We start from the raw sequence: 66219 nt of genomic DNA, 5'->3' as shown, positions 1-66219 counted from the left end.
CAGCCCCCCCCAGAACTCCCACACACTCCCCCCCCGCTCCTTGTCCCCTGACTGCCCCCTCCTGGGACCCCTGCTCCTAACTGCCCTCCAGAACCCCACCCCCTATTTATGTACAGGCGTGACTACCTGCCCTTTCCTGGTTACTATACGCGGCCAGTCCGCATCCACATCCAGTAGTTAAAAAAAAAAAAAATTAATAATTTAAATTGGAATTTCATCCATTAATAAGTATTTATTATATAGTTAAAACCATTCTATTGAAGGACAGATATTAAATAACACTAAATATGTTAATGTTCAAAACAATATTAAAAATTTGAAAATTTAGAGCATGGAAACCAAAATAGCTAAAATTTAGTTTTGGCAAGATACACGGAATGGAAACTCCGGGATCTTTACCTGTCACTGAATATAGCCATCATACCAATAGTGAAATATAAAACAAGTCTACATATACTCTCCTTAAAATTTTTACTTCTGTCCATTCCCAATAATTGTAACAAATCATTATTACCTTCACTCCACTTGCCACGCGCCCCAAGCACAAAACCAAAGAAGTGAATATTTTTACCTCCCGTTAAGTTTTTAATTTCTTCCTCTAACTCAAGATAATAAGCCACCTTCTCACTGTGGGCTTGTTCCAAACTTCCGGCATTATCCTCCCATCGCACTGTAACATCAACCACCACTGCTGTATCTCCTTTTATAAATATAATATCCGGCTTTCTTAACTCACCCTTACTATTTCTCAAATGGGGCTCTATCATTGCCTTCCACCCTAATTTACCAACCTTATCTACAACTGCAGACACTACTCTATTATGCCTTTTTTATCCTAGCATTCTTAGTCTTATAACATTGTCCTGAGATATGGGGAACAGTCTCCCGCACTTTACCGCACCATCTACAAAGAGCATTCACACCTCCTCTTCCTCTTGCTAGTGTCTCCCTAGTAGGATAAATATTTGCCCTAAGCTGCAATGCTGCGATATACGCTGATGATTTAACTTTACTAGAGTTTCTAAAAATCGAATTACTAATTAAATCATTTTTAAAATATTTTATCCCTATTCCCTGACATCTCAGTTCCGACCATCTTAAAAATTCCTCTTCCCTCCATTTCTTGGGATGAGATGTTACTGCACTAAATGACAATATTTTATCCACAAGATTTTCTCCTGCATATAGATAAGATAGGTCCATCCAATCATCTCTCGAGACAATATGTCTCCTCCATTTACGAATTAACATATTTGGGATTTGCACACTAAACTTAGTGAGAGCTAAACCACCATCCCTACCTCTAGAATAAAATATCCCATCTGTGGTACACTGAGGTAAATGTAAAATCTCTTTAACTATTTTTCTAACTAACACATCAAGATCGTCTAAAAGATTAAAAGGGGGTTCTATTAAAAGAAGATTATAAAATAGCTTCGGTAAGATGTATGTCTGTAAAATTAATATTTTTTGGGCCGGTTTTAATGGGGCCTTAATTAAATTCCCACTCCAATCTTTCAATTTTTCTTTAAGTACCGGTCCCCCTACACCTATCCAGGGATCTATTCTAGCCCCTAAATATTTTTCAAAATCCCCTGGTTGAACATATTCAATCTCCTCTGACACTATCTGCCAATTATCCTTAGGATTAACTACATAAGTTTTATGTTTAGTTAAAATATGAAAGCCTTTCGTTTTCTTCACATTAACAGAGAGATTAGTATTTTTACAAAACTCCTCTAAGATACCCAAATTTTTGATCATTCCTTTATATGAGCTACTTAAAATTGCCACATCATCGGCAAAAGCCAATGACGTGACACTATTACCCTTAACATAAAAACCACTTCCTTCTACTTCTAATCTAGTTAAAAGGGGATCCATAGCAATATTAAACAAAATTGGGGACAACGGGTCACCCTGCTTGACCCCCCTCCTAATTAAAATAGACTCAGTAGCTTCATCACCCACCCATACCCTAGTTGTGCAATTATCATAAAGGTCCCTAATAATATCTATAAAATGTTCATCTATACCAAATCTTCTCAACCCAGCTATTATATGTCCGTGTCCCACAGAATCAAATGCTTTAGCCAGATCTACGAACACTATTGCAATTTCATTCCCATTTCGTTTAGCCCCTTTAATCAAATTATCTAATATAGCAATATTTTCCTCACACCCAGGGGCGGATATAAACCCTTTTTGTCTACTACATATCTTAACTGTTTCCACCAGTCTTTTTGCTAATATTTTGGTATAGATTCTAATCCAAACTGACCCAATTGTCAATGGTCTCCAAGATGTTAACTTCTTCATTTCCTCCTCATCTTGTGTCTTTGGTATTAAAATCGTTCTATTTTTCTTAAATTCATCTGGTACCTGTCTATTTAGAAACCATATATTAAAAATTTTTGTAAGTATTAAGGAGTCTAAATTAAAAATATCCCACAAATTGCTCACTTTTACTTTATCTGGGCCAGGAGCACTATCTTTTCTTATTTCTCTTAAAGCTATTCTAATCTCATCCACAGAGATCGGACTCATTAATATATCATTATCCGCATTCTCTGTGGATGATGGCCACCCTATCATATTACAATGTCCAATTGTTCCCAAAATATTTACATAGTATTCCTCAATTTCTTTCATAGGGATAGCACACTTAGCCTTATCTGGCTCTCCCATTATAATGCGAGTCAATCTTCTTCTATCCTTATCAAATAATTGTTGATAGAATTTATACTTAGCTTTCTTTGTAGCATATCTCCTAATTGCATTAAATTGCTTCCTTCTCCCCTCCTTTCTCATCTTCCCTTTTCCTTTATTCCTCAACTCTATTTGACTTTCATTTCTAGGGTCCTTTCCCTCTACTAATGAATAACATAATTTTTCCAACATTGCCCATCCGAGAGCTTTTGTTAAATCCTCCTTTAATAATCCTTCAATTTCCCCTAAACTATTTATTATTTCTCTTCCCTCCCTATTTTGTTTTCCCCGTTTACATATTTTCTCCACTAAATCCACTTCTGGATGTCCTTTTAGTGGGAAAATCCTCTCTCTTGGGGGCGGAGTTTCTAATATATTTACTCTAATGTCCTCTACCTCAGTCACTTCCTCCCTATCTCCTGTTACCACTAACTTCTTCTTTGCTAATTCTCGTCTTTTATCTGATATTTGTTTATTCGTTTTGGTCCTCATCTCGCTCTCAATACATTTATTTATATTCCTTTTCCCAATATATTTCCTTTCCAACTGTATAAGCTGCGCAACCTCATCTTTGGTCCATATACGAGATCTAGTCAATCCCTCTTTGATCTTACTTTTAGCAGCCATATCTTCTTTTCTTTGCTCATTCCTCACAGCAGGGTGTCTATGTCTACAGTGTTGGCTCAATCCAGATCTAGTATGAAAACCAAGCCCACAGACCAAGCACGTATGGCTCTTCATTGGGGTATCCGCCTTCCTGGGTATGCACTTGGGGTAGTGGCAAGCTATATTATGATATTGAGAAGATTTTCCACATTTACTACATACAACTCGTATGGCTTTACTTTTATGAACCACATTAATGTGTTTGGCCCATTTACCAAATGTTGGTAATATCTGGGGACATATTGGACAATTAAAACTATCAACGGGATACTCTAAATAAAAAACCCCATCCTTCCACGAACTACTTTCTAATATATTTATATTACTACCAGTACTGTTAAGATCCTTATTACGATCCCTATTAAAATCAGTACTTGGTCTAAAACTATTTAATAAACTAGACCCATTAACTAAATGAGCATTAAGATATCCCGATTCCCTAACATATGGATCATCAAATGTACTTAAATACTTAAAATCTGGATTAAAACTGTCCATAGTTAAATCATTAAAAGTGTCCCTTGTAAAAACAATCGGTAAGATAGATAAAATCTCCTCACCATGATCATCACAAACATTCTCCTCTACCTCCTCTCCATGCTCCACTGGGAGGACTTGATTCTCACTCTCATTCTCATGAGACTTCATTATAGTCCACACCATTTTATCCATTGGTCCAGCGACCCTGATCACACCCCTAATATATTTAACACTGTCAGCCGGGGCATCAAAGCCAACAGCGGGGGCGTTATTAACCCGGTCCAGCGCCAATCCGGTATAAAAATATAAATTACTTTTTTCCATAGCTAAAAGATTTACCCTTCTCAGGGGGAAACTAACCCTTTCCAGGGGGAAACTAACCCGTGCCTGGGGGAAACTTACCCTTTCCAGGGGGAAACTAACCCATGCCTGGGGGAGACTACCCTTACCAGGGGGAGACTACCCTTACCAGGGGGAAACTAACCCTTACCAGGGGGAGTCAACCCGTACCTGGGGGAGGCTACCTTTACCAGGGGGGCATCCATGTGGCACCATATGGGGCTGCCCAACCCCGTCCCACACCCCACTGAATGTGGGATGTGGGTTCGTCCTCCGCAATCTGCCTGACTATCCGAGCCAGTTACTGGCTCTCACCACGAGGAGGTAGCGGTTGGACTTGCAATCCAGAGGCTTTCCTCAAAGAGGGGTCCCAAACAGCATAATGTCGAGCTCTAACGGGCGTGTGAGAAAAGGCTCAGATCTTGGTAGGGGTTGCCCCTATTGACCGGGCTCACGCCCACCCCCACCTCACCGATAACCCATTCTCTCACTACCCTCAGGCAATGTTTCCGTCCAAGCCCGACAGCTGAGAGGGTCCAGAGACGCATGGAGAGCCATTAAGAGAGCCATTAAGCCTCCCTGTTCCTTGTCCCCTAACTGCCCCCTCCTAAGACACCCCCCCCAATGCTCCCCAGGACCCTACCCCCTACCTGTACCCTGACTGCCCAAAACCTTACCCACACCTCCCAGAAAGCCCCCCCCGAACTCCCGACCCACCCCCCGGTCTCTTGACTGCTCCCTCCAGAACCTCCCTGCCCCTTCTCCGACCCCCTGGCCCCCTTGTTGTTGGCCTTTCTTCGCCTAATGTCTCGGTGAGCCGTTCATCCCGGCAGGCTGGGGAGCAGCGGGGGAGGAGTTTAAACTGCCAGAGACGATCTGTGAATGCAGGGAGTGCTCTCTGCTGCAGGGAGGAGGAGGGGGAAGTGGAGGAGGGGTCTCTCTGGCTGTCGGAGCCCCATGTAAGTGGCACCATCTGGCCGGCTCGCTTTGCATGGGGGGGAAGTCCGGACATTTACAAATTCCCCCCGGACGCTATTTTTAGCGCAAAAAGCCGGACATGTCTGGGGGAATCCGGACGAATGGTAACCCTAAGCACCCTGTACCCCCTCCTGCACCCCAGTACTCTGCCCCAGCCTGGAGCCCCCTCCTGCACCCAAACTACCTCTCAGAGCTTGCACCCCTCACCCCCCTATCCCCTGCCCCAGGTTCCCCCCAGAGCCTCCCTCATGCTGCAAACCCATCAGCCCCAGCCCAGAGCCCACACCCCCCTCCTGAACCCCAGCCCCCTGGCCCAGCCTGGTGAAAGTGAGTGAGGGTGGGGGCGGAGCAAGCAAGGGAGAAAGAGGGGGAGGGAGTGAGAAGGGCAGGGCTTTGGGGAAAGGTGTGGGGTAGCTCCTGTGTTGCCTTAAATTCAAAAAGTGATCTTGGGCATAAAAAGGTTGGAGATCAGGGCTCCAGTCTGCAGCAGAAGAGGAACTACCCCTCCCCTTTTTTCTCCAGTATTTTCTCTTCAGGGCTCTGGGGACAGCTGGGGTTTAAAAGAAATACTCAGGGCCGCAGTGACCAATAGCCGGCCACCAGCATGTTCCCTCCAATAGGAGCTCACAGTGGGCCGGTGTTGCTAGGTAGAACAGAGACCGTTCCCCCTTTTTCCTAATCCTCGTCCTTTCCGAGTCCGGCGTCCAATTAGAGAGCGCTGAGAAGGAGATGGGCGGGACACAAAAAGAAAAAAAGGGGCGGAATTCCGATTACGATAGCCAATCGACAGGAGAAACATTGACTCTCGGACCACTGATTCGCTGTTCCGAATAAAGTGACACGGCCAACCTCCAATCCGGTTGTCAGGGGCTGCGGAAGGCGGCGCGAAGTTTGAATCGGCGCGAGGAAGCTTGACGAGGAAGTGGGGAGCGACGGATGCGCTCGGAGGAAGCGGGGGGCGCGGGGCGCCCCGCCATGGAGGAGCTGGAGGAGAGGCTGCGCCGCAGCAACGCGCGGTTCGTGGACTCGCTGCAGCGGATTATAGAGAAGGTGAGGCGGGGGCGGGGCCTCGTCACCCTCCCCCCCCCGCTCGTTATGCCGGGAGTCGCGCGGCCCAGGCTCGCGCGGCCCAGGGGTGTCGCAGAACGACAGGCAAAGTCCAGCCGCTGGCCAGCCCCGCCCCCCCCCCCGAAATCAGCCGCGCTCCGGGGGCGCTTGGGGGCCGGGCGCTCAACGGTGTAAAACGTTAAGCGCTACTTTCCAACGTGTCTGCGCATGAAGTTAGGCTCCTACATGCGTCGTCCGTCACTTAACTAGCCTGGGACTGGGTCACTTCGCAAAGGTGCTGAGCCCCCCCCCCAGTGCCGCGGAAGCCGGGAGCGCGCACGGGCGTGTCACCCTCGGGAAGTCGGGGGCCCTTTACTCACGGTTGGTTTGGGGAGTTAATTTTAGGAAGCTTGTAGCTCAGGGGTCTTGCATGTGGCAGCGATGTCACTGGTAACAAGCAAGTTATTGCAGCTTCCACGTTGTTGACAGGGAAGGTGGTGGCTCCCGTTTGATCCATCCAGCGCCTTAGAGAGGGAAATTCCCCAAGTATTTTTGTTTGGTCTTCACCTTTATTTATAAACTTTAAAAATATGTATGCAGTATTTTTTAAAAATTCCCTTGATTGTCTTAGTAATAGCATTTAGATCATGATGATAGTAAATGCTTTTTCTCATCTTGCCAGTCCCCTCTAGACTGTATTGCCATACGGGATCAGACCAGTAGGCCCTCTAATCAGATTCTCAGTCTATCAATGGCCAAAACCAGTTACTTCAGAGGAAGGTGGAAGAAGCCCTGTAAAGGACAGTTACGGGATATCTTGTCCATGGTGCACATTTACTTCTAAACACCTGTCAATTAGTGTTTGGCTTATGCCCTGGAACAGCAGTATTTATAGCCTTTAAAAATGTATTTCATCTAAAGTAAAGTGGGTATTGTCAGACTGCAGACTTTAAAATACTTTAATGTAAAAGTCTCTCTCTCTCTGAAACACACACACACAATCTAAACAAGCTTATGAAAATCTTTGAACTTTATGTAAAACCTCTGCTGTTAGAAATTTAACCAATAATTTCTGTTAAAATGGTCTGTTTTTTGTTGTTGTTTTTTGTAATAGTACAACTATCCCTTTGAAGATGATATACTTGTCTCTATGGAATCATTGACTTATGATACACCCATTGGTAAGAATTCCTTAAAATAGCATTTTTCAGTTTTTATTTTTTTAGACCTATTACAGTGTACAGATTTACACAAATAGGACTGGATAATGTATGGGCAAAAAGAATTCACTCTGTGGTCCAGATCCTACAAAAACTTCAGTATCTGCTGTAGTTTGCCTGTGGGCATAGTCCCATCGAAGCCATATGTCAAATGCAATGCATGGGTAATTTTTACAGGCTCTGACTCTATGTCCATATGTAGCAATGGGTGAAGAGTAAAAGGAAGTTACAATTTTAGTCATTATTTAGACCCAAAAAAAAGTCATTGGGGCTCAAGAGAACAGTGATTAATACTATAGTGAGTTGTAAGGAACAAACATTAGGGTAGAAGAGGAATTTAAAGGAAAGAAAGTAAGTGAGAAAAGAGAATGAAGGGGAGAACCCAGTAGCTGTTATGTAAAAGCTGTTGTGAGTGAATATTTTGCAGTATCTCATTGGATGGAATAGATTGCGTTATCTTAAGAAGACTTTTTCTTCACTGTGAGAGCACATGGTTAATTCACAAAAAGAACAGGAGTACTTGTGGCACCTTAGAGACTAACAAATTTATTTGAGCATTAGCTTTCGTGGGCTACAGCCCACTTCATCGGATGCATGCAGTGGAAAATACAGTAGAAAGATATATATATACACACATATACACACACACACACACACAGAGAACATGAAATAATGGGTGTTACCATACACACTATAAGGAGAGTGATCAGTTAAGGTGAGCTGTTATCAGCAGGAGAGAAAAAGAACTGTTTGTAGTGGTAATAAAAATGGCCCATTTCCATCAATTGACAAGATGTGAGGAACTGGGCGGGGTGTGGGGGGGGGGAGAGAAATAAGCATGGGGAAATAGTTTTACTTTGTGTAATGGCCCATCCACTCCCAGTCTTTATTCAAGCCTAATTTAATGGTGTTCAATTTGCAAATTAATTCCAATTCAGCAGTCTCTCGTTGGAGTCTGTTTTTGAAGATTTTGTTGTTGTAATATTGCGACTTTTAGGTCTGTAATCGAGTGGCCTGCTGATAATAGCTCACCTTAACTGATCACTCTCCTTATAGTGTGTATGTTAACACCCATTGTTTCATGTTCTCTGTGAGTATATATATCTTCTTACTGTATTTTCCACTGGATGCATCCAATGAAGTGGGCTGTAGCCCACGAAAACTTATGCTCAAATAAATTTGTTGGTCTCTAAGGTGCCACAAGTACTCCTGTTCTTTTTGTGGATACAAACTAACACGGCTGCTACTCTGAAACCCGTGGTTAATTCAGTTACTGTACTGAGATTGGGGGAGTACATGTTTTCTCAAGGTCTGATAAAAGTTGTCATCCATCAGAAGGGTTGCATGTATATGAGGAGATTCTAACCTAAAAGGCTGAGATCTCTCTAAAATGTCATATGGTTTGCAATTTAATAGGCATTGTCGTCTAATGGTTTGAATATGTTACTTGGAGCCAAGAACTGCTCTGCTAGCTTCCTACCTGTCAAATGAGGATTGATACCTAAGGCTAGGTCTACACTACCCGCCTGAATCGGCGGGTAGAAATCGACCTTTCGGGGATCGATTTATCGCGTCCCGTTGGGACGCAACAATCAATCCCCAAATCGGCGCTCTTACTCCACCAGCGGAGGTGGGAGTAAGCGCCGTCGACAGAAAGCCGCAGAAGTCGATTTTGCCGCCGTCCTCACAGCGGGGTAAGTCGGCTGCGATACATCGAATTCAGCTACGCTATTCACGTAGCTGAATTTGCGTATCTTAAATCGACTCCCCCCTGTAGTGTAGATGTACCATAAGTGCCTTAACAAGGTTAACTTAACTATTGTACACATATGTAAAATGCTACAAAAATACCAACTATTATACAGTCCCAGGTCCAGAATTAGGTTGTCTGTTTTTAAAGGCTTTTACAATCTTAATGTGATTAAATATATCTTCAGGAGTTAAGGATTAGTGTTGGATTTTTTGTGTACTTACATTTTTGCCACTTGGAATGTGTGAATTTGCAATGGCTGGTAATGTGTCTGGTTTTTGTAACATCTGTTTACACGTTATAGGAAACACTATATATAGGTCCCAGACCTTCAAAGACTTAAACATCTGAGTTGCTGTACGCTCCACAAAGGCTTGGTGCATTTAATGGGACTACTCACATATAAAGTTAGCTGCTTGCTTAGGTCTTTGTAGGATCAGGGCCATAACATGCAATGGAGATGAGTTATGTTATTAAGGAAACTAACTTTGAATTTACTGACTGTATCCAATTTAATCTCAAACATAGAACTGCATTAAAGAAGTCATTTTCATATAAATTGCTGGCCAACACACAGCGTAAATGACCTGCAGGTGTAGTTTGGTTTTGATGGTATTTTCATTGCCTCACACACACTCCTTAATTACAGAAAGATTATTCAACATAGACTTATACTGTAATGTATGCAAAATGTTTGTAGTAATTTGTTTTGTTAAATCTAGGACCACAGCTATGGGGTGATATGTCAGAAAAAAACATTAACGAATGGAAGAAAAAATTACATAAGGTATCTAATAACTCTCTTACATGGTATGATTTCCTTAATTTAACCTTGCTGTTCCAAAGAATATTTGTGGGATACAATCAAAGAGAAATAGTTTTCCATTTCATAGTGACAAATAAGCTCAGCGGCCAAAAAAATATTGCGGAGAGAATACAGTTTGAAGCTCTTTTAACAGTACTCTTGTACCTCTTCAGCATATCACTGTTGACTTTAAAGTATACTTGAGGTAAAATGACAGCAGTTGGCCAAGTTCTGCCCTGGGGTCCCACCTCTAGCATTATTAACATGCATTGTTTTGTAGAGATTGAAATAAAGGAATTATAATGTCTTTGCAATCTGAGTTGTCTCTAAGGTCATGTCTACACTACCACTTCTGTCTGCAAAATTTAGGTCGCTCAGGGATGTGAAAAAACACCCCCCTGAATGACATAAGTTTCGCTGACATAAGTGCTAGAGTGCACAGCACTATGTTGATGAGAGATCTTCTCCCACTGACAAAGCTACTGCTGCTCATTGGACATCGTTTAATTATGCCAATGAGAGAATTCTCTCCCACTGGCATAGAGCGGCTACACGAAAGATCTTACAGCGGCACAGATGCATTGGTACAGCTCTGCTGCTGTAAGGTCTCTCGTGTAGACATAGCCTAAGTGTGCACATGCCAGGCTCAATTCTCTTCCTCCCTTATTGTTGTGGAAATTATATTACATGTGTTTCCTTTTTCCGTCTCTTTCTGCTCCACTCCAAAAAAACAAATATTGGCCCCCTCAGCAAATATATATTACAAACATTGGTAAGAAACCAAACCTTCAGTCTTCTCCCAAATGGCTGTTCTAAAAAGTGGGCTGTGTGGAGTGTTTTAAAGGTCAACAAATCTGGATTTTTTTGAACTAGGTAGATTAAAGGAAAGAAGAATGAATTTTTAGTCTTGAGGGACCCAAAGGAGAATGCTCTCTCCTTAGCTCTCTGATATACCAAGGTAGCTGCAGCTTGCGTGTCTTTGATTTCAACAGTTAGCAGTATGGTGTGAGAAAGTAAGGTGGTGCTTCAGGTAAGATGATCCTAGGATAGTCAGTGCTTTGTAGGTCAATAACCTCTTAGACTGCAACCAAAAGCTGTTGAGAATTGAAGTTGAATAGTACTTTACAGAATCAGGGCCCTTATTTACTTTGCTTATTTATTTATAAGTGTCTTGCAAAATAACTTACACTGTTCTAAGGTTCTTCTGACTCTTCTCTTTTTTTGTTTTTAATTGCAGAGGGCCACACAATGTCAAAAAACCACAGGTAAAGGAAAAGTTTTGTATATTTCAACATGTACCGTATTTAATCTCTTCAAAAGCAAAATAAAAATGCCGTATCACCATGTGTGTTGTTTTAGAAATATACATTTGCTTTTAATAGGCTATGCAGTATAAGACTGAAGACATCTGCTGTCTTCACCCCAGAAAATATTTTTACAGTGGCACTACTGGACATGTTACTATGCCTTTTTTCAAAAAGCGTGAACTTTTTTTTTTTATGAGATTATCATTAGGGCTATCAAGCGATTAAAAAAATGAATCTCGATTAATCGCGCTGTTAATAATAGAATACCATTTATTTAAATATTTTGGATTTTTTTCTACATTTTCAAATATATTGATTTTAATTACAACACAGAATACAAAGTGTACAGTGCTCACTTTATAAGTATTTACACTGTTAAAAAACAAACAAAGAAATAGTATTTTTCAATTCACCTAATACAAGTGCTATAGTGCAATCTCTTAATCATGAAAGTTGAATTTACAAATGTGGAATTATGTACAAAAAAACTGCATTCAAAAATAAAACAATGTAAAATTTTAGAGTCTGCAAGTCCACTCAGTCCTACTTGTTCAGCCAATCACTCAGATAAACAAGTTTGTTTGCATTTGCAGGAGATAATGCTGCCTGCTTCTTGTTTACAATGTCGCCTGAAAGTGAGAACAGGCGTTCTCTATGGCACTGTTGTAGCCGGTGTCACAAGATAAATATTCATATGTCTTCAACCACCATTCCAGGGGACATGCGTCCATGCCGATGACTAGTTCTGCTCGATAACAATCCAAAGCAATGCGGACCGACGCATGTTCATTTTCATTATCTGAGTTAGATGCCACCAGCAGAAGGTTGATTTTCTTTTTCGGTAGTTCAGATTCTATAGTTTCCGCATTGGAGTGTTGCTCTTTTAAGACTTCTGAAAGCATGCTCCACACATCGGGTTGAGTGCTGTAGCCATCTTTAGAAATCTCACATTGGCAACTTCTTTGTGTTTTGTGAAATCTGCAGTGGAAGTGTTCTTAAAATGAACAACATGTGCTGGGTCATCATCCTAGACTGCTATAACATGAAACATATGGCAGAATACAGGTAAAACAGAGCAAGGGACATACAGTTCTCCCCCAAGGAGTTCGGTCACAAATTTAATTAACACATTATTTTTTTTAAAGAGCGTCATCAGCATAAACGCATGTCCTCTGGAATGGTGGCCGAAGCATGCAGGGGGGATACAAATGTTTAGCATATCTGGCACATAAATATCTTGCAATGCCAGCTACAAAAGCGCCATGCAAATGCCTTTTCTCACTTTCTGGGTGACATTGTAAATAAGAAGAGGGCCCCATTATCTCCTGTAAATGTAAACAAACTTCTTTGTCTTAGCGATTGGTTGAACAAGAAGTAGACTGAGTGGACTTGTAGGCTCTAAAGTTTTACATTGTTTTGAGTGCAGTTATGTAACAAAACAAAATAATCTACATTTATTAATTGCACTTTCACGACAGAGATTGCACTACAGTACTTGTATGAGGTGAATTGAAAAATGCTATTTCTTTTGTTTTGATCATTTTTACAGTACAAATATTTATAATAAAAAATAATACACACTTTGATTTCAATTACAACACAGAATACAATATATATGAAAATGTAGAGGAACATCCAAAGTATTTAATAAATTTCAATTGGTATTCTATTGTTTAACAGTGCGATTAAAATTGTGATTAATCGCGATTAATTTTTTTTTGGTTAATAGCGTGATTTAACTGCTATTGATCTACAACCCTAATTATTGTATACATTTTTACTATGGGATATTTTTAAAAAGTCCTGTTTTTAAATCTGAACTCTTCAAAGTGCAAATTGTTAGTGGATAGAGGTCAGACGAATGCTCCAAAAGGTTCAGAAATGTGGATTTAAACAAAGCTTGAAATGAGTGCTTACATGGTAGGTGTGGTTGGTATCATTGCTTATTAAGATTTCCCAACACTTCCTGTTATAAGACCCTGTTTTCAGTTACTTATAGCAACCAAATCTTTCAAGCATGAAATTTTCCATGCTGAATGTTTGCCTCAGGCTGAGTTTTGAAAAATTTCAGCTAAATTATTCAACAGTCGCCACTCTCTGGCTGCCCAGCTCTGAAGACAATGCAGAAGTAAGGATGGCAATACTGTGACACCCCTCCCCCCGCAACTCCCTTTTGGGTCAGGACCCCCCAATTTGAGAAACATTGGTCTCCCTGTGAAATCTGTACGGTATAGAGTAAAAGCACACAGAAGACCCGATTTCACGGGGGGAGACCCAATTTCATGGTCCTTGACTTGTTTTTCATGGCCATGACTTTGGTTGGACCCTAGTCATCCTCATAGAGTGACTGAGCATGTTCCAGCTCAGGGCTATGCAGGCTAAGCAGGACACTCCCTCTAATGATTGCTCTGGGCCTAGGTGCTGCTGGGCACTGAAAATCAGAGCTCGGAAACTTGTCTCTCCTGTGCTCGTAGGGACCCCTCCCCCCAGTTAGCACTCAGACAGCATGGAGGAGGAAGCAGTCTGATTTGAATGCAAAGAGAACAAAAGCTGTATGGGGGGAAGGTAAGGAGTAAATTGGGACAAATTGGTGAAACTGGGACTGGAGGGAGTGAGGGAGAGAAGCTGGGATTGAGGATAGTGGGGGTAATGGATACTAGGACTGGATGGGCACGGAGATTAAGACTGGGAGGGGGTGGGGTATGGGGTTCTGAGAACTGGTTGGTGGGGTGGATGGGGTCACTGAGACTGGGTGAGGAGTTGAAGGGGAGCGGGGACACTGGGACAGGCTGGTCTAGGAGACAGTCACTAAGAAACAGTGGGGGAAAAGAATAGGGGTGTGGTGGGAAGAGAGAGTTAGATTGTATGAGGAGGGAGACTAGCGCTAGGTCTACACTACCCGCCTGAATCGGCGGGTAGAAATTGATCTCTTGGGGATCGAATTATCGCGTCTCATCGGGACGCGACAATCGATCCCTGGATCGACGCTCTTACTCCACCAGCAGAGGTGGGAGTAAGCGCCATCGACGGGGAGCCGCGGAGGTCGATTTTGCCGCTGTCCTCACAGCGGGGTAAGTCGGCTCCGATAGGTCGAATTCAGCTACGCTATTTGCGTAGCTGAATTTGCGTATCTTAAATCGACCCCCCCCCCCATAGTGAAGACCTGCCCTAGGACTGACAGGGCAAGAAGAGTGGGACTAGGATGTGAAGCCTTAGGGGTGAAGACTTGGACTGGATAAGCAAGGAGAAAGGGCCTGGGACAAGGAGCCACAGGTGGGGAAGAGACAGGGCTGGAATAGACAGCTTGGGAAGGGGTCAAACTTGGGGGGGGGAAGGGGAAATGTGTTGTATTTTGTGTTGAAATTGAAATTAATATATTTGAAAATGTAGAAAACATCCAAAAATCTTTTAATAAATGGTATTCTGTTATTATTTAACAGTGCAATTAATCATGCAATTGATTTTTTTAATTGCATGATTAATCATGATTAATTTTTTTAATTGCTTGACAGCCCTAATACAAATACATAAACAAAGAGAAAAACTGGAAAATTTATTTTTTTGTCTCAGAACAAAAGCAGAGAAACATCCATGCTGTCCATCCATTTTTGATAACAAATGTAAAGTATTTCTTCCTTAGGAGGACTTAAGACTAGCATAACTAAATTCAAAAATACTTCTGCTATAGGGCTTACTTTAATAAAATGGAAAAAAAACAAACAGAAGGTGTGAAGTGTTTTTTCTTCTACGTGGCCTTGCATACAATAAAGAAGATGAGATTTAAAAGTAGTTCAAATCAAGCCTTTAGAATACTAAAAAACAAAACAAAACAAAACAAAAAACCCTCAAACCCAACAAATAAATGTATTTGGCATTAATTCCAATGCCATTAGCACATAGCAGGGCTAGGGTCAAATCCAGAGCTTAACGCAAAGACTTCCCAGTGCAGAGACATTAAACACTATCTTTTGAAGTCTTCATTGCAGGCTGTTCCACTGTCTGAATTTCATTCCACTACCTAAGAATATGTTTTAATTACCATTCTTTCCCCCCCCCCCCCCCCCCGTCAACATATACACGTAGTATTATAAAATTAGAAAGTTAAGAGGTGTGATCAAATGACTTCAGTGGTCTTTGGATCAAGCCTACAGTTAACCTACTAGAAACCTTTTTTCAGGGAGAATTTCTATTACACCATCTGATTTATGCATACTGCTTTTGTGCTCACACCTGAGCCATATAAACAGTGTAACTACATCAGTAGAACTTGATAGTAAAGGACAAGTGTTACATTTAAAGAAAAAGGCCCTCAACCCTAAAGGATAGTTGACCCCAACATCCTTTTGTTGTGCTGTCTACATTCATTCCCCATTCAAGAGTCCACCTTTAACCCAGTCTAACAATATATTAACAAAGAAAAACCTAACCAAACCAAAACCACCCCTATGTTCAAAGAACATTCAGGATGCAAAGACAAGCATCAGTAGTTGGAAAAAATTAATCACGATTAATCGCACTGTTAAACAATAATAGAATACCATTAATTTTAATTTTTTTTGTTTTTTACATTTTCAAATTATATTAATTTCAATTTCAACACAGAATACCAAGTGTACAGTGGGGGTAGGAGGACCAAGGAAGGAATGTGTTAAACTCCTGGCAGGATGATATTTCTGTGGGGTTTAACATATAGTCCAAATTTTTTCTTATCTAAATGAAGGGGATGTTTTGTTCCAGTTTCAAACAAACAAAAAACCCCTCTGTGATGTTTAATGGATTTTGCTCTATAGGGACAAAAGCAGAAATTTGGTTGATCTGACTACCCTTGTTGCTTCCCAATAGCACAGTTAAGTTGGGGGTAATGTAACCCTGAATCAGCATTTTAAAAATAAAATATATTGCTAAAAGATATTTGCAATGCACTGTAGATGTACGTCGTGTTCACAAAGTGAGCAAGATGTGATCCCTGACCCAAAGAACTTATAAGCTAAGGTCCTGATCCTGCAAACATCATAAACTCATGTGCTTAACTTTATGCATGCGAGTAATCCCATCCTCGTCTTGTTTGGTCCTCCTCCCCTTATCATTCCATATGCATTTCTATAAGGCCTCATCCTGCAAACTGCTAGGCATGAAATTAGTCCCACTAACTTCAGTGGGACCACTTGTATGTGTAAAATTGAACACAATGAATAAATATTTGCAGGATCCCCATATGCCTAATTTAAGAAGCCAAAAGGTTTATCCCTATCATAATAAATATAAATAATGCTTTGATCTGTGTTTCTAGATAAACTGAGGTTAGTCAGACTTGAAGCAGTTAAAGCAAAAGCAACAAATTTTTCCTTCTGCAGGAACTTTTTTTTTCCATGTCAAACATGGATGTATAGCTTTAGACTGTCTGGTTATACATATATTTTTATTATACATAATGTTTCAATTTTTTGCAGACCAATTGCATCACATGTGCTCTGTCATGAGAAGACATAAGAACTACAGTTTTAGTACCAGCAGATTAGGAAGATTTAGGTACAGAACTTTTATTAGGTATCCTTAGTTCTAGAGAGAAGAATCAAATTCTTGCTAATACTGTAATAATATCAAACTGAATTAATTACTCCTTTTCCCCTGCCTCTCGTGCACATCAAAAGCATATCCCATATATAGGTATTAGAGGCTGTACTACTATTGAGAAACTAGATCCTGTTTTCCAATAAAACAAGGAGTTATCCTTGTTTAAGATGCCTATTAGTATTATTTAATTCTGTTTCCAAAGCCAAAGGCTTTTTCTTCATATTTTCAGATTTCTTCTCAACTACTTCAAATCAGTTTTCAGTCTGAGAAATTTTATTAAGGATAGTATCTAGGTTAGTATCAAGAATCAAATTACCCTTCAAGAGTATTCACAGCTGTAAATACAAATTAAAGAAAGTTGGCATCAGATGTAATCACCGGTTTTAAGGAAATTTAATTATTCTTTTTTTAATCAGCTAGGCTGAGTGCTTCTGGTGTACTAATATGCTAAGGGAGAAGATGGCGGGGACTGAAGCACAAAGTAAAATCTTTCACTGGATTCTTAAAGGAGAAAAAAGCATGGAGCACATTTTAGACTCTTTATAATCACAGATGCTGTTAAGGTCTTTACATTTGTTTTGCTTCTTATGAAAGAAAAATAAAATTAAAATATAAGGATGGAGACAAGTGCACAATTTGTAAAGGAAGAAACTGTTCTAAGATGGGCTGCCCAAAATATATCAGAAAGCTATGAAGCACTTAAAGCAGCTCCTGAAGTAGCGGGTGGGGAAAAAAACCAAACTTCCCTGCTACCCCCTTCAAAATACACAGAAAACTGCCTCCCCTCTTCTCTCATGACTCTCAAAAGACAGTACCAGGAAATGTAGGCAGAGGATATCCACCTTCTGGTGTCACTTGAGGGAGCACGCAGGAAGAGTATAGGAGCTCACACTAATGTGTGCATGTGGAGGTGTCGTCCCTGGTTCAGTCGTGGCACATTTGATAGTTGCAAGATGGTACTGGTGAAGCAGTCCAGGAAGGGTCAGATCTGGGAACACCAGCAGAGCTATTTTGTGTAAATAGTGTTCATTTAATGCAGTGCTGTGTTTGAGGCAGGTATCTGGAGCAGGCAAAAGGCAAAATAAGTTACTTGAAACTAAACAAATGTATATTTATGATTCTCTATTTTTCCTTATATATTACTAAAAAATGTAGCTCTAGTCTAAATCATCTCCTTCCTTGCTTCCTAGCACATTTTTGGGCACTGTGTAAATAATCCACACAAAGAACACAGAAGAAGGCATGCTGCATCTCATTAGAACATTATAAATGGTTCTAACAGTATTTGCAACTCGTAATCAGTAATTACTAGTTGTAAGTAGTATAAATATTTATCTACCTAAAAGAGCAAATTAATGACTCTAGTGTAAGCCTTGTAAAACTTTTTGTTTAAAAGAGAAATTCTTATGCTTTGAATGTAATTTCCAGTATCTATGGCATGCATTTTTTTTGATGTGTACAACTTTAAAAAATTGAGTAAAAATGTTCAGGAACCAATGCTTATGGGAAAGCTTCATAGCTAGAAGGGATTATGCAGAAGTCCAGAACTATTGGATGACTTCTAGAGGTATAAAGGGCAGTTTAGCACCCAACTATACTTGTTCCCCTGAAAATCTCTCCCCCTAACATTTAAGAATGTTAATCATTCGTTTTGGGCAACTTGCAAATATTACTTGTACTGTATAGAAATAGGCTCTGATCCTGCAAACACTTAAGTGTGTGTTTGTATAACTTGATTTGTGTGTAGTCCCAATGAGGTTAATAGAACTACCCACATAAATAAAGTTAAGACAGTTGCTTAAGTATTGTAAGATTGGGTCCCTAGAGATTAGCAGTGTTTTACAAATAGTTTGCAGTTGTCTGTTAGAGAGGTTTTTGAGTATCTGTCTAAAAGCATCAGGCGAGATCTACAGCTGATCTAATGAACACAGCTTCATTGACTTCAGTTACACTATGCCAATTTATATTGGGTGAAAATCTGACGTGGTGTGTCATTCTTCCTTTCTTTCATTCCTTTGTATGTGTGCTGAATTTGTTAAACCTTTCCGGAGTTTACTTATTTAGAAAATACTTTAATTATAAATATTTACGTCTAAATGAGGAATTAGTTAAATCAGTTTTTGGATGCAAATCTAACACTCATTTGCAATATGTCACGTTCTAAAAGAGATGTCTTTTTTTCATACCTTCTAATTAAGAAACACGAAAGCAATGGATCTCTGATTTTGAAGATGAAGATTTAAAAGTACCTCAGGTATGGACACCATAAAGTTTTCTGGCAAATGTAAATGTGTTAGACATTAATGTATGATATGTAAATATAATTACTATGTTTTTCTTCCTGCAGGATTCTGTATGATTTTTATAAGAGCCTAACTTAAAATAAAAGTGTGAATTATTGAATTAAATGTTTAATACAGATCCTAATTTTTTCAAAAAGGTTGTATGTTTTCTTCCTTGGCTACTACAGTATTCCACCTTGGTTCAGACATTGTATATTTGAATTTTTGCAAAGTGTTTGCAACAGTGCATCTCCTTCAAGAATTGTCCATATAGTTCCTCAGCTGTTGAATGCACATGCTTCCTTTGTGGCCAGTTGCATCCTTTTAGAAGAGCTCTTACTATTAGTATGTGCATGTTCCTTCATGGGTTGAAACAGAATTTATTCTCATAGTTACTGTGATCATCTAATTTACTTTTTCTATCTTTAAAGCAATGGAGCAACTCCCTGTGATCTGCAGTTGTTATGGGTTTTGTGCCTTATCATACCCTTATCAGCTGTATCCCCCATCTGCCATCAAGATGAGTTTGAGGCTTCATTTTATCTGTGCTGGGGCACAATGGTTTCTAATTGCATTACTTGGTGCAATGGAGTCCAGATTACGTCAAACTCTGATCTAATGTGCCCTTGCATTTGGTGCACCCCACGTCATACAGAAGTTCAACTAAACTGTACTACTTAGGTGTCTAGCCCTGATGTAACTGGGCCTCAAGTTTTTTAGTAAATGTTCACAGTTTAACAGAAGGGCTGCAGGGGCTCCCTGCGCAGCTGCAGGGCCAATGACATTGCAGGCACAAGTTGCAGGGAAGTCTGCGGTCTTGATGGGGAATGAGCAGAGACCCCCCCAAGACCACGGGAAGGAGAGAGAGTCCCTGACTGCAAGGAGGCCACCCTGCTGCTGAATAGCTCCTCCTCAGGGATGGCCCCCACACTCCCAGCTGGTGAATGAGTGAGTGGGACTGTAACAGCAGGGCTGCAGAGAGTTTCCTGTGGGGCTGGGATACTGGACCCTATGGGCAGAAGGTGTGTGGGAGACGTCATTTGCTAACTGCAATGGATGGATATGTTTTTCAGCCATTTCTGTGTGTCAGGTGACATCAGTGTTTACTAACGACTGAATCCTGCTAAGCTTAAGTCATCTGGCAGGCTGAGGCTTTTATGGGTAGGGTGAAGCAGGAAAGCCAGTGAGCAGTATGGTCCTTAGAGCAGTTATCATCTTTTTCTCTGGTTATAGCTCTCAACAATATTGGGAAATTATATTTGGACCTTGGTATTGGTCACCGTTGTTCCAAAGTGGGGTGGGAGTTTTTTAAGCCTGTTCCTACTGTTTTTAAAAGTGTACTATAATCTTCTTTCCTCTTGTACTGCACATATTGACAGTTGTATTTTTATTTCACTTTTTATAGAGAAATGCATGTTGTTTATATGAAAGGCTGTATAGAAATAGTCTTTTGTATTCGGTCTTCTATAACTATCTTTGTCCATCATGTGATTATCTCCTCCCTACTGTGCTGTGGATCTATGAACATCCACTGAATCCCAGCCTCTGTTTTAAATTAATCTAAAATGAAAGAGCTATTTCTTGTGGGCTTTGAAACCTACAGATGGGGTGGTGGTTGTTGTTGTTTTTTCCAATTGAAGACAGGTTTTTTTTTAACCTTACTTATGTTTAAGGTGTTTTCAGTTGTAAACTCTACGGGCTTTTTAAGGGTTAGTTGCTTTGGGGACTTGCTCCTTCTCAAGATCAAATGTGAAACAGTACCTGAAATTCAGTATGGCAGGCTTCATGGGTTTGTTGCACCCTTTAAGTAATGATGTTGTTTTTCTAGTTATTTGTTTCAAGTTCCTGAAAGTTTTTTGTCTGTCTGCATTTTGCTGTTGTCTTCAGTCCAAAGTGCATTTTTGAATTAGATAGAAAAATAGTGTTTAGATTTGTTTTACCAGAGTTCTTTAAGAACCTCGTTGCAAGATGTCAATTGAAAACATGTAGAAAAAGCTATTTGTCTGTATCCGTACCTTTGCATTGAATTGTAAAAAGTTACTAAAAAATTGACTCTGAAATTTTCTCTACTGAAACCTTTTTCGTAAACCGTTAAGAGCCTCATCTGCATACATTGTGATTTATTGCCATTGACTCCGATTATTTCATTGGGTGCAGGATCAAACCCCTACATTCTGGGGAATATTAATATAGTGTTAAGAAAACCAGTTGCAGATAACCAGTCCCTTTCTTTGTGTAAGTAGAAAACTTCATTTGACTCTCTCTATAATGTAATAGTATCTGCAGTAAAGTAAGTTAATCAGTCTTGCAAATTTCTGTTTTTCTGTGGCACGCAACTGTAATTGACAGGAAAATAAGATCTCTGTTCTTTTCATTATCCTTCTCATAATAGAGGATGAGGGAATAAACTTTTTTTCTCAGATGGTAAACTTCCATGACCATTTTGCAAGGCAGCCTTCATATAAACACTTTAAAAAGCCTTTGTAGTTAAGTAACCTCAAGTGTGGTACTACTTTGAAACTAGGTGGCTCTGCTCTTGATTCTACTCCAAGAATAACATTGTGATGTTGAAGATTTGTTGTCTCTGCATGACACCAGATGAAATGTACTTAGTTTATAAGTATATGTTTTTTTTCCCTAATTGCCAGGTCTACAAACTCAACATGGAATCTGAAGCTCAAACTGGATTTTTTTTGGCTCATAGATTACCTACAGTAAAGATACAGCAATCAAAATTCTTTTAGCTATTCTATTAAACTAATCTATCTGATCCCCATCACTATATCATTGTTGAGCTGTTATATTGTTCCCCTGAAAATCTCTCCCCCTAACATTTAAGAATGTTAATCATTCATTTTGGGCAACTTGTATATTTTATTGTATATTCTAAAGGCAAATAAAAAAACCGAGTACACAGTAGCTTCCTTTCACTGTTATGTTGGTTCTCCATGAATAAAAGGAGTAAAATGTAGTAAAAAACTGAGTATTCAGCTGAGAGTCAAGAACAGGCTTTAGGAGCAGTTTTGTTGATTACGATGCCATTTTGACATAGTCATTTTCACAAGAGAATTGGGCTTTCCAGCAGTAACGGTGGAACTAATGGCAAAGGGAATTTGAGTAGTCCAGATTATTAGAGCTAAACTGCTACTAGTTCTTGTGACTTTGTTCATGTGTGTTTTTATTTTAAGGAACCTGCTAGGAAATCCTTTATAGACTCCTATGAAGAAATTCAAGTTGCTGACACAGGTAAGATTTCAATAAAGTTATTATACTTGCCATTAGTATTTATTAATTTAAAATGCATGGAAGTCCTGCTAGTTGCCATTTTTCCAAAATAATTAAAATGGTGGGTTTAATCTGGGTCTGCTTTTTACACTCTTATTATGTTATAGCTGAAGTATTGACTAGGGACCATATGAGACATTGCTAATGCTGACCAGTGCAATAGTCGTGTTCTTGATTAGACTCCAGCACAGAAGTGACTGGTATGGCAGGCAAGAAGAGCTCTGTGCAAGCTCGAAAGCTTGTGTCTCTCTCACCAACAGAAGTTGGTCCAATAAAAGATATTACCTTACCCACATTGTCTCTCTAAGTCTGAAATAGGTTCATTTGCATCCTTTTGCCATTTCTATAAATCAAAAGGGGGAGAAAGAATGAAAACTTGTACTGCAAAGTAGAGATGAGTGGTTTATTATTTTTTTGTTTGGTTTGTGTGTATCACCATTGTGCCTAAGAGGTTTGTACCAGAAAGGCATGGGGAGTAATTTTAATGGACATGCAAGTGAAGTCATTGAACTGAACCATCATGATGTGTCTGCAAGAGAGACCAGGACTCCTGCAACTGTTGTCACAGTCTCCATTTCAAACTTTTGAAAATGTTTTGTATTCCTGACTGACTTATTAATTGATCATGACACTTTTATTAATACTGTTGTCTTCAAATAGCTGTGTTCTGAATGGCATTACACAACTTGTATACTTCAGATGAGATTTTTTTCTATCTGTAAGAGTAAGATTTGTCCCTTTGAGTAAGGTAATGGTTGGTAATGTTCTACTTATAATTCATATCCCAGTGCAGCAGTCTGATTAGTTGGTACATAATCTCTTTGGTATAATTATTGAAAATGAAACTTCTCCATAAGTAGGGTCCTATCAAATTCATGGTCCATTTTGGTCAATTTCACGGTCATAGGTTTTTAAAAATCATACATTTCATGGTTTCAGCTATTCAAATTTGAAATTTCACAGTGTTGTAATTGTAGGGTCCTGACCCAAAATGTAGTTGTGTGTGGTGAGGGAGTCGCGAGTTTATTGTAGGGAGGGTTGTGGTACTGCTACCCTTACTTCTGTACTGCTGCTGGTGGCACTGCTGCCTTCAGAGCTGGGCAGCTGGAGAGTAGTAGCTGCTGGCCAGAAGCCCAGCTCTGAAGGCAGAGCTGCCACCTACAGAGCTGGGCCCTCAGTTAGCAGCCACGACTCTCTGGCCGCCCAGCTCTGAAGGCAGCAGCGCAGAAGTAAGGGTGGCATGGTATGGTATTACCATCCTTACTTCTGTGCTGCTGGTGGGGCACTGCCTTCAGAACTGGGCGCCTGGTCACCAGCTGCTGCTCTCCTGCCACCCAGCTCTGACGGGAGCGCAGAAGTAAGGGTGGCAAAATGGTGTGCCCCCACCCCTAAAATAACCTTTTGATCCCTCTGCACAACCTTTTGGGTCAGGACCCTCAATTTGAGAAACACTGGTCTCCCCTGTGAAATCTGTATAGTATAGGGTAAAATCACACAAAAGACAGAATTTACGGGGGGGAGACCAGATTTCATGGTCCATGAAGCATTTTTCATGTCCGTGAATTTGGTAGGGCCCTATCCATAAGCATGTCATCACATATCTCTTAAAATGCCCCTCTGCATTTATCTATCAACGGAAAACAACTATTTCAAGATGACATTTCTGACAATTAAACGGACAGTCACATTAGTTTTTTAAATGTCCTTATCTCTCTCCTCAGCATATTTGTACTCATGGGATCTTATGGCTACTGTAGCTCAGATGGTGGAAACTTCTTCTAGCAAGGCCTGTTAAAGCATTCATGCCGCCTCCTACTCATTTGCGTTCTCTAATGTGTTCTGAGAGCAAGGCTTTAAAAGGGGGCATGGCACCTCTGCAGACTCAGTTCCTTCCAACTGCAGCATCAGATGGATGTAAACCTTCATTAATCTAGATCCTTCACTTAGATGATTATAGTTCTTTAGCTTTGTGTAGTTTACTGCTTTATAGTTGGTGTTAGTCTTGGCTTAAGTTTGTGATTTAAGGCAAGTTTTGTTCTTATTGAACTTTATAGAGACTTTGGTTCTGACTACTGGTTCCATGGTGTATCCAAAGGCAAAGATACTTGGCTTTAAAGCGTCTAGTAGTCTTCCTGGCATCGGATGTCCATACTAAATGATTGGTATGTCGTGGTGAGAGTCATTCTTCTTCAGAATACTTTGTCTGCAGTACGCTTACCCTGAGAGCATGCAAGGAGTGCAACAGCAGACTAAGACCTATTGCTTCAAAAAGCTTTAATAGCTAAGCTTCTCAGATCCGACACCACAAAGGGATCTGATGATAATGCAAAACGACCAGTATTGATGCTGGAAAGTTTTGGCTCTCAGAAGACCACAATGCAAAAAACACTGGGTTCAGCCCTGGGATCCAGTGACAAAACTGCTTTGCAGTTGGCTCCTAAATCACCAGATTCAACTTTGAAGCTCTTACTTCACAGCCCTGTGTGAGAGGCACAGACAGGGAAACTGTCTGTCTTGGTTCCAAAGAAGGTAGTATGGGACAAAAAGACTTCTGTTACCAGGACTAACCGAGGGAGAGAGAGACCCACACTCCTCAGATCCATTTGAGCAGGATCATAGAATAATGGATCCCAAATCAAAAGCTAGGTTTTCAAATGGGCAGGGTGGATTTGATTTAAATCAAATTGATTTAAATAATTTAAATCGCTAGTCAGGGAGACTCAATTTACTCATGGTTTTCTACATAAAAGGGCATTCTTGTTGGTTGTTATAACCTTAATACATATTCTTCACAACTCAGAGATAGATGTAGGTTTCATTTTTAGAAGGTACACACTATACATTTTTAAACCATGATTTATTTTGAAAACTTTTCAGATTAGTTTTACAGCTATATCAGAAAATGAATGATTGTTTGGTTATTTCATTTACCAAAGTTAATTGAAGCAGATATTTATGAAGTCATTGGGTTGTGAACTAGCTCCAATTCAACAGGTTAATCATTAATATTTGGAGGATTTTCTTGCCATGCTGTATTAGGAGGAGAACATCACCAGACAGACATTTAAATTGTTTTATTTAACTAAAACAACGTTATGTATGTATAATATTTTAACAAAACAAGTATATGTCCTTCGCTTCGTACATTTATCTCCAGACTTCTTTTCCTTGTCCAGACCTATTCCACCGCCAACAATCTTTCTATTCATTGAACTTTTTGAAACTTTTCACTTTTAGAGAGAGGTAAGCAATTGACTCTGTGTACACAAATTTGCAGAGGGACAATAGAGTTGAGGTCTGTTATTTCTCACCTCTACATATTATTTATTTACTTATTTAAAAACATTTTTGCTGTTAACAAGCATGTTACCTCTGGAGACACTAATCCACAGTTTGAGAACTGTAAAACTAAGCATCTCTGATGGTATCTTCTAGACTGAGCACTGAGTCCCATTGGGTAGATAGAAGGATTAACCTAAATAATCTCTACAGACGCCTGTCAAACCCCATAAGATTGGGTCCCTAATCCATAAACTATTGGAACTCATTTACAAAACTTTTCTTAACATTACATGAATATATTGTCTCATACTATAGAATTAGAATTTATAATTCCATGATGAGATATCTTTGAGCTATTATTTATCTTAATTAAAACTATCTTTAGATAGGTTTTCTCCTCAAAAAGCATTTTATCAAAAAAATCTGATTTTAAAAAACAAACAAAAAAAATCATTGATTTTTATCCACCCTGCAAATCGGTATATCTAAGGATCCTCCAGCTCAGAGGATTGCATTGGATCTAAAGAAAGTTCCGGAAGTGGTGATAGCTTCATCACCAGTACTTTTAGCTTCTTCTGTCATGGTTTTAGATCAAGTGCATCACATAGGTTCACAGTCAGATTTCCCGGATCTGCAAGTTACATTGCCTAGAAGGGAAGTGGGGGGGGGGGGGGGAGTTCTTGCACGTCTCACAGCTCTCCACCTGAGAAAGCAAGGTTAGAAGACTTGTTTGATGTTCCCTGAACAGGGTATTGAGTGTCCATGAGTGGGAATATGCAGAGGACATTTGAAGGAAGAAAAACAGAGTTTACTTACCTCTAACTGGAGTTGTTTGAGATGGACTCTGCATATACACGCTCCTTGCCAACCTTCCTGTCCTCTTCAGAGTCCTAATGAAATATTGACTGAGGAAACCGTGGAAGGAATTAAGGCTGCAGAGGTCACCATGTCCCCTTTAATAGTCTTGCCCTTGGAACATTTGGGAATAAACAGTGGGGTGGAGGGGCATGTGAGCTCTCTAACAGTCACTCCTGTGAGAAAGTTCCACCATTTGAGTTACACTGTCCAGCACATCCCATGAGTGTGGATATATATAGTCCATCTCAAAGAGCTCTGGTTACGCCATTTTTCAAAAGTGACTTACGTGCTTCGGAGCCCACTGACTTTCAATGAGATTTAAATTAAAAATAGAACACAGGAACGTATTTCTTCAGGATTTTATAAAAATGTATTTTTTTCAAGATATAATTTTTTGGGCAGTTTGGTCTTCACAATGTCAGTTTAAAATAATTCACAGAAATACAAATTTATTACATTGGTTTTGGATGAATTGGAATTTACTTAGTGTTTAACTTCAAATTGTAGATACAGAAAGCGAAGCTGATTTGGTTTCGATTAGAAGAAAATTTGAAAATGTTAACCTCAAGGTAAAAACAATTCTGCTTTATACCTTTTGCATTCACTTTAAGAGGCTGGATTTTTTAATTTAAAATATTTTCATGTGGATTTTCTGTAGGTGACAAGTTCTGGACTGACAGCCACAAACTCTTAATTCCTGTTCATCCACAGGTCAATTACAGCACGGCCAACAGCAAGCACTGTACTAATACAACTTTCTCCTATTGTTCTCCACTGTGTTGCCTATACACCTCTTTGGTGCTAGTGACCAACTGTAGATGTGGGAGGGAGATTCATTTTCCATCCTTGTTCAGACCTGAGACTGTTTACAAGGGTATTGATTAATATTACAGGTTTGTCACATCTTACGCGCATTTAACATGCGCGATTTCAACTTTACGCGGTCGGCAAAAACAAAACCAAAAAAAGAGAAAAATAACAATTTTAATACTATACCTGTAGTGCGAGCGATTTTGCCTGCCATTGAACTTAATGGAATTTTGGCTATACACGGTTTTCGCTTTACGCGCTAACCGCGGAATGGAACCCCTGCGTAAGATGAGACAGACCTGTATTAAACACTTTCAGTGCATTTGTGATCTGGACTGATACAAACGAAGCCATTTCATATAAGCTGTTGTTTAGGGTTTCTAGTTCCAGAGAAGACTGCAAAGAATTTCAGAGAGACCTAAACAAGCAATATGATGTCAAATTAAGTTCAGTGTTGATAAATGTAAAGTAACATACATTAGATGGGGTGGGGGGAATTGAACTATTCAGAACATTTTACAGGTTTCTGAAGTTATTGTTGACTCAGGAAAGGGACAGGAGTGTCAGACAGCTCAGTGAAGACTTCAGGTCAATGCACAACAGCAGTCCAAACAGGAAATGATGTTAAGATACATAAGGAGTGAGATGGAGAATATAAATAAATGGTGTGTCCTCATCTGAAATATTGTATGCAGTACTGATCACTGGTATCTCTAAAAGGATATTGCAGAATTGGTGAGTTCAGAGATTGGCAACGAAAGGATGTTGCAGAATTAGTGGGTTCAGATCAAGGGCATGAAAAATTCATCTGACAAGATTAAACAGATGGGGATTGTTCACATTAGAAAGGAGTTGAGTAAGAGGAGGTGGGTGTGATAAAAGTATATAAAAATAATGAATTGTAAAGAAACAATAGATCAGGAATTAGTTTTCCTTGTCTCTTAACACAAGAACAAAGGGCCATTTGGTGGCAAATTCAAAATCAATACAATGCGTAATTAGACTGAAACACCTTGCCCTCACAGGGCTGAGGCCAAGAATTTAGCAAAATCAAAAAGAGAGAGTTTTGCTATCCATATGCAATCTGGAGTTGTTTTAAAAATCAAAAAGTTTGAAGGCATGTTAAATCTTATGCCTCAATGCATAAGCCAATCTTTAACTGTTAGAGACCAGGATAAGACATTCCAGACGGGAGACAGTCCAGAAGATTGGAAAAGGTCAAATATGGTGCCCATCTATAAAAAGGGAAATAAGGACAACCCGGGGAATTACAGACCAGTCAGCTTAACTTCTGTACCTGGAAAGATAATGGAGCAAATAATGAAGCAATCAATTTGCAAGCACCTAGAAGATAAATAAGTCAGCATGGATTTGTCAAGAACAAATGGTGTCAAACCAACCTGATAGCTTTCTTTGACAGGGTAACAAGCCTTGTGGATAGGGGAGAAGTGGTAGATGTGGTATATCTTGACTTTAGTAAGGCTTTAGTAAGGTCTCTCGCATGACCTTCTCATTAACAAACTAGGGAAATACAACCCAGGTGGAGCTACTATAAGGTGGGTGCATAACTGGTTGGAAAATCATTCCCAGAGAGTAATCCTCAATGGTTCACAGTCATGCTGGAAGGGCATAACGAGTGGGGTCCTGCAGGGATCGGTTCTGGGTCTGGTTCTGTTCAATATCTTCATCAATGATTTAGATAATGGCATAGAGAGTACACCTATAAAGTTTATGTACGATACCAAGCTGGGCGGGGTTGCAAGTGCTTTCGAGGATAGGATTAAAATTCAAAATGATCTGGACAAACTGGAGAAATGGTCTGAAGTAAATAGGATGAAATTCAAGAAGGACAAATGCAAAGTGCAAAATGCAAAGTGCTCCACTTAGGAAGGAACAATCAGTTGCACCCATACAAAATGGGAAATGAGTGCCTAGGAAGGAGGGATCTGGGGGTCGTAGTGGATCACAAGCTAAATATGAGTCAACTGTGTAATGTTGTTGCAGAAAAAGCAAACATCATTCTGGGATGTATTAGCAGGAATATTGTAAGCAAGACATAAGAAGTAATTCTTCCGCTCTACTCTCGGCTGATAGGCCTCAACGGGATTATTGTGTCCAGTTCTGGGCGCCACATTTCAGGAAAGATGTGGACAAATTGGAGAAAGTCCAGAGAAGAGCAAAAATGATTAAAGGTCTAGAAAACATGACCTATGAGGGAAGATTGAAAAAATTGGGTTTGTTTAATCTGGAGAAGAGAAGACTGAGAAGGGAACGTAACAGTTTTCGAGTACATAAAAGGTTGTTACAAGGAGGAGGGAGAAAAATTGTTGTTCTTAACCTCTGAGGATAGGACAAGAAACAATGGGCTTAAATTGCAGCAAGGGCAGTTTAGGTTGGACATTAGGAAAACTTCCTAACTCTCAGAGTGGTTAAGCACTGGAATAAATTGCCCAGGGAGGTTGTGGAATCTCTATCATTGCAGATTTTTAAGAGCAGGTTGGACAGCCACCTGTCAGGGATGGTCTAGATAATACTTAGTCCTGCCTTAAGTGTAGGAGACTGGACTAGATGACCTCTCAAGGTCCTTCCAGTTCTATGATTCTAAGATCTAATGCAGGGCTGCAGATTGCTCTACATGCCAACTGTGGGGTTCTGACACTTTTCTGTGATGCATCTACTGTTGGCCACTGTCAAAGACAGGAAAGTGGACTAGGTGGATCTCATGTCTGATCCAGGATGGCAATTCCTATGTTTTTGGTAAAGGCACATATTAACACTGAGAAGGCCAGAGAATCTAGAGTTAAGAGTGGAGACAAATCTCCCTTTTATGTAGGAGTATGGATTATCATTTGCATCTCATTTATTATTATACAATAGTTAGCATTTTTGTTATTTGCATCCAAGGATCTCAGTACTATACAAAATTTTGTCTCAGAATATTTTGAAGTATTATTAACCTTTTTTACAGATGGGACTCTGAGGCTCAGAGGTTGACTTGTCTAGGATCACCCAACTAGTCAGTGATGTATAGCTATGAGAAGACAGTATCTTTCCATAAATCATTATCAGACTTCTCCTATTTAAAAATAAATTAAAGTTGAAGAAGATCTGCTGGAAAGTAGTGGAAGTGGTATTGGCTTCTAGTTAGGCTATCTCTTTGGAGCCATGTGTACTTGTGAGGTCTTAGGAAGTGACTGTGAATTTCTTGTTTCCTATAGCTATTTATACATGCATCTAATGTGAACACAGTTTCATATTTTTCCTTAAAACAGAGAATATATATAATTGAAAAGTTAGATTAAAGTTACTGAATATTTTATACTGCTTTCTGTCTGGCTTCCAGTATAAACATCATTTACTTGAAATGCAATGACCTGATTGGGCATGTCTTTATTGGTCAGTATTTATAGTGTTCTGTTTTAACCAATCTTTTATTTGTTTTTCTTCAAGTTTGAAATCCCTATGATTTGAATATGTATTGTGTTTTGTGAAGTTTTCTATTACTAACTTGTTACTGTGTAAACATTTTTTGTTGTGGATGTTACATTTGACATGTTTTTGTTTCTGTGAATAAAAGGAGGACAATCTACTTGTAAACCCTTCTGAACTGGAAATGAGAGAGAAAGTCAAAGTTCGTGTGGATGTGATAGTACAAGATGATGAAAGAAACATCCCTAAATGGATTATGGTAATGCATCTGCTTGGGTTTGTTAGAATTAATTCACTACTTAAAACTGGTATCTTTAAACTACTAGCCAAACCGTTGCTTGGTGTGCCTTGGCTAGGGGCAATCCAAATCTGTGAGAACTTCTTAGTGAAAAATAGGGTGAGTTTCTTGAAGAGGGAACATCTTATTCACTTATAAAAATTTGAATTGTTCATCAGTTTAAAGCAAACTTGTGAGTCTGTATACCAGTAAGTGTCATATTCAAATTTGTTTTCTTCCTATTCGGTTGGAGACCAGTGGTATGCCCCTAGAATTAGCTATCTTGGTTTATTAAGCCCTATTTTTGGCTGCTGAACAAAGACACCGTCTCAGTATATGTCAGGTACGTTCATCTCTGAACTAGCTCCTTTGTGTAACATTCCTTCAAACTCTCAAATATTGTCTTCAGTATCCCTGATTTTTTTTCTTTCAGCATAGGATACAGTGACCAGTATGCAATAGTAGTGGACTTTTTATTAGAATTGCATCACAAAGACCACCAAAATACCTTTTTTTGCTGCTTGTCACTTGAATTTTTATTGCCTTTTCTGGTGGAGTAGGGAGCGCTGGCTTTTGCCCATTGTGGAAAGCATTGCCCTGTTAGCTTTGAAACATTGTGAGATGATTCAAAGAAACTGAACAAACATCATTTAACTATTCTTTCCCATTATACGTTATTTGCCTGTCATGCTAAAGGCTAACTTATGCAACTTAATAGACTTTCTCAAGAAGCAAATATTTTTGGGCTTGATGTTCATGGAAAATAAGAAATTGGAGGAAGTGGGGAGCTGTCTGGTTATGTAGTAGTGTTTTACGTTATGGGGCTGCAGGGTTTTTTTTTAATTTATTGTATTTGTCAGATGTGCCTAGAGTGTTCAGATATGTGTTTTATAAATGGAAGTAAATTTAAATATTCAGGAAAGAAATGCAAACTTTATGCTTAATTTAGAAATTATACATGTCATGTAAGTTTTTGAATATTTTGCCAAATATCCTTTTTTCTCAAGTTTTTATCTGTTGCTTTGTCTAAGAAAACATACTGCAACTGTAATTGAAGCAAAAGCAAATCTTAAATAGAACTTTTTCCTCCCTGTTTTACTGAGTTCTTCAGGGTATGGTTCATGTCTTTTGTGCAGTGCCTAGCACAATGGGACCACAATCCTGAATGGGGCCTGAGTGCTACTGTAATATAAACATAAATTACTAAATAAGTTCTGTGGGTTTTTCAGGTTGCACCTGGAGAAAAATCAAAGCGTCTTCACATAACCTCTCCATGGCAAGACTTGATGGGTATGACTAAATCTCCAGTTGGTGAGTATGACACTGAACTGTAGTTATTTAACAAATGATAGAGAATGATAGAGAATCTCCAGGTTATAGTCAGGAGCAGAGGATGGAGGAGGATAATGTAAGGGCCAGATCAGATGATAAACATTCACATAAAAAAGAATCTGACAAATCAGAAAAGGGCAGACAAATAAACAGTGACAAGTTTTTAAAGTGCTTGTACACAAATGCTAGAAGTCTAAATAATAAGATGGGTGAACTAGAGTGCCTTGTGATAAAGGAGGATATTGATATAATAGGCATCACAGAAACCTGGTGGACTGAGAGCAATCAATGGGATACAATCATTCCGGGTTACAAAATATATCGGAAGGACAGAACAGGTCATGCGGGGGTGTGGGGGGAGGAGGGGAGTGGCACTATATGTGAAAGAAAATGTAGAATCAAATGAAGTAAAAATCTTAAGTGAATCCACATGTTCCATAGAATCTCTATGGATAGAAATTTCATGCTCTAATAAGAATATAACATTAGGGATCTGTTATCGACCACCTGACCAGGACAGTGATAGTGATGATGAAATGCTAAGGGAAATTAGAGAGGCTATCAAAATTAAGAACTCAATAATAGTGGGGATATCAATTATCCCCATATTGACTGGGAACATTTCACTTCAGGACGAAATGCAGAGATAAGATTTCTCGATACTTTAAATGACTGCTTCATGGAGCAGCTGGTACGGGAACCCACAAGGGGAGAGCCAACTCTAGATTTAGTCCTGAGTGGAGCGCAGGAGCTGGTCCAAGAGGTAACTATAACAGGACCGCTTGGAAATAGTGACCATAATACAATATTCCCTGTGGTGAGAAGAACATCTCAACAGCCCAACACTGTGGCATTTAATTTCAAAAGGGGGAACTATGCAAAAATGAGGGGGTTAGTTAAACAGAAGTTAAAAGGTAAAGTGACTAAAGTGAAATCCCTGCAAGCTGTATGGGTGCTTTTTAAAGGCACCATAATAGAGGCCCAACTTCAATGTATACCCCAAATTAAGAAACACAGTAAAATAACTAAAAAAGAGCCACCGTGGCTTAACAACCATGTAAAAGAAGCAGTGAGAGATAAAAAGACTTCCTTTTAAAAAATGGAAGTCAAATCCTAGTGAGGCAAAAAGAAAGGAGCATAAACACTGCCAGATTAAGTGCAAGAATGTAATAAGAAAAGCCAAAGAGGAGTTTGAAGAACGGCTAACCAAAAACTCCAAAGGTAATAACAAAATGTTTTTTAAGTACATCAGAAGCAGGAAGCCTGCTAAACAACCAGTGAGGACCCTTAATGATTGAGATACAAAAGGAGCGCTTAAAGACGATAAAGTCATTGCGGAGAAACTAAATGGATTCTTTGCTTCAATCTTCACGGCTGAGGATGTTAGGGAGATTCCCAAACCTGAGCTGGTTTTTGTAGGTGACAAATCTGAGGAACTGTCACAGATTAAAGTGTCACTAGAGGAGGTTTTGGAATTAATTGATAAACTTAACATTAACAAGTCACCGGGACCAGATGGCATTCACCCAAGAGTTCTGAAAGAACTCAAATGTGAAGTTGCGGAACTATTAACTAAGGTTTGTAACCTGTCCTTTAAATCTGCTTCTGTACCCAATGACTGGAAGTTAGCTAATTTAACGCCAATATTTAAAAAGGGCTCTAGAGGTGATCCCGGCAATTACGGATCGGTAAGTCTAACGTCGGTACCGGGCAAATTAGTCGAAACAATAGTTAAGAATAAAATTGTCAGACACATAGAAAAACATAAACTGTTGAGCAATAGTCAACATGGTTTCTGTAAAGGGAAATCGTGTCTTACTAATCTATTAGAATTCTTTGAAGGGGTCAACAAACATGTGGACAAGGGGGATCCAGTAGACATAGTGTACTTAGATTTCCAGAAAGCCTTTGACAAGGTCCCTCACCAAAGGCTCTTACATAAATTAAGCTGTCATGGGATAAAAGGGAAGGTCCTTTCATGGATTGAGAACTGGTTAAAAGACAGGGAACAAAGGGTAGGAATAAATGGTAAATTCTCAGAATGGAGAGGGGTAACTAGTGGTGTTCCCCAAGGGTCAGTCCTCGACCAATCCTATTCAACTTATTCATAAATGATCTGGAGAAAGGGGTAAACAGTGAGGTGGCAAAGTTTGCAGATGAAACTAAACTGCTCAAGATAGTTAAGACCAAAGCAGACTGTGAAGAAGTTCAAAAAGATCTCACAAAACTAAGTGATTGGGCAACAAAATGGCAAATGAAATTTCATGTGGATAAATGTAAAGTAATGCACTTTGGAAAAAATAACCCCAACTATACATACAATATGATGGGGGTTAATTTAGCTACAACAAGTAAGGAAAGAGATCTTGGAGTCATTGTGGATAGTTTTCTGAAGATGTCCACGCAGTGTGCAGAGGCGGTCAAAAAAGCAAACAGGATGTTAGGAATCATTAAAAAGGGGATAGAGAATAAGACTGAGAATATATTATTGCCCTTATATAAATCGATGGTACGCCCACATCTCGAATACTGCGTACAGATGTGGTCTCCTCATCTGAAAAAAGATATACTGGCACTAGAAAAGCTTCAGAAAAGGGCAACTAAAATGATTAGGTGTTTGGAACGGGTCCCATATGAGGAGAGATTAAAGAGGCTAGGACTCTTCAGCTTGGAAAAGAGGAGACTAAGGGGGGATATGATAGAGGTATATAAAATCATGAGTGATGTGGAGAAAGTGGATAAGGAAAAGTTATTTACTTATTCCCATAATACAAGAACTAGGGGTCACCAACTGAAATTAATAGGCAGCAGGTTTAAAACAAATACAAGGAAGTTCTTCTTCACGCAGCACACAGTCAACTTGTGGAACTCCTTACCTGAGGAGGTTGTGAAGGCTAGGACTATAACAGCGTTTAAAAGAGAAATAGATAAATTCATGGTGGTTAAGTCCATTAATGGCTATTAGCCAGGATGGGTGAGGAATGGTGTCCCTAGCCTCTGTTTGTCAGAGGGTGGAGATGGATGGCAGGAGAGAGATCACTTGATCATTGCCTGTTAGGTTCACTCCCTCTGGGGCACCTGGCATTGGCCACTGTCGGTAGACAGGATACTGGGTTAGATGGACCTTTGGTCTGACCCGGTACGGCCGTTCTTATGTTCTTATGTAATATATTTATTAAAAATGCAAAAAAGTGGGTTAACCTGGACATAAAGATACAACAATTTGAATTCTTGAGGCATTATATAGGCCCATTGTTAATGTTTTGCCATAGGCGTATTTTAAACATTTTTTAAAAAGGAATTATCTCTTATAAATGAACTCAGCTATTCTAAAATGGTCAGAGAAAAAGATACATTTAAAAAACCACCGTAATAAAGAATTTAAACATGGTCAAGTTATTCTATATTTTTGTGCTTGCTTTGGTTTAGCTGGTAGCACAACACAGTCTCATGGGTGTCTTGTATTTGGCAGTAACTGCTTGTGCAGGAGCAACATGAAGATAATGGGCCTGATTTTTGCAGCCTTTAGGTAGGGAAAAACTTGCATTGAAGTCTGGTGCTCTTTTGCAGAAGGGTTTACTTCTTCCATGGTATTTTCACATCCTAACATTTGCTATCAGACATATCAAGCATTCTGTTCCCTAGCATTTTAGACATAGCGGTTAGTGGGTTCCTAATTGCCGTTTGTGCCTTTTGAAAACATTTCCTTTTGGTACACAGTGCCCTGGGATTATAGAAAGTCCTCTTGATCCTTCCACATTTTTGGACTTAATGGGCTTCAATTACTAAAGGTGGGACAATAAAAGTCTTGGGTAAAAACTTGGCTTTTAAGGAGAATCATTGTACTTCTTTGAGGGAATAAAATAACCAAAAACTCTACATCAGGCTTCATTATTCAATTGAATCTTGTTAATTTACATATTTGCTCATATGCAAATTGTAATTGACCCCAAAATCAGTAGTCTCCCCCGTGTCACAAAGACTTAGTAGTGGCATGCTGCCATTTATGAATCTTTGTTACTTTTACAGTAAATACTTCAGAGCACTTAGTAAGTTACTCATTATAACTTTAAAACATTACAGTTGTCAAATGAACATAGTAAATTTTATGACACTTTTGTCTTTGCTTGCTAAGAAATTCACATTCACTTCCCAGTCATTATTGCAGATTTGATAAGAGGGGAGGCTCTATTTGTCTTGGCACTCTATTTGTCTTGGCAGTGAAAATATTTTGCACTAACATGCATTCACCACTGAGTGTTGTACATATTCTTGTTGCAAGAAGTCCTTTTTGGACAACTCCCACTTATGCCCCAGAAGAACTTTAAAATAGTTTGTACTCCAAGACATTTGGTATCCATTTTCTGCAGTCTGTTAATATAGTCTTGTACAAACTTTGATGAAAATTTACTAAAACATATTTGTCCAGCAACAATCCTGTAATCTGATGGGAATCATGATGAAAAACACTAGAAATTTTACTCATGAAAAAGAAAACAATCTAGAATTTTACAAGGCTTTATTAACAGCACATGAAGATCAACACTGCAAGAATATTTGTACACCTTCTAATATTTAAAATTAGATTTATGCTATGTAATTAATACGTTATTTGAAAGGTTCTAATCACTGTTGTTTATAACTTTATTTGGCGTAATACATAACCAAGCTAATGGTTTCAGAAGGAAAGCAGAATCTAGAAATGCACCTCCTGCATCCAGGTCTCTCATACTATGTGTTTCTGCTTTTCTTATTTCAGCAGATAAGATAACTCTACCCAGACATGTACCTTTTCTAGAAAAAAATGAAACGGGCTATGATAGCTTCATGGAAGAGTACCAGTCTGCAAATGAAGAATGTTCCTGGAATAATGTCACACTTGCAGATTTGTATCCAGGAATGGTGGAGACACTTAGCAAGTTGATGAACAAACACTCTCAGAAAAAAGCAGCTGATTCCATAATCAGACACTACAAACACAGAGGATGGCCTCCTAGAAAATCAAAGCTTAATGTCACCATAGAAAGAATAAGAAGGTTCAGGACATCTAAATTGAAGCCTATGCTGCCTAATACAAACAGTAATGATCATAAATTGCCTGTTGGAAATAATTTAAATGAGAGTAACCAACTTCTTCATGATGGCAAATGTCAGACACGGTGTGTGACTAATGGTGAATCTGGTATGGTATCTTACCCACATGTTAATACAAGTGAAATGGAAATAGATTGGCCTGGAAATTTAGAAGATAATTCATACATTCAAAGAATAGACCAAAACATCTCAGAGTCTGTTTTTCCAAATGTTACTGCTAGAACGGAAGAAACATTTCTAACTGAGGGTCTACCTCAGACCACCGTGTCATTACATGACTCAAAAGGCAGCCCAAATGGGAAGCTGCCTGAAGTACTTTCTCTGGGATGCTTTTCTGTAACTTGCACAACATCTCCTTGTCTAGTGAAAGAGAGTAAGAACGGCAAAAATGACAATACAGCTTTCGATGGTACATCAGGGTTCCATTTGTCCACTTGCAACTTGAATGGTGATGCTAATACCTTTCCACCACTTAACTATTCTCTAGTAAGAACATCAAATGCATTAATCAGAAATCCTGAAATAAAAACTTTCAGGGGAGGTTTTTCACTGCAGCGCAGTCATTCTTTTTCCTCACTTCCTGTGAATCAAAGTCCAGTCAAGACTCACCAGAAATGTGAAGATGAATTTGAAAAACTTTACCAGAAACTGTGCCCCAAAGAACTTCAGAAACCTCTTAAGATTAGAAAGCCTCTTTCAAACACTAAAGAAAAAGAGAGACTAATCAAGTCCTACTTCTGTAATTCTGTAAAGTCTCATAAAAAATATGATAGTGCATTTGATGAGGTTTATCAGAGATTGTGTTCCGAAGGGTTTCCAAAACTGCCCACGTTTCTGAGAGCTTCGAACTTAAGGAAATATGAAGGCATACAGATGTCAGAAACTGTAAATGCTTTAATTAACTCACCCATACGAACTTTACCTGCAGTTACCAGAATTAAAAGAGTAGCAGATTTCCACAATGAAGATCTTCTGTCTTCACCTGTAAAGAAACTGAAAAATATACCTGAAGATATTTTTCCTAGAGCAAGTAATCAGTCTCCTCATAGAAAAAATATTAATCCTCAGACAACTAGCCTGGATTTCTCAAGAGTGATGGATGGGATTGTTCCTGGCATATTTGATAGCCCTAATTGTCAAAGTCAGGCATCTGAAAACTTTGTAAGAACACTTTTACTATACTATTTTTGGTTGATAATGTGCAGAAGGGTAAAAAAATTATAGCTTGTACTATAGTCATCTTGAAAAAGATTGATTTAGTCCAAGAGAAGCTTTAAGTCAATCTAAAATTCCTGCTTCAGTTTTTTGACCAGTATGGTTGAAATGCTTGAAGTGTTTTTAAGATCATGGGCCCCCAATCCCATTTCCCCCTTTTAGGGAACATGGCCCCTACAAATATTCAACAAAAGTATTAGTTTAATCTTAGTTCATTGCAATTGAGTTTAAACGGAATAAAATCTCAAACTATGAGCATTGTTAAATCCTCTTCACAGCCCTGTGTGAGAGAGGCAGGCAGAGAAACTGAGCCGGACAAGATAATGGCCTGGAATCATTAGACTCCTATTAACTTCAGTGGGTTTTAAATCAGGCCCTTAGTGCAGGATTCCCATTTCTTTGTTCTGACCCAGGCTGTTAACTGTAACATGCTTGTAAGTGTCTACTTTGATTTAATTTCTCAGTGCTTCATTTTCAGGATTCTGGGTTTCATACTTCTTCAAATCACACTTATCCAGTTAGTCCAAGTACTTTTGTGCAAGGTAAGTTTCAAAAGGCATTATGAATTACTTTATCAATTAGGAGGGCTTTTCTTAAGGGGAAGCCAGTAGATCTCCAACTCATTAATTCTGCAGACCTCTTCCTAAGGGACACCCATTCTTCTCCCAACAATCCTTGGATATGTCTCAAAATGTTTCTTTCTGGAGATCCCCAAGAAGGGCATCCTGGACCACAGCTTGAGAGTTGTTGGGGTGATTTCCTTTTTTTCTTTGGATAAGATCAGAATTTTCTTCTTAAGGCTTCATTTAATAAATACTGGTTTTCCTGTTCCCCTTCTCTGCTATATTGCTAATATCATACATAGCTAATATCCGTTAATGTGTAATAGGGAAGTCGCTGATTAGTTAATCATGTTTTCAAGAACTAAGTTTTTTACTACTGCTCTTGCGGAGTTCCTGCTTCCAGCTCTACAGAACTGGTGGTTACACAGTAACAAGATTACAAATATGTCCTAGGTCAGGTCTACACTGCAGACTTATATCAGTATAACTATCTCTCAGGTGTGTGAAAATCAAGGCTCCTGGATGACATAGTTATATCAACCTAACCTTCAGCGTAGACAGGGCTATGTCAGCAGAGAGCTTCCCCCATTGACATAGACGCTGTCTCTTGCAGAGGTGGATTAATTACGGCGATGGGAGAAGTTCTCCCAACAGCATAGGAGCATCTTCGCTTAAGTGGTGCAGCTGCACTGTTGCAGCATTGTAAGTGTAGATCTGCAGGAGGACTGAAACTAAATTAAAGTGCTGCCACCGAGTCAGCAAGAAGATTTGCTCAAGTTCTGAATTTGAAAAATTAAACTGGTATGAGATTAGATAAGCACAAACTCCCGGGGCCTATAAAATTCCTAATCTTTATATTTACCATCAAAAAGACTTGCTGAGAATTGTAAATCTGAAGCTTGAGATTTAAAATAAGCTACTTCAGATACAACAGCACCTGCTTCAATAGTTCTCATAGTTAAAGTTGTCAATATTTCCAATGTAATACATTATTTTCAGGTCCATCTAAATTGGCCATAAAATCTCCAGGCTGAAACTTATGGGGACACTGTCAACTTGAAAAATCTCATTACTCATTGGAGGTGTTATACATCCTCTTGTTGCAAGAAGTACATAAGATAACCTGAAAGTGATTCAAGATTTTTTTCTGTTTCCTCGGCTTTTTTTACTTTGTGCATTTTGACAGCACTGTGTTTGTTCACTTTCATGATTCTGTTATTGGTGAGTTGTCATTAGCATGTCATCACTTTTGCATTGCTCTTGGGGGGAGCAGGTATGCCTCTCCTTAGTGCCTGTAAGGGGGCATTTACTTTTTACCAGAAACACAAGAGAAGAGCTTCTGCTGTTTCTAAGTTTGGTGCCAGGAGAGTGTACCCTTTTTCTGGGAGCCCTGTGTAGGCAAGAGGCAAAAAGGGACAGCCAGGGGGACCCCCTTCTTCCCTTCACAGACCATTTTGTATGTGGCTGGGGGTGGGGACAGGAAGGTTGTTCATCCTTCTCCAAACTATAGTGTAGACAAGGGAGTAGTAGGAGCCAGGAGAGGGATTTTTCACTCTTTGGGACTCCTCTAGAGTTCAGAGGTTGGGAGGTCTTGCTTCAGTGCTGCTGCTGCTGAAGCTGGCCTGCAGTCAGTAGTGTAAACAGAAGCTGGAGACAAGTGGGAAATGGGCAGACCCAGACACATTTAATGGGTGTGCTGGCCTTTTCCCTTGATGAAAAGACCCTTCTAAACATCAGCAGGGGTGGAGGAAAGCCCTTACGATTTTTAAAGAAGTCATGTAAGGGGAAAGAATTTTCTGGTCAGAGTCTTTCTTGCTCTCTTACAACAGCATTTAGTCAAGCAAAATTTTTCAGGTTATCCATAATGTATTAGCTATATTGGCAAAAGCTCAGTTTTGCCAGTATAAACTGAATCTGCACTAGGCATGCATTGCCACTGTGGTACACTTATACCAGCAAAGCTCTCCTAGTTGTAGAGCTGGGCTAAATCTGTACAACAGCTAACCTAGATTGGTATCATCAACATAATTAGAGTAATAAAATTTCACACTTTGGGGACCGCATCTTTTTCCAGAGTTACCCTTTGACAGAATAGCTTGATGGAGATCCAGCTTCTGGTCTCAAAGGAGGTGTCATTTACCTCTGATATCTCTTGTCATCCTTGCTTTACATCCCTGGAATCTCCTAGTGATAACTTGTTGGTTACTCTGATCTACCTTCTGTGATCTCTGAACTAGTTGTTTACATAAATATCCTTCTCCAAGGAGGATATGATATTCTCTCATGAAATGTCCATTCTGGGGTTCCCAAAGAAGGACACTTTTGATATCTAGGGATGAACAATTTCAATCATGTCAGAGGAAAAGTGGAAAATAGTACGTAAACAAACTTAACTTTCTTTTCTTTAAAGTTGTCGCCCTGATCTGCTTGTTAAAAGTGACAGTATCGGATACGTTTACAGAAAGTAGACATGAAACGTTCCTGTGAGGTTATCTAGCCCATCTCCATTTCACATCAGAGTTTTATTTCCTGTTATACACTTTTGTTGTTTAGCACAGTTAGTCCTTGCATGTCCCAGGTGATGGAGCTTCCACCACCTCTGTTGGGTCAGGATTCTTCGGTCTAAATAGCTTTTGTTTCCCTCTGATATTCAACCAAAATGTTGACATTTTTATTATATACTGCCTTTATTATTGATACTCCCCTGTATCTGTGGTATTTTATACTATTTAAATATTTTGTAGCCCACTACTATGTTCCAGTTCATACCTGATTAAATGCCAAACTATAAGTATTGAACTGTCCTAATCATTCTTTATAAATCAATCACAGCAGCCCCTCATGTCATTTCTTGTTGCTGTTCCCTAAGTTCTGTCCAGTTATTATAGGTCCAGTAATGAGTAGCGCCCTGCCAATCCGCAGATATCCGCTTAATATTTGTATACACGAATCATTTTTGCTGATCGCAGATAGATGCAAATCCAAATTTTGCATTTGCACAGGGCTCTAATAATGAAACCCAGAATTGAATGCCGTATTCCATGTCTGATGACATACAAGCAATATGGAAGAGGGACTGTTAACTTTCTACTCCGATATGATGTTTCTATGTAAGCAAATTGCACTAGCTTTTTTCCCTACAAGGTAGCATTACAAACATGTATCTAATTTGTCTACTGCCATCAGTTTCAGCATTTCTGTTTGAGAAGTTTCTCACTCCCATTGAACATTTGTGTTCTGAATTATTTTCCCCAGATATATGAATGGACACTATCAAATTTAACTTCTTTTAGAAAAGTTTTTCTGTTACACTAGAATCTTTTCAGCAAGGGAAGAACTAAATATGCAGGGGAAATGGTGACAGACTACATAAAACAATCTCAAATGCACATAGTTAAAAGACTGGAAAAAAATATACTTTTTTGTTAATGCCTTACAGTTTTAATAATCTGTGTTTCTGGTAAGTATAGTAGGTACAAATTCTTCAGAAATAAGGTTTTTTTCATGTTAACAGTATTGCTTTAGGTCTCATTTTTCCAAGATAAGTCTCATTTTATTGTTTGCTCTGAGTTGTTAACCTCTTATATCCCTTTGTATTATATCTCTTAACTGATGTTTGCAGCTCTCCGCAATGCCTTTCTGTGACCCTAAACCTAATTGCAAGATATTTCCATCCTTCTCTAATGCTGATAAATTATAAGGTCTTTAAAGGAAATTAGTTTTACATTTAAGTATGTTCACTGTTAAAAAGTACAAATTGTATTGAAATTAAATTTGGCCAGAGGCTTTCATGTAAAGAACGTTCATTATACTTCACAGATGGAAGTAAGTTGATGCTTTTTTTTAATTCTTAGAACTGCTGCTCTGAGCTTGCTCCTAAGGTCAGAATAGTCCAATATTTTAACATACTGTACTGGATAGGTTGCTCAATGTGATGCTTAACCTTATCACCCCATTATTTTTATTATCAGAATCCAGGATTGCAAATGTCTATGCAAGTATCCCTAGAACATTGCAAAGTAATGGCTCATCCAGAAGTGCACAAAAATATTAACAAAGGCAAGTGACTTTTCAGTAGTTACAAAATAGCAGCAAAATAAGTTTGATTTTTTTTTTTTTAATTTTTTTAGAAAAGGTTTACAAATGTGCTGTGCTCCTTATTTTTTATTTTCTTTGTGGTGGTTTGGAGGAGTGGGGGGGCCTATATATAGGTTATGAACTTATGATAAAAAAATGATTGCAGCTAATCACTGAATTGATAACACTACATTACTCTTTGTATAAACCTATATTTTTAGGATCCATTTGTCACTGACTTTTTGTAATATATTGTATCAAGGGACTTTTTTACATTAAGATTTTAAAGGCTGTAGTTGGTATGTATACATGATACAGGAATACATTATTTAAATCTATGTGCACAGGTATGGAATATATGATAAAGTATGAAACGTGACAGACATCTTGTCTGCTTTATCAATATATAGAAAGAGCACTAATGTTCCAATCTGCAGATTGACTTAACATCCGCAAGTATTTTTAAACGTACCACAGAATTTGCTTCTCTTCTCATCACGTGTCCTTCCCTAAATCCTATCATCCGTCCCAAAAAAATTACTTTTCTGAGACCCAGGATTAATAACTTCAGTACATTGACAGGTTCAGGTTTTGATATCTTGTGGCATACTAGCTAGAAACAGGTACAATATTATCTACCACTGGAAATGGGAGACTTCCAGCTTTCCAGTGGGCAAATATTAATTTGATTTTTGTTTAGAAAGAAAATATTAAGGTAACAGATTTCTGAAACTTCAGCTCCCTCAGAGGCTTGTTCTTGTAGACTCATAACTAATCCAGCTTTATAGGCAACAGAATACACGATACAGTAGACTCATAGACTTTAAGGTCAGAAGGGACCATTATGATCATCTAGTCTGACCTCCTGCACAACGCAGGCCACAGAATCTCACCCACCCACTCCTGTAACAAACCCCTAACCTATGTGTGAGTTATTGAAGTCCTCAAATCGTGGTTTAAAGACCTCAAGGTGCAGAGAATCCTCCAGCAAGTGACCTGTGCCCCATGCTCCAGAGGAAGGCGAAAAACCTCCAGGGCCTCAACCAATCTGCCCTGGAGGAAAATTCCTTCCAGACCCCAAATATGGCGGTCAGTTAAACCCTGAGCATGTGGGCAAGACTCACCAGCCAGCACCCAGGAAAGAATTCTCTGTAGTAACTTGGATCCCACCCCATCTAACATCCCATCACAGATCATTGGGCTAATAATCAAAGATCAATTAATTGCCAAAATTAGGCTATCCCATCATACCATCCCCTCCATAAACTTATCAAGCTTAGTCTTGATGCCAGATATGTCTTTTGCCCCCACTATTCCCCTTGGAAGGCTGTTCCAGAACTTTACTCCTCTAATGGTTAGAAACCTTCGTCTAATTTAATGTCTAAACTTCCTGATGTCCAGTTTATATCCATTTGTTCTTGTGTCCACATTAGTACTAGGCTTAAATAATTCTCTTCCTTCCTGATATTTATCCCTCTGATATATTTATAAAGAACAATCATATCTCCCCTCAGCCCTCTTTTGGTTAGGCTAAACAAGCCAAGCTCTTTGAATCTCCTTTCATAAGACAGGTTTTCCATTCCTCGGATCATCCTAGTAGCCCTTCTCTGTACCTGTTCCAGTTTGAATTCATCCTTCTTAAACATGGGAGACCAGAACTGCACACAATATTCCAGATGAGGTCTCACCAGTGCCTTGTATAACGGTACTAACACCTCCTTATCTTTACTGGAAATACCTCGCCTGATGCATCCCAAGACTGCATTAGCTTTTTTCACAGCCATATCACATTGGCGGCTCATAGTCATCCTGTGATCAACCAATACTCCGAGGACCTTCTCCTCCTCTGTTACATCCAACTGAGTGTCCCCAATTTATAACCAAAATTCTTGTTGTTAATCTCTAAATGCATAACCTTGCACTTTTCACTATTAAATTTCATCCTATTACTATTACTCCAGTTTACAAGGTCATCCAGATCTTCCTGTATGATATCCCGGTCCTTCTCTGTATTGGCAATATCTCCCAGCTTTGTGTCATCTGCAAACTTTATTAGCACATTTCCACTTTTTGTGCCAAGGTCAGTAATAAAAAAATTAAATAAGATTGGTCCCAAAACCGATCCCTGAGGAACTCCACTAGTAACCTCCTTCCAGCCTGACAGTTAACCTTTCAGTATGACCCGTTGTAGTCTCCCCTTTAACCAGTTCCTTATCCACCTTTCAATTTTCATATTGATCCCCGTCTTTTCCAATTTAGCTAATAATTCCCCATGTGGTTAAGGCCTTTCATTTATATATGAGATTAAAAAATAGTTGATTTAGTGGATGATCTTGAGCAAGCTAATGGATAGGTGGTCTTTCTGTGAGCTTTGCTTGAGCTTGCTCATGTAAATATTTTTTATTACATCTTTACTCAGTTTCTTAATTCGTGCTTTTTTCTTCTCTCTGTTATAAGTGGAAACCTCTCCCTATGATATGGGCAAGTTGTTTTGAGCCAGAAACTTTTTTTTCTTCGTGCATACAAGTAACAGGCTTCATGTGAAAAGCATTAGTGACTCTTCGATTGCTAACTTATCTGGAATAGAAAATGTGTTCCTTAATTGCAAATCAGTGACTATACATTTGTGCAACCTGAATTAAGACTCAGCTGGATAGTTTCCTCAGGCCAGCGCTATGATAGCTTTAGAGGTCCAAGAGATGACTGCAGTAAACATCCTGGAAATGGAACTTGCCCTGAGTGGTTTGAAGTCTTCAGAAATCTTAGTCAAGTAGATAACAAAGTTGCTGTATGTTCTATCAGCAGCTGGGGAAGAACGAGCCAAGTCCTCTTGTGTCTGTAATGACTTTGGATTTGGCAACCTCTAGCAAGAAGCTAATTATTAAAGATCAACTTCAGAGATGGAAAGGTCAATAACTAACAGATTTATTATAGATCTGTTATGAATTGTTGGCTCAGACTGTATTCGGATAGACCACTTGAGGGTGTGATCACAGAGTGGATTAGTTTACAACAAATTTAAACAACAAGCTGCCAATCCTTCAGTTCCTGAGGGGGAAAATGAAAAGTAGAGCTGTAGATGAATTCTGTATAGATGTATTTGCTTCAGTGGAGCAAAACTTTAATTTACCTTTCTGTTCGTACACATGCAGTAAGTTGTTTTTAAAGTTTTTAACCTAAATTAGGTTAAAGCAGATTTCATTTAATTTATTCATATTATTTAGGCATTAATACAATGAAAAAATAAAGGATTTTCGGCAGTTGGATGGATGTGGGAATTCCTGTATTTGGCCTATTGCATTTTGCCATTCTTATTTTAAGGTTACTAGAGTCTTTGCTTTGGCATTCAGCTTCTGTTCTGTTCTTTGGAGATTCAGCTAGCATGGATGCTTTTTAATTACCAGTAACTTATGATCTAAAATTCTTTTCCAGGGTATCCAGAAAACTCAGCTACAATGATGGGAGAGAGAAAAGCACAGGTGTTCTTTTGGAAGACTTCATCACTAAAGACACAGAAGGAGCATTTCTGGAAGGCTACAGAGAGAATATTATTTTATAAATTTGTAAAGACATCAAAGACATTTTAATTAACCATTGCAATCTGAAAATTGCATTTTTTGATAGGGAGAGAGCTGAGGAATAGTGCTCTAGTATATAGTTAGTCCTGCTATGTACATTCCCTCTCATCCAAAATAATTCCTTGGAGACCAGCTTTGCCTTCAGCCAAGGTGGGCCGGGCACCTTTCCTTAATGAGGAGTCATTCATTTGGCCCCAGAAGTCCACTGGACGGAATCAAGATTCCTTCTTTGGGCTGAATTATTTGTTAAACTTTTATATTTAGTAGTGTTTGCCATAATAGAATGTGATTTGCATTTCTTTGTTTGCTTATAGACATGGATTTTAATATGCTAATAATAATGTACATTGGCTTTGTATTTCACCAGAATTCCTAGCCTCTGCTGTGCACCCCTGCTTTATATATGCACATTATTAAGCTCCTGGAAACACTGGTCTGGAAGGTCCAAATGCAGTATAATGTATTATGACTTTGTAATGTGGCTGTACTATCAGATTGGCGGTTTTAATGTTTAATTTTCAATTTACTTCATCATAAATCTTAATTGCGTAATAAATTTTTTATACATTCTTGGATTTGGCAGTTTTTTATAAAGTTTAATAGATTACATTTGTTTTACTAAATTTAGGGCTGTCGGGCAATTAAAAAAATTAATTTCATTGTTAAACAATAACATACCATTTATTTAAATATTTTTGGATGTTTTCTACATTTTCAACTATAGTATGTTGATTCCAATTACAACAGAGAATACGAAGTGTACAGTGCTCACTTTATATTTATTATTACAAATATTTTCACTGTAAAAAAAATCATATTCTTCAATTCACCTAATACAAATACTGTAGTGCAATCTCTTTATCATGAAAGTTGAACTTATAAATGTAGAATTATGTATACAAAAAAAAGCGTTCAAAAATAAAACAATGTAAAACTTTAGAACCTACAAGTCCACTCAGCCCTATTTCTTGTTCAGCCAATCGCTCAGACAAACCAGTTTATTTACATTTGGAGGAGATAATGCTGCCTGCTTCTTTTTTACAATGTCACCTGAAAGTGAGAGCAGGTATTCTCATGGTACTGTTGTAGCTGGCGTCACAAGATATTTACATGCCAGATGTGCCAAAGATTCATGTCCCATCCACCATGCCAGAGGACATGCATTCATGCTGATAATAGGTTCTGCTCGATAAGAATCCAAAGCAGTCCGGACTGACGCATGTTCATTTTCATAATGTGAGTCAGATGCCATCAGCAGAAGGTTGATTTTCTTATTTGGTGGTTCAGGTTCTGTAGATTCCGCATGTAGTGTTGCTCTTTTAAGACTTCTGAAAGCATGCTGCACACCTTGTTCCACTCAGATTTTGGAAGGTACTTCAGATTCTTAAACCTTGGGTCGAGTGCTGTAGCTAGCTTTAGAAATCTCACACTGGTAACTTCTTTGCGTTTTGTGAAATCTGCAGTGGAAGTGTTCTTAAAATGAACAACGTGCTGGGTCATCATCCGAGACTGCTATAACATGAAATATATGGCAGAATGCAGGTAACGCAGAGCAGGAGACATACAATTCTCCCCCAAGGAGTTGAGTCACAAATTTAATTAGCGCATTATTTTTTTAACACACATCATCAGCATGGAAGCATGTCCTCTGGAATGGTGGCCAAAGCATGAAGGGACATACGAATGTTTAGCATATCTGCCATGTAAATATCTTGCCATGCCGGCTACAAAAGTGTCATGCGAACGCCTGTTCTCACTTTCAGGTGACATTGTAAATAAGAAGAGGGCCCCATTATCTCCTGTAAATGTAAACAAACTTGTTTGTCTTTGCGATTGGCTGAATCAGAAGTAGGACTGAGTGGACTTGTAGGCGCTAAAGTTTTGCATTGTTTTGTTTTTTAATGCAGTTATGTAACAAAAAAATCTACATTTATAAGTTGCCTTTTCTCGATAGATTGCAATTCAGTACTTGTATGAGGTGAACTGAAAAATGCTATTTCTTTTGTTTATCATTTTTACAGTGCAAATATTTATAATCAAAAATAATCCACACTTTGATTTCAACTACAACACAGAATACAATATATATGAAAAGGTAGAGAAACATCCAAAGTATTTAATAAATTTCAATTGGTATTCTGTTGTTTAACAGTGCGATTAAAATTGAGATTAATCGCAATTAATTTTTTTTGGTTAATCGCGTGAGTTAACGGCTATTAATCTACAGCCCTATTTGTATACATTTTTAATATGGGATATTTTTAAAAGTCCTGTTTTTAAATCTGAACTCTTCAAAGTGCAAATTGTTAGTGAAGGGAGGTCAGACAAATGCTCCAAAAGGTTCAGAAATGTGGATTTAAACAAAGCTTGAAATGAGTGCTTACACGGTAGGTGTGGTTGGTATCATTGCTTATTAAGATTTCCCAACACTTCCTGTTATAAGACCCTGTTTTCAGTTACTTATAGCAACCAAATCTTTCAAGCTGAAATTTTCCATGCTGAATGTTTGCCTCAGGCTGAGTTTTGAAAAATTTCAGCCAAATTATTCAACAGTCGCCACTCTCTGGCTGCCCAGCTTTGAAGACAATGCAGAAGTAAGGATGGCAATACTGTGACACCCCTCCCCCTGCAACTCCCTTTTGGGTCAGGACCCCCCAATTTGAGAAACATTGGTCTCCCTGTGAAATCTGTACGGTATAGAGTAAAAGCACACAGAAGACCCGATTTCACGGGGGGAGACCCAATTTCATGGTCCTTGACTTGTTTTTCATGGCCATGACTTTGGTTGGACCCTAGTCATCCTCATAGAGTGACTGAGCATGTTCCAGCTCAGGGCTATGCAGGCTAAGCAGGACACTCCCTCTAATGACTGTTCTGGGCCTAGGTGCTGCTGGACACTGAAAATCAGAGCTCATTTTTACAATGCAAATATATTTGTAATAAAAAATAATGTAAAGTGAGCAGTGTACACTTTGTATTCTGTGTCGTAATTGAAATCAATATATCTGAATATACAGAAAAACATACCCAAAAAATTAATAAATTTCAATTGGTAGTCTATTGTTTAACAGTTCAATTAAAACTGCGATTAATCGTGATTAATTTTTTTGAGTTAATCACGTTAGTTATCTGCAATTAATTGACAGCACTACTAAATATGAACTTGGTGTTGCAATTTCATCATTCCCAGTCTTACAAATGACAATTTCCTCATGCTAATGTGATGTAATAAGGGTCCACATACTCTAAAGCACAGAAAAAATAACATGCTAGTGACCCCATGTTTGGTAGGTACTTCAAGGGCAAATGCTCTCCCAGATTTACAGAGCACATCGCTTCAGCTGGTGCACGTTTTGGCTTAGCTGTCATTGCTGGGTAATCTTTTCTGCTCCACGAAGAAAACTTTCTAGCTGTTGCAAGCACTTCATTGTGTTGTGGGTCTTTTTTGTTTTGTTTTTCATGGCCCCACTTCCTGTTCCTTTCTTGGCAGGGAGATTGTTCTAATGTAATTGCTAGTATAACTGCTGCAAGCACAGCAGCTTTATTACAGCCCTCTTTCAGGCCACAGAAGCATGCTTCCCTTTCCCAACAGGTCCTGGGAGGTTTGATGCTGCTTCCTAGAACTTAGAGGAATCGTTTTAAGGTTCCTGGTGCCCATTAGGTCACATGCACATACATTCTGTGTCCACAATAACCCTAACTGGCCATTGTTGCACTCCTTAGGAAGGAAAACCAGTGTTCCGTATGCATGTGACTTTGTACCGAGGTAGTCATCTGGTTGCTTGGTTGGTTGCATGTATATATTACTGTAGTACCTTGGAGCCCCAGTACAAAAAGATGGTCCTAACCCAGAAGAGCTTTCAATCTCAGTGTAAGATGCGAGACTTCTCATCTGTTTTTTGAGAAACCAGAAAACTTGTTCTAAGGGCAACAACTCTCCCCAGCTAACAGTTCAGCTACCCAGTTCATATTGACTTTAAAGATAATTTTATTGGGAAAATAATCGAGTGAAAGGTAGGCAGAACCTCTCCTGTATATTACAGAAAGCATTGCTAGGTTGTCGCTAATCTTAGTAGTAGAAAAGGCTCTTGTGCATGTAGTTTTAGAAGTCCTTCATCCCAATCTCAAGCGCACTCTTTTTGTTTGCTATACCCCCCAGGATAGGTGATATGGCACAAAGGAACATAAATCCGTTATAAGATTCCATTCACTGGGTGGGTTTTTTTGACTTTAGGAACACTGGATTCTTCCATGGGATGATGGCTGCCTTTTAACAATAAACACAAACAATTCTTTCTTATATATTTTTTGTTGGCTTATGTTTCTTCCTGTTCTAAACACACATGAATAGTAGTTGATATGCTCTACAAATACCCTTTCAAATGGATCTTTTAAAATAAAATTCTTCCCCCCTCAATAATCCCAAATCCTCTCCATCCTTGAAATATTGCATGCATAATTTATCTTCTTTTGTTTTAACTCTTCTGAAACATCTTTAAAGTATATTTCAATATGTTCCTTGGATGGGCCCTGGCTGTTCTACGGGTAATATTTCCAATACGGGTGATAGAAGCTGATGTCCATTCCTACCTAGCAGTATTGTACAATTCTTACTCAGTTAAGATATAGTAGAAATTATTTAGAGAGAAGCTATCAGATTGAGTTTAAGTAGATATATTCCAACATACTTGTCCCAACAGACTAGAATTCTAGAGAAGTGGTCCAGGAAAAACCTCGAGGCATTTGTTTGATCCTGTATCTGATATTAATTTCTGTAAGTGAAAGAAGCTAGCAGTTCCCGACTAAGAATGCTGAGAGTAGCGCATAACAAAAATTGTGGAATTCTTTGTCATTTGTTTTTCAATATTTAGTTCTATCCACTATCTAAGAAATGGTGATGTATCCAGGGAGCTCTATTGATGTGCCAGGTGACACTGTTGAAAAACTTATAGACTAGACGGGTGATATTTGTATGACAACCTGGCTCTACATGGTACCTTTTCTGTCTGGTCTGCCATCTCTTGTCTTAGTCATCTTTCCCCTGTTCACTATGGTTTTGTTCTTTTTCCTCTTTGTTTCTTTTTCTTTTGACTTTAGTGAATGTCAAAAATGCTTTTGATATGATGAAGGTGGTTTCAGACTATACTGTATCATTTTAAAAGTTTGTTATTAACATTGTAAAATATTTAAATAGCGCAAGTGTTTATTCTTAACATTATCCTAATAAATTCACTTTTATAGTTCATTGTAATTATATAACATTTAATCAATAACACCAAAATATTTAATCAATGACACCAAAAGTTACGTCAGGTCCACTAGGTGATATGTTGCCTAAAGAGCAGGGAAGAATTCTCTGCCAGACAGCTTGTTTTTAAGAGGCATTCAGCAACCCCCAAAAAACCACTATCACAAAAAAACTAACAAAGGCTATTGCTGGGCCAGGTTATGGCTTTCAGGGATGTAGTGCCTAAATGCAACAGGCTTAGTCCAGGTTAAAAAGTGAACCTGAGACCAAAGAGCCAGCAAAATGCTTCATTATATAGATATCTGCAGCCTGGGGAGAAAAAAATCTCTATCTCACCCAGCAACAGTAGAAGTGTCTCAGTGTATTATTGACATGAACGTTACGGATATTTATCTTAAAATGGAGGCTGTGGTGACAACGGTAGATAATTTAACCATTGCAGTGATCAGCCAGGAAGGGAAAGCTAAGTGCGGGAGAGAATCTCTGATAAGTTCCATCTACACTTCTCCTACCAAACTGCCAAGGGACAAGTAAAAGAATATTGCAGGCCCTATGTTGGTGTAAATTGTCATAAGTTGACTGAAATCAGTGAAGACTGACAATGCCACAGAGGGAACCAAGTGTACTGACTTAGGCACCAACTCAGTAAAGGACTTTAAGTACATGCCCTTAAGTGTAGCAAGTGCTTAAATGCCACTGACTTGAATGGGCATTAAGCATAAGTGCTTTGTGGAATTGGGGCCTTGATAAAGTTCTCTGAACCTTGATTATCAGACACTTGGGATTTTCAGCATGAGAGAGGGAAGCCAAAGATACACTCCATGCACAGAGTACAAGCAGTGTCTTACAATGTCACTGGCCCCTTTGAGAGGGAGTGTGGGGTCCAGTGCACCTGGACTGATTACCTGCTGCCCAGTTGTGCTTAAGGGAAGGCACCTGGGCCTTACAAAGGGATAGACAGCTGCAGGTTAGCAGCAGTTACAGGCACTGTAGGGCATAAGAAGGCCCTGGCTGGGCTGTTAATCAGTAAGAGGAATGTAGCAATGGAAAAGGCTATCCTTCAGGCCTCCTAGAAGGCTGGCTGTGCTGTGCTTAGCTCAGCACAGCAGGTGAACAGTACTGGAACTCTATAGGAAAGACAGAGCCTCAGGGAGGAGGGACTGGTCCCAGCTGAAACTGGGATGAAGAGATTGTAAGCCTTGAGTTTTCTTTTGAAAGACTTTCTGCAGGTTTTAATAAACTGGACCCTAGGAGGGGGGAATGTTCTGAATATCTGGCCTGTGTGGACTTTTTAAGAGAGACTGAGTTAAATGGAAGCTAAGGCCTTGGCTACACTTACCCGCTAGTTCGACGGCTGGAAATCGAACTTCTGGGTTCGACTTATCGCGTCTAGTCTGGACGCGATAAGTCGAACCCGGAAGTGCTCGCTGTCGACTGCGGTACTCCAGCTCGCCGAGAGGAGTACCGCGGAGTCGACGGGGGAGCCTGCCTGCCGCGTGTGGACCAAGGTAAGTTCGAACTAATTCGAACTAAGGTACTTCGAACTTCAGCTACGTTATTCACGTAGCTGAAGTTGCGTACCTTAGTTCGAATTAGGGGGGTAGTGTAGACCTGGCCTAAGGCAGGCCTCAGCAGAGCTATCTAGCCAGGAAGTGGGTAATGTGGGGTAGGAGTGCCCTTTGAAAAAGTGAGAGAAACATAGGGAGTAACAGACCCTGGCCAATCTTTATTTAGATGAAAGGCTTCATAAATTGTATTCACTGAGAATATTCCTTATTTTGTATTCCCTGTATAATATAAATGTGACAATATGAATACTTGTCCTGAGGGCTGTTTGCTTGTCTAATTAGTTAGATAAGCCTTACTTGTAATCACCTCGAAGGGGCTTGGTACTAGATCTGTTTGGTGTGTCAGCTTAGTTGAAATACTTACTTTACATCTCATCATTAACTAGGGTGACCAGACAGCAAATGTGAAAAATCGGGACAGGAGGTGAGGGGTTAATAGTACCCTATATAAGAAAAAGACACACAAATTGGGACTGTCCCTATAAAATTGGGATATCTGGTCACCTTACCATTAACAGAGATGCTGTTCAAAACTTTTTTGTCTCGTGGGGCCAAGAGCTTGTTGATATAAGGCTCAGTCTTTACTTTGATTCAATCTCACTCAACTATGGTAACTAAGGTGACCAGATTAAGATAGCATTTCTTGTTCTGATGTTCCTGTGTTTAGGTTCAGGTTTACCTCTTTTTGGGGGGCAGGGAGGTATTAGCCTGGGGAATTGTTTTCTTACAATGCTTCATGTATTTTCTATTGATTCCATACTAGCATTGTTTCTGCCTCTGTAACATTAGTTGTCTACATCTCACTTAGAATGAAATAGTTTCTAGGAAAGCAAGTTAATTTGTGTGTTGCTTTTAAATGGGACCTTGAGCAATCAAGTTCTTTCTGCTTTTCTTTGGCACCAGAGCCCATTATGCTTTTTATATGGGAAAAATCTGCCCTGGCACCCAGATGCAGCAGCATTATAGCAGTGGTGTGTTATTGTTTGCTACTATTACTATTTACAAAGCACACAAAATGTGCCATACATCAAATTAGTCTTTGCACCCAAAGAGCTTTCAAACTAAAATTGTGCTGTAAGTTTTAAGTATGACGTATGCATATAGTTACTGAATTGTTAGGAAAAGTCTTTTTATTCCCCAGTCTTCCTAAAATAGTTTTTACAGTGACAATGTAAAACCCAGTAGAAATCATTCTGTCCTCCTCAAGAGGCTTATTTTTACAGATTATTTGCCACTTTCTTTTATAGACTGTTGAATACAGACAGATAAAATGTTATTGGTACAGAAGTAGAGATTTGAGATTCTAGTACTGTTCACCATAGGAAGCTAAGAGTATACAAGGGATATCATTAAATTTGCTGGATGTACAAAGCACTAATGAAATGAACTGAAGCAGTTACATTATTTTCTAATTAACCTTAAATATTCCTGCAGGTCACAGTAGCAAAGTATTAAATATTGAACAGCAGAACAAGTTTTAACTATTAAATATGTCAGTCTTAAAGTGCCTCTGATGATTTCCCAAACTACTTCTGAAACAACATAGAATAACAGACAAAATATGCTAGCTTTCTACAGAGGGCCATGTGGCCCATTTTAGATCCCTTGAAGTGGGATCCATGGACAACAGAAATGAAGAAGTAAGTCCTGCTATAAAGTATGCAGGATAATTGCTAATTTGGGGGCAAATTCTGAGAGATACTTGGCTCTCGTAACTCCTTTGCAAAATAGATACATATGAAGGCGGCCAGCTCTTCTTTGGGTTGCTTTAAAAATTAGCAGTCTGTGTCTAAAATCCTGCTACCTGCTGACCTAAATTAGTTTGCAGTTATGCCCAGCAATTTGAATGCATCACTTACCCATTTATACCATTGATCAGTGTTTCATTTACCAAGCTATTCTCCCAAATTCAGGATGCTATTTATTCAGTCTCTTTCCCCCAACATAAACAAGTGAAAGATCTACTTTATCTTCTGTGATCATTTGGATCAGGGATCCTCTTTAGGAGTCTTTTCCTATGTTGCATGAATCAAGCCAAACAGTCTGATAGGGTCATCATGAATGGCTTCCTCTGTTGGTTTATTTTCAGCGGCCAGCTGGTCACTGTTGAGATAAATGCTAGTTTGGGAAGCCAGGGTGCTGTTTTTAGATGGCATCTCTTCTTCATTCACTTCTAACGGAGGAGCTTTCTTTTTCCTAGGCTTCCTGTGTTTTTCCTTGATGCTGTGATCGAGGGAGGCATAGCACATCTGACCTTCAGCGTCCACCTGAGAGGAAAATCATTTTTGTTCAGTTTAATCCTTTCCTTAATCACTACACCTTTTAAGATTTTCAGCTTCTTAAGGCAACCCACCAGTCTGGAACCTTCAGCATAGTGTTCTTGTGAGATGTTTCAGTTTTGAAGGATGAGGGATGTATTGTATAAGTCAGTGGTTTGCAAGTTATTTTCTGCCAAGGACCCCTTTGGCATCTGACTAAATGTCCTGGACCCCTTTCGTTTCTGGTACTATTGGAACATATCTGCCAATGTGACTTCTCTCTCACAGCATGTGTGAGGTCATGCTATGCAGAGGATGCCATTTTGTTCTCTGTGCTGCAATAGTGCCAGAATGCTGTTGTGTTCTGGCCTGGCTCAAGGGACAGACCCCTGCATAACCCAGGGTGGACACCCAGGAGTGTGAGAACCCCACTTTAGGAGTTACTGGTATAAGTCAACCCCAAATTTTTGGGATCAGAGACATCACTAGATGGTTTCCCAACCCTGTTTCTTCTTTTCCCTATCCTGGTATTTAGTAGAGTTAACTTGGATGCCAGTTTTTTTGCAGGGTGTGCAAAATCCTACACCGGTTTTGCTTTGGGAGTAGGGAGGATGTGTGGTGTTGGCCACAGGGTGTGGTATTGACTCTGGGCCTTACGTTTTTAGGGTACTTGTACTGGCCATGTTAGAGATAATCAAATATAGAACTGTATCCCTAATGAATTCATGATTACCATGTTTTTCAGCTTGCAACTTATTTGGCAACTTCTTATTAGCAATGGTTAGCAACATTTTTAATTTCAGGCCATTGCTGAATTTATAGTAGTGGATATGTCTTCCACGTAACCAAAAATCCTGGTTTTTCTAGTTTTTAATACAGTATCCCAATGCTACATGGCTGAGCACATTACAAAACACTGGTAATCAAAATACTAAAATGACTTCAACATGTAACCTTTCATCAGACTAATGGATGAATTGACAAGTTTGACACATCTGACTGGTACTTAGCTGCTTGCAATCCTCAGACTTCCTCAATTAAGGTCCTGATGGAGCAAAACACCCTACATACATGCTTAAGTGCTCTGCTGAATTGGTGTGTCCATTTTTGTAAGGAGAAGACTGAAGTCTTGGGTTATATTCTGCCATTGGGTACATGTGAGGAGCTCTGAGGCAAAGTGCCTTCCTTAATGCAGAAGGCTAAGAGCAAGAATATAAATAAGGGTACCTTTACTTCATTAGCGTTTCTCCGCGGGTGGGCCTTCATTTGTTCATAGCAACATTCATCTAGAGATGATTAGAAATGGAAAAAATTTCGTAGTGGTTAGAAGATTCTTCCTCTGATTAAAGATTAACGGAACTCAATTCTCCAAATCTACTTTAGTGGAAGTTCAGGTTCTAAACTATATTCCCTTTCTCACTCTCCCGGCTGCCAGGAAATAAAAAGCTAGGAAATCCCTGGGTAGAGTTTATTTTCACGGTATCACATTATTGGACAGTATTAGGTTGTCCAGAAAAAGTTTTACTGGAACTTTTAATTATGGGGTAACTTAAAACATTGACAGACTTAATAGTGCCAGTCGCCATGTAACTTGTCAGGTCTCACAAGCTAAATATAGCTGAGAAGGGACAGTTCCTGGGTAAGAGAAATACCCGGAGTCAGGGTTAGAGTAACGGCAGGGCCTGGGGGAGGGGGCAAAATGACAAGGTTCTATTCCTCGCTTTGCCACTAACTTTCTATGAATTTGGGCCAAGTTACCTTTTCTTTTCATGCCTCATTTTATGCCCTGATAATATGGACATCTTCCCTCATCGAGCAGTTTTGAGGCTGAAAGTGTGAACACAAATTTGCACTGGTTCTAGTTAGACTGGTGCAAACCCCCTTGTGAACACTGTCTCTTCTTTGAGTTTAGTTTAAACCTATTGCTAATCTCTCTAAGAAAAAAACAAAATAAGCCTAGTTGAATCTGAAATAAGTCCACGCAGCCTTTTGTACTGGTTTAACATTGCACCTTTAGTTAAACTGGTGCAACTCTGCATGTAGACTAGACTGGCCCTTATGTGCTTTTGAGAACCTTTAAATTGCCCTCTTCATTCACATATCTTAATGTCTGGAGAGTAAAATAGCAAACTCAGTTTGCACTAGTCAATCCACTGTCTCAGCACTATCCCAAGTTCTAGGTTAATATTATGGGAATTAACACATTTTGGTTTTAAAATGAGCAACTGGAGGTTCACTGCTTCTCTCCCCTGTAATTGGAACAAGTGCGTATCCATTTTATCAACAAACAGTGCTTCAGAAATTCATGTTTTAAGAGCCATTCATAAAGGATGTTAATCATTCTGACTCTAAGCAATGTATGTTGATTTTAATAAGTTCTTAGAATAAGATATCTTACCTAAAATCTCCTGATTGAGGTTGCCATAAACTGGGCATTCTTCAGTATAATCATCTTCATAGCTATAATGGGGAATCAGAAATAATTTTAATTCACTCTCTAATTGTGTGTTGAAGTGTCTTATGCTGCACATAGTGAATCTGACCCTTTTTTATTTAAATTGCAGTGGTGTCTTGAGGCCCCAATCAAGGTTAGGAGCCCATTGCACTGAGCACTTTTCATATAGACCTACATACATAGATAACACTGGTCTAGGATTTTTGAGAAGTCGTCTGCTTCAGAGATAAAATGTGCTATTTATTATGTATTTTGATGTGCTAAATTCAAATATGACAATTAAAACAACTGGCTACTGTTTCTAAGATATTTAAGTTTTTACATTTTATGTCTATGTATATTGTGTAGATAGTAGAGTTTTAATCATAAATTGTAAACCTAGGTCTTTTCATATGTTTATGGTTGCTTTACATGATAATATTTCACCTGTCCTGTTTGTTACACTTTAAAAATCAGCAAAAGGGTTATATAAATAAAATGTATTATGAAACAAAAGGTAAAAAACTATTATGTACATATTTTAGTCCTATTCAGTGTCTACTTGGCACTTCTTGGCTTGTCTCTTGTATTCATGGAGGCAGCATGCAGAAGTAACAATTGCTGGTATGATCTGTTGGCTCTCTCCAAATCATTGGCACTGCAAAAGGCATATATTTCTTTTTCTATTCAACCACTGGCGAAGATTTGTTGCACAAGTGTTGCAGCATATGTGTGGGGCCCACCTCTTGTCCTGATCTCCAATTTTGCAGCCAAAATAAAGGTGATAGGCTTTCTTAACCATAGTGGTTATACTGCGCTTTTGTGATGCAAAAGTCATTTCACCACAAACATAGCAGAAGTTATCTGCACTGTTCACACAAGTACGAGGCATCTCTGCTCACTTTGGCTAAACAGAAATGTGTCCCTTTGCAAAATCAAACACTGACAAATAAGAGAGCACGACACTGTATGATTCTCCTTGTTGTTTTTGTATGATTCTAGAGCTGATATAGGGCAATTTGTTCAGCAGAGTGATGTAAGCTTTATGATTGCATCATCCATGACTTCTAGGAATAACATGATGCAATTCATATCATGTATGATGCAATACCAGCTTCAGATTGCATCATTCATTGTTTTGCCTAAAAAGCAAGTACTGTCCAAACCCAGTCATAGATTTATTCATAGATCCAGTCAAAGATGTATTTTAGTCGTTTCTGGTTTAAATTGAGATCCCTTCCCTTTATAACTCACTTATCCTCCGCCATTCCCAAGTCAAGGGTCATATATACTGACCCAATAGCATATCTTGAAAACTAGAGCCAGTCAACAATTTGAAGCATAATTTTTGTTCTCAGTGACCCAGAATTAGTAAAGTTTGACTACATTTATTTCAGAAGCATTTTGGCTGTAGAGCAGTGTAATTAACAAAAACCAGTATGTGCCTTAGAAGAGATTACAGTCCAAATAGCCAAGACAGGTGAAGTGTGGGAAACCACAGGTATCATTTTATAGATAGGGGACCTGGGGCAAGGCGTCTGTGGAACAGCCAGGAGTTGAACCCAGATCTCCTGAATCCCAGTTCAGGATCTTAATTGTAATATCATCCTTGTAGTTCACTTGAAGAATTTAATATGCTTGTAATCCATTTTGTAAAAACCACACTTAGCCCAAATATTTTCTGACCTTCAAAGCTCTACAAACTGAAGGTGATGAAAGTGTAGAGGAGAAAAGCAGATCTGAAGAAGGAAAAAGAAATCATTGGCAAGTGCAATCCCCAATTTGCATTATAGAACATCCAGAATCTTCCAGGACTTGGTGCTCCAGAGCATCCTATACTCAATGGATGGTATAATTTAAAGGCTAGATGTTTTAAAATGGCGTGTGCCCAAAAAATGGAAATTGTGCATGCAGGCTTCTGCATGCTGAAAGATGTTTTGTATGACACATTCCTAGCTATGCATCTTATTCCGTGCATGATCAGAATGAATGAAGTCATGGGGTATAGTTTTTCAAATGGTTATTTTTCATTGTTTGGGCAGTTATGGCTGTCTACATGCTAACTTCAGACAAATCAACGGTAGGGTATTGTTGGAGGACAGCATTTTTGTATTAAGGTTTTTATGTGTTTGTTTTGAGGTGAAGAAGGGCTTTGTCAATGTCTCCGTTTTCTGAAAAACATGAGGTTAGATCATCCAGAGCCATTTTTTTTAAACATATTCTGTAAAATATAAGTACAAATACTAAGAGTATAGAGTGGTAATTAATGAGAGCAGTTAGCAGTGAGTTCGGAGGGCTCATCTTCCTTCTCGCTGAGGCCAAGCAATAATAAATACCCATTTAGCCTGCTATCCTAAACTGATTAACTCTATCATGCTTCTCATACTGCTAATAGAACTCCCTCCAACTGCTTAATAAAGTGAGTGCAGTATGTCCCATTACAAGTTGCATTCTTTCCTTCATTCCTTAAGTACCCTTTTTAGCTGTAAAAATGTTTCTATGTACAGTAACTCCTCGCTTAACGTTGTAGTTATGTTCCTGAAAAATGCGAATTTAAGCATTAAAAGATGTTAAGCGGGGTTAGGTTCCAGGGAAATTTTTTTCACCAGACAAACTAAATATTGTATAGATATACACACAGTATACGTTTTAAACAGACAATTTAATACTGTTCACAGCTATGACGATTGTGAAGCTTGGTTGAGGTGGTGAAGTTAGAGGGTGGAAGAGGGAGGAATACTTCCCAGGGAATGTCTTGCTGCTAAATGATGAACTAGCAGTTGGCTGAGCCCTCCAGGGTTAACACATTGTTGTTAATGTAGCCTCTCACACAAGGCAGCATGAACACGAGGGAGGGGAGACAGAGACAGACCCACACCTTGTGGGGGGGGGGGGAGAAGAGAGAGAGAGAGAGATGTACACTGCCCCTTTAAGTAAGCTGACCCACTCTTAAATGCATTGTCTTTTTAAGTGGATCAGGAAGTTGAGACAGCAGCTGCTGCCCCAAGCTCTCTATGCCTTTCTCTGTTCGTGTCCCCTCCCTGCTCTAAAAGGAGAAGGGGTAAGCGGGGTGCAGGAGTGGGGGGGGGAGACCCTGACATTAGCGCCCCTCTTTCCCCCTCTCCCCCCCACACACAGCAAACAGGAGTCTCTGGGAGCAGCTCCAAGGCAGGAGCAGCACATGGCAGTGGGGGGAGGGACAGCTGAACTGCCAGGAATTGATAGCCTGCTGTGCGGCTGCAGTACAGGGAACTTAGGGGAGTCGGGAGCTGATGGGGGGGGGGGAGAGGAGCGGCCAGCCCACCCTGGTTACAAGCCCCCACCAGCTAGCTGCAACGGGCTACTCCTCCTGCAAGCAGTGGACAAAGCAGGCAGCTGTCAAATGATGTTATAAGGGAGCATTGCACAACTTTAAACAAGCATGTTCCCTAATTGATCAGCAACGAAACAACATTAACTGGGACGTCTTTAAGTGAGGAGTTACTGTACATCAAACAAGACCTTTTATATGTCCTCTGGTCCATTCCTTCAAATCCAGACATTGTAACTTAATACTCTATTTTACTCTTTTTAAATCAGACATAATTTATTTTCAACATACCTTGGATTATATTCTTGATAGTCTCTGTATGTGTAACCTGGAAAAATATTTTAAAACACAAGTAGTTTAAGCAGAAAGAAAATATTAATTATGTAATTGTTGAACAGTTCCATTTGCTGTCTTTACGGCTTTGTTCTTAACAGAATTGTGTTGTGTGACTCATGGAGAGAAACGTGATGTGAGTCTAAGAATGTCTCAGTAGCATTATTCATGCTGTTTGTGTGAGATTGAAAGCTGTAGGCTCTCAGATTCAGATTGAGGATTTTTTTTCCCCCTCAGGAGTATCTAGATTTAAATTGTGGCTAACACAGTTTATTAATATTCTGTGTATTGTACTAATGCCTACAAGCCCCCATTAAGTCCCCATTTTAGTCATTGTGCCCAAAGAATTTACAGTGTAAACTTATGATGCACCACACTCGGTGGAGATAAACAGGATGTGGTAGAACAAGGAAACAATGAAAGAATGCTGTGTGAGTAAGCAGTAGCCTTGGTAGGCTCACCACCTTTTCCTCTTCATTTGGTTTTACAAACGTTACTAGTGATGTCTCAGTAAGGGGGTACCTACTGTTACACAAATAGGGAAAGCGAAGCAGAGAGTCCCAGGACACAAAGGGATGAATTGTTGGAGCTGGGTTTAGAATTCAAGAATTTCTGTCTCTCAGTTCTGCGTTCTGGCCTCCAGAATGTGCCTCTCAGAAATTTTGATTTTGCATGGACATCACATCCTCAATCTCATTGCTCCCCTGCTTAGTTTTGGAAATAATTTCATATTCATCATAAATATATTTTACCTTGCAGCTCATTGAGTAGGTGTCACCTTAGCAGCTCTCAGCCAAATCGTTTTTCTTGTGCATTGCTAGTACCAGTTGTTTACATAGGACTTCTTTATTCACAATTTGTATACCTGTGCACTGATATAGTTAAAGCAATATAACCCCCTCTCTAGTAGGGACACAGTTATACCACTCCAGGGCTGGTTGTATCAGTACGGCTTACTCCTATATAGGAAGGGGAATAAGCTATCTTTATACTGGTGTAACTACATCCACTCTAGGGGTTGTACTGGTATAGTTGTTTCAGTTAAAAACAAAAAACAAAAAACAAAAAATAAAACCACCCCTATTCAAAAATAATTATACCAATGTAAAATCTGTGTGTAGACCAGACCAATAGTCATGGGTTAGCATCTATGAAGCAAAATAAGTCTTCTCTTTGTCAGCAATAGGATGGCTTGACAGCTACCTTGGTGTGCGCACACACTCACGCGCACGCGCACGCACACATACACAACCACCCCTACCCCCACACACACACACCCTTTGGAGCAGAGCTGAATTCCTAATGAAGAAAAAATAGAATTTGGATGAAGTCTGAAATTCTAATAAGCATTCCTGAATTCAGAGGGAGAAAATCTTGCCGCCTAGATTCATCGCTTGTATTAATGTGTGCTTCTAGTGATGTCGTGTCTGAAATTCAGGTAGCTAAAACTTACAGATGGGGGAAATTGTCTATGTGAAAAATGTTGAAAACATTATCTGAATTAAAATCTGCCCATTCCTCATATCTGGCTGGCTTGTTTGGGGAGAGTAGGTTGGAGGATTATTTTTAGCCTTTTTTATTTTTATTTTTATTTTATTTTTTAATTATGGAGTAATACTGATTTGAAAGCTTTTATTTTTAGTTGTCATACCATGTGACATCAGGCATCCGTGCCTTGCAAGTTAAAAATGCATTAGTACTAGAATAAATTTTTAGAAAAAGATTCATTTTAAAAACCTTGTCTGCTTGCCAGAAAATTCCCAGTGGTGATGAATTTGTTTGTAGTCTCTCTCAAATACTCAAACACAATCTTTTGCGTGCGCATGCACGAACGTCATTTCTTACCTTTTTGCTTGTTTGCTATGCAGTATGAAATATTTATGACCAATGAAACAATCAGACCCATAGTCATAAAGGCTAGAAGTCCCCAGATTGAAAAGTGGCATTCAAACTCCATTTCTGTAACAGAAAGCAAATTCCTGCATATTATGCGTTGTCTAATAGCTGCACTTCCCCTCCCCTCTCCCCCCTTCTCGCCCCCTTTAGTTGAGGTGATGACTTTAATTTTTTATTCCAGGCACAGCCACTGACATGCAACCCAATTAAATACTCGTGAGAACGTTTGGATGTCAAAGAGTACAAAACTAGTGTTGATAAACTACTTGTAGTGATGACATGTAACCCCACTCTAGGTCAAACCAAAATGCTGTTATCAATTTATGACCCCCAAACTACTAGGAAAATAAAAAGGCTTCTACCACACAAATGCACAGATTTTTTTTTTTTTTCAAAAACTGCTAGTTTGTGGCTGAATTACGTGGGTTGGTGAGCCAAATTCTGAAGTTATAGACAAGCCTTTATATGAAAATTAATCTGGAATAAAGTATAGTGTGAATTGAACACAGATTAACTATTCCTGATTAACTCCATGTGTGGACACTCTTATTCTAGAATTAGAGTGCCTTATTCCAAACTAGTTTAAACTAATTCTGGAATATGAGCATTCACATATGGAGCTAATATGGAATAAGTGTTCTGGAATAACTCCCTGGATAGTCAAGGCCTTACTCTCTATTCAGGCAAAACTATTGGCTTCAGTGGGAGTTTGCCTCTTTAAAGGCTAAGACTTCATTATTCGGTCATATATTGGGACTTTTTTTTTTTTTTCCAAAAGGACCCCAAGGCTTGGTCTGTTCTTGCATCTTCATATTTTCTGCTCCTTCTCCACATCTCCTTTCCAGTGAAAAATACATTAGCCCTGTTTCTCCCTCTTCCCCTACCAAAAACTGCCATTTTCTCCTCCTGACCAGCTGGGCTACTGGTCAGAAGTCTTTCTACCCCGTTAATGAGATGGGGGAGAGAAGTTGAGGACCCAGCGCTGTAAGAATATAAGCAGCTGGGAGTCCATGGACCTCCAAAGGGTTTCAGAGGCAGATCTTAGCAACAATAGCTTCAAAGGAACCCTAAAGTAATAACCAGGCAGTATTAATTGTGCATATAGTGGGGGGGATATGGGGGCAGCTTGAGGCCCCTCCATCCCATGTCCTCCTCTCCTTGGTGTCCTCCTCTCCTTGGTGTCCCAGACAGGTACTCAGGCAGGAACCTCCCTAACCAAATGCCTTCCTCATTTTTCACAGTGGTTCATCTTGTGATGCTAACTTAGCTCATTCAAATTCTCCACCACCAAGCCTGGGTGAGAAGACCATAGTGTGTTTGCAACCTCCTGCTCTGACGTAGCCACAAAACTGGGCAGTGTGTCATGCATCTGACTACACTTATCTGCCAAGTAGTGGGAAAACTATTCCCAGAGAGAAACAGTCAACTGTATGAGTAGAGGCAACCTGAATCTACATCTGCTTCTCTGTAGGTTCTTGCTTCTCACATCATGGCAGTATCTGAGCACTTGAAATGGATCTCTGCAGGAGAGGGAGGGCGTTGAAAGCACTTGAACTCCAATAATGCTGCAGGAAAGGACTGAGCTGGAAAAGGGGCCAATGTCGGGGTTGGGGCATGGGGTGGCAATTGGAGTGAAGGTTGATCAGCAGGTTTGATCTGACCCTTAATGTCATTCTCATTTGATTGTCCTTGAACTTCCTTTGCCTATTTTTTACAAAGATCTAAAGCGGGGAAACTTTTTCCTTGCAGGAAGAGCCAAGGCTTTCACTCCTGTTGAGAAAAGACAGCTCAGGTCATTAGTTGCTGCTTGTTAGCTGCTGCTCAGCTCATTAGCTGCTGCTCACCTGAAGCATTGCTCCCTCTGGTTGCAGCACTTTTTATTTCCTAATGATGTACATACTGCAAGAGCTGCTTTTAAAAAAAATAATAATAATAAAAGCCAAGCAGCGGTTGCTTCTGTGTAAAATGTCCTTTTCATAAGGTCCAATCCATCTGTCATTAAAATCAATGGAAAAACTCTAAATGACTTTTAAGGGTATTGGATCACACCCTTAGAATTCAATTTTGCTACCATTGAGGCCAATGACACAGCTTCCATTGATTTTACTGGGAGCAATGTCAGGCTCACAATTATTGCCCTGTGTCTGTACAGAACAACTGCTCAATAGCCAGAGCTAGAAATGTACCAGAAGAGCCAGGAGATGGTGCTTGGTAG

The 66219-nt window shown here is 39.3% G+C and overlaps 2 protein-coding genes across 3 annotated transcripts in view; one reads left to right on the top strand and one right to left on the bottom strand.

The window, feature by feature from the left end:
* Positions 1-6067: 6067 nt before the first annotated feature.
* HJURP (Holliday junction recognition protein) lies at positions 6068-47530 on the top strand. Of its 2 annotated transcripts, none has more exons than XM_034790771.1 (13): positions 6068-6222; positions 7334-7400; positions 9912-9976; positions 11232-11259; positions 19074-19129; positions 22346-22403; positions 27090-27151; positions 30970-31080; positions 32328-32409; positions 37190-38685; positions 39218-39281; positions 43274-43361; positions 46812-47530. In XM_034790771.1, exons 1-12 carry the CDS (start codon positions 6109-6111, stop codon positions 43354-43356), a joined length of 2286 nt encoding a protein of 761 aa, XP_034646662.1. In that variant the 5' UTR covers positions 6068-6108; the 3' UTR covers positions 43357-43361; positions 46812-47530. The 2 variants fall into 2 exon arrangements, with proteins under 2 accessions (XP_034646662.1, XP_034646671.1); XM_034790780.1 differs by lacking the exon at positions 6068-6222 and adding an exon at positions 6371-6514.
* A 6297-nt stretch (positions 47531-53827) lies between these two features.
* LOC117887934 (T-cell receptor-associated transmembrane adapter 1) overlaps positions 53828-66219 on the bottom strand; it is a 20520-nt gene continuing 8128 nt past the window's right edge. Inside the window, exons 2-6 of the mRNA XM_034790756.1 lie at positions 63954-64067; positions 62067-62103; positions 58430-58491; positions 57259-57317; positions 53828-56040 (exon numbers count right to left, since the gene is read on the bottom strand). Of these exons, the coding sequence (XP_034646647.1) occupies positions 55789-56040; positions 57259-57317; positions 58430-58491; positions 62067-62103; positions 63954-64065 (522 nt within the window). The 5' untranslated portion in view covers positions 64066-64067 and the 3' untranslated portion in view covers positions 53828-55788. The remainder of the gene's footprint in view (positions 56041-57258; positions 57318-58429; positions 58492-62066; positions 62104-63953; positions 64068-66219) is intronic.

This window comes from Trachemys scripta, chromosome 1, assembly GCF_013100865.1.
Source record: "Trachemys scripta elegans isolate TJP31775 chromosome 1, CAS_Tse_1.0, whole genome shotgun sequence".
Classification (NCBI taxonomy): domain Eukaryota; kingdom Metazoa; phylum Chordata; order Testudines; family Emydidae; genus Trachemys; species Trachemys scripta.
Note: the sequence above shows the minus strand (reverse complement) of the source record. Positions and strands in the feature narration are given on the sequence as shown.

Excerpts from the sequence above, each read along its gene's own strand:
- HJURP (XM_034790771.1), top strand. The coding sequence starts at position 6,109 with ATGCGCTCGGAGGAAGCGGGGGGCGCGGGGCGCCCCGCCATGGAGGAG. Across the intron at positions 7,401-9,911 it reads GACTTATGATACACCCATTG|GACCACAGCTATGGGGTGAT; the intron begins GTAAGAATTCCT and ends TGTTAAATCTAG. Across the intron at positions 27,152-30,969 it reads TTGAAAATGTTAACCTCAAG|GAGGACAATCTACTTGTAAA; the intron begins GTAAAAACAATT and ends TGTGAATAAAAG.